The following is a 72,089-nucleotide window of genomic DNA, read 5'->3' as shown; positions in this document are numbered from 1 at the left end:
CTTTTGATTACATAGGTAATATTAAATCATTAAATTAAGAGCTAATGATTAATCAAATGGTACATTTGTGCAGAACAGTACTGGTTTATTTGACTCCAGGGTCTGTGCCTTTCCTTATCTACTGGGCGGTCAACTCTAGTCCCAAGCCCAGGGAGCTGTGAATACAGACACATGCATCAGCATAGACACTGACTTGTCAACATAGAGACACATGGGTTGTCCAAAACATAGGGAGATCTAGATATCCATTAAGGAAATAAAAGACTGTGATTTTTTTCTAGGCGAAAGAATATCTGTAACATCTTGCACTGTGGAAGTCTTGGGGCATGCAGTTTGTACTGGCTTGCAAGAGCCAGCTGTTAAATTTTCAGGAATTTTGTGAGGATGCTCCTGAACTCGGCCCTTATTAGATGCTCAGCTATAGACATCTATGATTAAATAACCTATTAAAAACAAATGTCGGGGCGCCTGGGTGGCTCAGTGGGTTAAGCCTCTACCTTCGGCTCAGGTCATGATCTCAGGGTCCTGGGATTGAGCCCCGCATGGGGCTCTCTGCTCAGCGAGGAGCCTGCTTCTCCCTCTCTCTCTGCCCGCCTCTCTGCCTACTTGTGATCTCTCTCTCTCTGTGTCAAATAAATAAATAAAATATTAAAAAAAAAAAACAGATGTCACAAGTGCAGCTCATTTCCTAATGATTTTACTACACTTCACCATTACCTCTTCTCTTGAGGTAGAAATAGTATACGATGGTATGTTATTGTGTGTGTGCATGTTTTCCCAATATTCAGTGTCCTTTTGCTGGTAACTTGAACTCAGTGTTAGAAGTTGCAACGACACTAAGGAAATTGATACATAAGACAAGCCAGGGGGTAGTTTCTCCAGGAGAGCTCATTGTTAAACATTTACCAATGCACCACTGGGCACCATCCACACAGGTGTCATGAATTCCCTCTGTAAGAAATAAATAGTCCACAAAGACTAAAGAATACCTTCCGTAAGCCAATGTGCTATCTTTCCACTAGAGACTGGGCCAGGAGGCTGGAGATCAACAGAAAGTCTGCTGGAGTATTATTAGTAAGGGGAGTAGTATAGACTCCTTACATCAAAAGAACACTTGGCCATTCACAAAACTGTGACACTTTTGCGTGAGCTTCACACTGTTTTTTTCTTTGAATTGCCTGTTCATGCCCTTTGTCCACTTTCTTACTAATTTATATTGACTTAATCGGACTTATATGAGCTCTTTATATAGAACATTTAATAACCTCACATATTAGGGATATTAATATTTGTAGTGACACAAATATTTTCTCGCTTTTCCATTTATTTTTTTCAAACCTTATTAAAGTTCTATTTGGGGCCGTATTTTCATTTTGCATTCTCTTGTAGATAAATCTGATCTGTTCCTTAGTTCTGTAGCCTCTGGTCATAGGGTGGTATAGATATTCTGAGATGCTGACCAGGTAATTAGAAAGACTTGAAAAAAAGAAACCTTGAAAGTTTGACAAGTGTCCTAGAAAGACAGCCAACATTTAAAAAAATACTTTACTAGATATTATGTACAAAAGCAAAACAAAGAAAATATATTTCCAATAAGTTTAATAAATGCTTTTCATAGACCACTAAGGCCAGTGAAGGGTAGAAAGCAACACTGAGAGTTCTATGCACGGCAGACACACAGCAGTGGAATAACGGAGCCCTACAGGAAGCAGGAAAGGTGTCTTGACATGTACATTTCATCATTTGCTCTGGAGCTGAAATTCAACACTTGCTCGTTCTGTTTGTATTTTATAAGTAAACAGGAAAGGATTAGAAATCTGATGTTTAAGTTCTTTAAATGTAGAGACCAATTATGCTGTAATTTTGGAAGGAATTAATTATTCCCTAAGAAACTTGGGGTATGTTTCCTGGTTCTGTAAGCATTATTTTAACTTTACTTAAAATATCAAAATCTTTATGCTCCTTTTGCTCTAGATAGTTTTTCTTTAAATGCCATCAATAACCAAAGAACTATGAATATCTAAATAATTATGAAATGTCATTCTTTAACCAGATAACTCTAATTTCATTGCTCAGAACAGCTCGTTTTAAATAGGACTTCCAGTGCATGGGTATGTAATTGCTTGAAATATCTCATAATAGAACCAGAGAAAAGGAAAGACTTCCATTTGCAGCATTTTAGGATTCCATCTGTAAGAACAACTGTAGAGGTTAATGGGTATAGGGGTTTTTTGCGGGGGTGTGTGTGTGTGTGTGATGAAATTGTTCTAGAATTAGACCATTTTAGTGTTCTTACCATAGTGGTGATGACCACACAGCATTGTGAATGTACTGAAACCCAGGGAATTGTACATTTTTAAACAGTCAAAACAAATTTTATGTTCTGTGGATTCTACTTTAAAAAAAAAAAAAGGTACCAGTCCCCCTGATCCTCCCAGTCTGCTGAGGTGAGGTCACTGCTGGTTTCACATTTGGCGCTCCAGCAGAGAGATCCCTCCCCAACTGTGGGTCTCTGTTTTATGGGTGAAGCATGACAGCATGAGGTTGTGATGCCTGTACGATGTAGTCTGGATTCGGGATTTCAGCTGTTTTCAGGACTTGTTTGGGAATGGCAACTCTAGAACTTGGACACCTCAGGAACTATGGAAAGCTACAGGCTCTGCTCTCAGAAAGAAGGAAGCTCCTAGTCCTGCAGGGAGCTGAGTGTAGGCTCAGTCCTCCCGCCGGTAGAAGACAGAGACCCCCTGATTGTCCATGATGCTCAGAAAGAGCATCTGGGTCACTTTCGAATCACCCTGCTCCTTGCATCCCATCTTTGTATTCGCATCTCTACAATATATGCATTGTAACCACAAGACATAGATTATCTTAAATTTAATAAAATATTTATAAATGAAAAGTAACTGCAGAGCAAAGGGCACTCCACTAGAACGGCAACAGCAGTTACTCTGGAGGGCATGGAGTAGAAGAGAGAAAGCACTATGGCAGGAGGATGCCGCACAGTAAAACGCAGTGGACAGTGACTGGAAAGGGGGCGGGACACTGTGTCCCTGATCTTCTGTGTCTACTCTCTGTTGCTTTGGTGATGGGCAAGAAAGAAAGCGCACTTGCTTTTGAACATCCAGAAATGAAGATTACCTCCTGCCTCCTGGTCATTGCTGAGCCCTACGGTGGAGATTCAAAGGCAAAATCAAGGAATAAAGTTTGTCCAAGGGAAAGAGACTGTTATGAAGATAAATATATGAGTCGAAATCCAAAAACTGAAGACCGTGCCATGCCGGCGAGCATCCGGGCACAGAGGAAGACTAGGTCAGAAGCAGCACAGAGCTGGGCGATATGCTGATCTGTCCGACTTCCTGGGCGACTTCGACTGGTTGGCCTGACCCCAGGACTCCTTCAGTCCAAAGGCATGGATCACAGATGCGGTACCCCATGATGTCTTCATTCAGTGTGGGGGGCGACACCTACATTTTTGACAGGGGCGGGGGATGACCGGTGGGCAGCTGTACTTTAAGAAGACACATTATATTCGGGTGAAGATTATTCTCTGAATTAGGGTAGCAGCAGTGGAAATCCCAGAAGCGTTGATAGAGTACAGCTTGTATGCCAGGAAGGCAACACAGTAGACACTGGAGACGCAGAGAATAGAGACAGACAAGTTAGTGCTACAGAAGTGACATGCATCCAGGGAACAATGGGATATTCTACTGGGAACAGTTTTTCTTTCTGAGGGTTCGTGGAGGTGAAGCTTCAGAGAGTGTGAAATGGGAGACGAATGAAGGTAGGCAGTCCAGACAGAGGGAACAGCATGGATAAAGGCTCAGAAGCATGAATGTGTCTGGAATGTTCTGGAAAGAATGAGTAGCTCCATGTGTGAGCACAGGGCATCAGGTTGGAGGTGTGGCTGGCTGGAGGGAGGCTGCCATACCAAGGAGGCCTTGGAAGTCTTTCTGATGGCAAGGAGGAGCCTTTAGAGAGTTTTCCACCAGGCTAAGACTGATGAGACTGAGGGGAACCTGCAGAGACCAGTGAACGAACAGGGTATGAGAAACTGAGGCTGACAGGCCAGTTAGGAGACCGTTGCCTGGAGATAGTGGAGTGCTGTGGTAGTGAACTGAGGAAGGCAGAGGCAGTGGAACTAGGAAACAGGAGACAGATGGAAGAACTAGAATTTGGTGACTGATGGGAGATGGAACATGACAGTTTCTGACCCAGCAGTTGACCTAGGATGCCATTAACTTACAGGCAGAAATTTGCAAGGGGGGACATAGATACATCAGTGTCTCATTTGGGACACACTGAGTGTTCCAGTTATCTACTACAAGACAATAAACAAACCCCAAACGTAGTGGCCAATGATAATAACCATTGTATGATGCAGTGGGCACGGTTCACCTCTCCTCTGCAGTCTGGAGCCTCTGCTGGAAAGAAATGAGACTGGCAGGAGCTGCTTACATGCTGACTTTTTCACTCCTGTATCTAGTTTCTCCATGGGAAAAAAATCTGTGGGCTGGACTCAGCTAGGACCACTGATTGGAAAGTCTATGCCTGGCCTTCCCTGTGTGGTAGCTTCTGGGAAGTCTTACCTCTTCCATGCTGGCTTAGGGTACCAGTGAACCACGGCTTTTAGCCTCGGAAGCCTGATGTCATCGCTTCTGCCTTGGTCTATCAGTCCTAACATTCAGGAGGCCACCCAGATTCAAGGGGACGGGACACAGACCCCTCTCAGTGGGAGAAAAAGTTTGAGGTCATGTTTGAAAACCACCAAGATGAGTTAGAATAAAAACAAGAAGACAAATACAAGATGCAAATAGATGATTCGGATCTTAGTAGCTAATTCAATATTATGTCGGTGGAAGGAAGCCTCAAGGATGAACATACAGGGGGAAGTTTCCCTCCTTGTAATGTAACTGTTAGGATCAGAGAAAAGCCTCTGAGTCTGACTCTGTGGGTTTTAATATCTCTTAACCGTTTGGCCATAGGCAAGTTAGTTAACCACTCTTCCCCTTTTGCTTTACCTGTTAACCCTTTTAATGACTGCAGTCACAGTCATCTCCTTGAAGGTGTCGATGAGGATGCTAGTTAAGAAACATTTAGTTCACGTCACAGTACTGGGCACACGGTCTGCTCAGCTCATACTCATAGCGCTAATGTTTGCCAAACATTCCACCTGCAAGATCTCATGGACTCCCCCCCGACGCTGTGATGGCAGTGTTTGCAGTCTCTTCGTGTCGCAGAAGAAGGAGAGGTTAGGTGATCCAGAGAGCTTAGGTAACATTCTCACAGTCACACAGCTGGGAAGTGGCAGGGATGGGAAACCTGCCTTGTTACTTCCTCAGGCTCAGTTCCTCCCATGGCAGCCCTGCAGCTCCCCAGGGAGAGCCAGAAGCATACCCAGGCCCCGCCTGCACTCACCCACACTGTGGGATGAGCTTCCTGGCAAGTTACTGCGTTTCTGGTGCTGATGCCGTCCCTCTGGGAGCTGACTCTGCGGTGGCCTCGGCCCTCGCCCACTATTGGCATGTCTGAAATTTACTAGGAGGGAGGCTCCTACAACTGTGATGGCAGGTGGGACTCTCTCAGGCACCCGCCTCCCTGCTTGAAATCTGCAGACTGTTGTATGTTGCATTTGCTCTGGGATGGGTGTGGGCTGGGGTGGGGTAGGGGTGTAGCCCCTTCCTCAAAGCCAGTGGGAACCAGGATGGGACACATTAGTGTTCCCTTTGCTCCTTGGGGACAGAGCGCCAGAACGGATGCGGGGCCCAGATGTTCCTGTCCCCTTTCCTAGCCAGAAGGAGAGGCCCAGACAGCTGTGGGAGGAGTGTTGAGTAAGGACAGGCTGGCTTTCTCCCTAAAAATCCAAGGACAGCCAGCATCCTGGGGAAGACTATCAGCCCCCAGGGGCTGTGCCTGCAGGCTCGTGGGTGTCTTTCAGTCCCGGGGCGCTCTGGCCTAGCTCAATACTTTGCACATCTCGATCTGACCTGTCTTCCTATGCGGGGTGCTCAGAGTCAAACAAGACAACATTCAGCATAGTGGCAGGCTTCCTCCTCATCCTTGAGCAACTTAGCACATTGGCACATCTGCGAGAAAATGAATCTACCCACTCATCAGAGACCCTGAAACTAGCTGGGAAGGCACACCAACGTCCGCTGCTGTTAAAGGGCACCCTCCAGGCCCCGAGGAATTTTTCCTGAATTACAAAGGAGAAACAGATAAAATGCCTGTCATAACACACTCCAGAAAACAAGAAGCAACCAGAAGTTCCCATTCATCTAAGGAATCTTTGAAAATCCTGTCTTGGGTGGAGTGACATTTGGTAACAATAAAAGCCGTTCACTGGGCAGGCAGCCCGGAGATGGCCAAAGCCGACTGGCAGCCGGTCCCTCCATGGGCTGTGGCTCACCTCTCAAGGCTTCCAGGAAGTTCGCAAGAATGTCAGGAACCCTGTCTGGCCTTGGTGGGTCCCAGCCCACCCCCACCCAGGCTTCCTCTCCACCAGAGTCACAAGACAAGGCGCCTCCTTCACAGAACTTTCTTCCTCTGAAGACTAGCGAGGCTCCTTCACCTTTTCCCACAGCTCAAGCTGACCAGGTCAACGTCGGAAGAGCCACCAGATGGAACTACCCACAGATTTGAGTGCGTCCCACAGGTTGTCTGGGTTCCTGCCCAAATCAGATGCTAGGGTTGGAATCCTGGATGGCAAACCCGAAACATCACCTCAGCTAGGTGGCAACAAGTTTGAGTTAATAAACTTGCTACTCTTGTTTATAGGTTTTTGTTTTTTTTTTTAAGCACCAAAGTAACAGCTAATATTTGTAATGCACTGTTAAAGGAATATGTAAAGTACTTTTTGTAACTGACATCTCATGATTTCCATTACAGTCTTACAGGGGTGATAGGGAATTTTATTTCCTTTCCCTCTTCTTTCTCTGAAAATGTAACTTTCACTCTTTTTTTTTTCTTTTTGATGGCTGGCAGCACTGAAATATAATATAGGGCTAAAGTAGGATGGAATTACTCAGTGTTTTGTGCTATGTGAATGTATGGACAATAATGTTAGAAACAAGATGAAGGGAACGTCCCACAAGATCGCCCTGCAGTGGGTTCCTTTAACAACTCTGGTGTTGTTAAAAAACAAAATTCATCCACATAAATTTAAAGATCAAATTGGCTTTATTCAATAATTCATGAATTGAGCATCATCCCACCCAGGAGCTCTTTTGAGCTGCAGAGAAGGTTTTTAAGGACAGAGAGGCAACAGGAAAAAGGATGTTATCAGCAAAGAATGCATTGGTTCAGGCAAGGTCACCCTGCTAAGGGGAACACAGAGGGTCTCTTAGGGGTTACCTCCTTGTGCTGACCAGGAAACTCCAGGTTGGTCTGTTAAAGGTCACATTCTCTAGGGGGTTGAAAGTGCAGTTAGGTTAAGTATTGAATCTTGATTTGCTGACATGGACCTTAACCTGAAGTGACTCTGTTTTGGGCCTGTGATTTTCTTTTTAGCAGGTGATGAAAAATGTCAGTGTCACCTCAATTTACAAACTACCCTGTGGCCTAAAAACAAAACTTTTTTTTTTTTTTTAAGTTTAGGCTCCTGGAGCCCAAGGAGGGGCTTGAACCCATGGCTCTGAGATCAAGACCTGAGCCAAAATCAAGTGTTGGATGAGCCAGCCAGTCACCTGTAATATATATTATATATAGAGAGACATATGAAAATAAATGTACACAGTAGTGTTCGTTTTTCTCCCTTCAAGAACAGTGCTTCACTGTAACCAAGGAATTTTCCTAGTTATTTGAACAACCATTTTTGGTTGTCTATTAAAATTTTCACAGGATCAGGACTTCAAAGATAAATAAACTGCTCATCTGTCTGTTGTTTTATACATTTTAAAGCACTTCCAAATACATTTGTGTTTCCAATTTGATCGTTCAGGTCACCTGGGACTTAGGCAGTTGAATGTAACTGTTCTTCGATCACAAAACTGATATTTATGTACATGAGATGGCCTGTTCTAAGACCTGCCTTGGGGTTAGAAACCAGATTTTTCAGCATTTGGCTCAGGTTTGGTGCCAGGTGCCTCCTTAGAGATTTCCAGGATTTTTTTTAGCCTCCTGAGAAGGGATTACTGTTAGGTGATATGAGTCCAAATATCTGTAAATCTAGGATCATTTCACTTCAGATAGTCATATGGACACACACCTACATTAATTTTGTCTATGTCAGTTTCATTTTACTTTTCAGCAAACTGAGGATTTAAGTTCTTCTTCTGAGAGGAATATTGTGCTGTGACCCAGTTGATGGTTCAAGACTCTCATGGCCAGCTGTGTGTCCTCTGCATAAGCTGCACAGCACCACAAGTGAGCTAGGGCCCTTAGAGGGAGTGTATAGCTCCTGGGGAAGCTGCAATTTGGTTCTGAGAGGATTCAAGATTTCCAAAAAGATTGGAAGGACAGTTGGGCTGGACATGACAGAACTGCCCTACTGGGGTAGAGTTTCAGCCAGATTCCCAGGTGAGGAAGGGTGCACCAGGGAAAGGTGCCCCATGGCTAAGGGAGCACCCGGGCTGGATCTTGGTGCTCTGCTGACCAGGTCTTACATGTGGAAGACAAAGAACGTGATAGCAAAACCTGATGACCCATTTCAGAGGGAAACCCCCTGAGCCTGGTCCTCTTCCCAGTCTACAGCACAATGTCTCCAAGAGGGCTGGTGTGAGGAGATGAAGAGCTTCGAAAGAGGATGCATACTTGGGGCCTAAGGTCTGGGTCTGGCAGCAATATTGGTATTTATTTGATCAGCTGTGTATTTAAAATGTTTCTGAATTATGATGTCCTGAGAAGGGGTCTGGACTCCATAGTTTACTGTAGGTTCAAGCACTGCCCATTGTCTCATTTTTAATAACTTCATTGAGAGATGCTGTTGACCCTTGAACAACATGGCTCCACCTTTATGCAGATTTTGTGGATAATTATAGTACAGTATGGAAATTCTTTTTCTTATGATTTTCTTAACATTTTCTTTTCTCCAGCTTACTTTATTGTAAGAATACAATATATAATACATATAACATGCAAAACATGTGTTAATCTATTTGTTAGTAGTAAGCCTGCCATCAACAGTAAGCTATTGGTTAAGATTTTGGGGGCATCAAAAGCTATACGTGGATTTTAGACTGCATAGGGGGTTGGGCACCCTGTTCCCTTGCGTTGTTCAAAGGGCAACTATAATTGACATGCAATAAAGTGTGGTGTTTTAAAGTGTAGAATTCAATGGTTTTTATTATGAGGTTGTGCACTGATCACCTGTCTGATTGCACAACATTTTCATCACCTCAGAAAGAAACCCTGTATCCATTAGCAGTCACTCCCGTTCCCCTTCTGCCATGCCCCGCCCCTGGCAACCACTGATCTTTGGTTTCTATGGATTGGCCTACTTTGGACATCTTCTATACATGGAATCCTACAACCTGGAACCTTTTGTGTCTGGTTTCTTTCACTTGACAATGTATTTTCAGTGTTTGCTCTCACTGCCATATAATCTTCCATTGTATGGGTATACTGTGTTTCATGAATTCGTCTATAAACTGGTGTACATTTGGCTTGTTTCTGCTTTCTACCTATTGTGAATAATGCTGATACGAGCATTGGTGTGTAAGTTTTTGTGTGGATACATGTTTTACATTTTCTTGGGTATTTTCCTACAAGTTGGACTCCTGGGTTGTATGTTTAACTTTTTGAAGAACCACCAGACTATTTTTACAGTGGCTGCAGCATTTTATAACCCTACCAGCAATGAATCAGGGTTCCAATTGCTCCATATCCTGGAAGACACTTGTCGTCTTTTTGGTTTTGCTATCCTAAGGGGTTATGAAGCAGTTGCTGATCGTGGTTTCCATTTGCATTTCTGTAATGTCCCTCGATGTTGGGAATCTTTTCATGTGTTTATTGGCCATTTGTATGGCTTCCTTAGAGAAAAGTTTATTCAAATCCTTTCCCATCTATAACTGGTATTATTTTAATTGTTGCGTTTCTGAATGGTTTATATGTTTTGGATACACATCTCTTAAATGATTTGCAAATATTTTCCCCAGTGGGTTGACTTTTTTTTTTGACGGTGCTCTCTGGAGCACAGATTTTAAAGTCCAACTTACCTATGTTTTCTTCCGTTTCTTGTGGTTTTGGCATCATACAAATCATTGCCTAATCCAAGGTGATAAAGATTTACACCTATGTTTTATTTGTAAGAGTTTTTTGGTTCTCACTCTTACATTTGGGTTGCTGATCCATTTTGAGTTAATTTTTGTTAAATGTAGAGAAGGGGTCCAACTTTATCATTCTGCATGTGGTTACCTAGTTGTCTAGAGCTGTTTGTTGAAAAGACTGTTCTTTCCCCCATTGAATGGTTTTGGCACCCTTGTTGAAAAGCAATTGAACATAGGTGTATGAATTTATTTCTGAACTGTCCAATCATGGATCTTTATGTCTATTTTTTTTTTAAAGATTTTATTTATTTATTTGACAGAGAGAGATCACAGTAGGAGAGGAAGGGAAGAGATCACAGAGAGAGGAAGGGAAGCAGGCCCCCTGCTGAGCAGAGAGCCCGATGCGGGACTCGATCCCAGGACCCTGAGATCATGACCTGAGCTGAAGGCAGCGGCTTAACCCACTGAGCCACCCAGGCGCCCCTTTATGTCTATTTTTTAAAAGATTTTATTTCCTTATTTGAGAGAGAGAGAGACAGAGATAGCAATAGAGATAATGAGGGAGAGCATGAGTGGAGAGGAGAGGGAGAAGCAGGCTTCCTGCCAAACAGGGAGCCTGACAGGAGACTCAATTCCAGGACCCTGGGATCATGACCTGAGCCAAAGGCAGACACTCAACTGACAAAGCCACCCAGATGCCCTTCTTTATGTCTCTTTTTATGCCAGTACTACCCTATCTTGATTCATGGTAGCCTTGTAGTAGATTTTGAAACCAGGAAGTTTGAGTCCACCACTTTGTTCTTTTTCAAACTTATTTGGCAGTTCTGGGCCCCTGGCATTTCCATATGAATTTTAAAGATTATTTATTTATTTGACAGAGAGAGAGAGAGAGAGATCACAAGTAGGCAGAGAGGCAGACAGAGAGGCGGGGATGGGGGGGAGGCAGGCTCCCCATTGAGCAGAGAGCCCGATGTGGGACTTGATTCCAGGACCCTGAGATCATGACCCAAGCCAAAGGCAGAGGCTTAACCCACTGAGCCACCCAGGCGCCCCTCCATATAAATTTTAGGATCAGCTCCAATTTCTGCAAAAAAGGACCTGGGATTTGAAAGATTTTGTGTTGACTCTGTCAACCAGTTTAGGGACTGTTGCCAGTTTAAAATTATTTGTTCCAATCCATGAACATGCACTTTTTTATTTATTTAGAGCTCCTTTAATATCTTTCAATAGTCTTACACTTTTTTTTTTTTTTTGCTATACTTATTCCTAATTATTTTATCCTTTTTGAGAGTGGGATGGGAACAGGGCAAGTTAAAACAACACAGAGTTTACTGTTCTTATACAGACTCGGTCATTTTTACTGAAAAAATGTTCTTCCTATTATTGTAAGCCCTTGGTTAATTTTAAGAATTTTGAAACAGTTGCTTTTGACAATATTTGTCAGTGTTCTCAGGTCTTTTATGGAGGAGTGGGTTTTTATAAGGGTTTTCTCTGATGTGCCAGAAATTAGAACTGCCCATTGTTTATACCACTGTCTTTCTTGGATCACCTGCCTGGTCGCTGAGGATATTTGAGATATAGAAACAAGTGACTGGAAAATAAAGAGGTTCTGGCAAATACAGAAATTCAATGGGCCACAGGACATAATGGTGGCCGTCATATATTAGCAGTTATATTGGACCAAAATGCTCATCACTGAAGTCACAGGTAGAGTGGTAAAACAGGTATTAGAAGTTATTCCTCAGTGAACTAGAAGTGAGAGGGCAATGAGGTGTCTGATAATAAGGCACATTTTTCATGCTTCTTGGTTGAAGCCCAAACCAGGAAAATATCGTTAAATTCCAAATCTAGGAATGACAAGTACATTTCAAGTGTCAACTTGAATCAATTCATAATAATAACCTAGAGCTCAATGTTAAGAAAATTCTGTGATCACATGTGACCTTAGTGCCAATCCCTATATTGGTCAGATCCAGCCAAGAAAGAGTGGCCAAATTGGGTGAAAGGAGAATTTAATAAAAGGGTTCTTTAGGAAGCGGTGGGCAGAGTTAAAGGAAGTCTATGAGGGAGTGGTGCTGGACATAGGACAAATTGTGATTCTTACTCCTAGGCCTAAAGGACCTTTAATAGGATTAATTGAAGAAATGGGAGTTTTAGTGATTGATCTAGAGTTCTTCTTTTGGCCATTTTTTAGTCTCATATGTGAGTTATGTATAGTAAAACCAATAATTTGTCCTTAAAAAATTCAGCAGTTCTTAACTAAAAAATGCTTGGGAAGACTTCTAGAGCAAAACAAATACAATTATTAACTTTTATCAAACATTTCAACTTTAATATAGTTAAGAGTTTCCACACACCAAGGATTTTCACTATAGACATCTTTATCTTGCTTAATTTTCACAACAAATAAATCTATAGTGCAAGGTGTGAGAGTCTCCAAGCCCACGATGACTTCTGACATCAAGTTTGGGGATTGTCACAACCACCCTCACATTCAATAATTTGCTGGAAGGACCCACAAACTCACTAAAAGCTCTTATATTCACAGTTATGGTTTATTACAATGAAAAGATACACATTAAAATCAGTGGAGAAAAGAGGCACATGGGGCAGAGTCCAGGAGAATTCCAAGCATGAACTTCCATTTGTCTTCTCTCAGTGAAGTTGTGAGCAGTGCTAACTTCTTTCAGTAATGTGTGATCAAAACACATGGAATATTGTCAACTAGGATGCCTTGCTAAGTTTTGGCATCCAGAGTTTCTTATTAAGCTTGGTCCTATAGACATGGTTGATGCCCACCTGACTGACCTTATTCTCCAACCCCTCCAGAGGTCAAACTAATACTGTGTGGCCCAAGACCTCACCCCCACCAAAAACTGCATTGTCAGCATAGACTTTCTGGCATGGTCCAGGGTCCCCAGATAAACAAAGACCCTCTTGTCAAGAAAGATATTCCAAGATCTTAGAAGTTACCTCACAGAAGTCAAGGGCAAAAGCCAGAACTCTCTTTGGGCAAGGTTAATCCTTCACTACACAAGCACGTACTAAGATTATAGAACCCTAATACAAAAACAGAATGGAGGAAACCCTACAGGTAAGCAGACATCTGATAGGGATTTCCTTTTTGTCCCATAGCTCATTGGTATTTTTTAGTGTCTATAAGAATTACTATACACAAAATTTTGTATATTGGACACACCATGGGCCAAATAGGGGATTTTCAAGGGAATTTTGGCATTATAGACTGGCTCTTAAAAATACCTTCTCAAGGGGTGCCTGGGTGGCTCAGTGGGGTAAAGCCTCTGCCTTCAGCTCAGGTCATGATCCCAGGGTCCTGGGATCGAGCCCCGCATCGGGCTCTCTGCTCCGTGGGGAGTCTGCTTCCTCCTCTCTCTCTGCCTACTTGTGATCTCTGTCTGTCAAATAAATAAATAAAAATCTAAAAAAAAAAAAAATACCTTCTCAATATTCCCAACTCCTTCCACAGTGAAACACAAAGACTCTTGCATAGACTTGCATGAAACACATAGATTCATTAAAAAAAAAAAAAAAAAAAAAAAAAAGCAAAGGGGTGCCTGGGTGGCTTAGTTGGTTAAGTGCTTACCTTTGGCTCAGGTTGTGGTCCTGGGGTCCTAGGATAGAGCATCATCGGGCTCCCTGCTCAGTGGGGAGCCTGCTTCTTCCTCTCCTCCCTCCTTATGCTCCCTCTGTTTCTCTCTCTCAAATAATTAAATAAAATCTTAAAAAACAAAACAAAAAACAAAAGCAAAGCAACAAACAATAGCACCCTAAAAAAAGAATTGTTTTTACAGAAGAACTTAATCTGGAAATTCAGTTTCTTTTACTGCCACAATTAAGATTCTAGCCATGAAAATTGTGCTAGGTCCTACATTTTTTTCAATTCATTTGCATATGATTGTGAAACAAATTGCTGGGAACTCTGGGGACCATTTTCAGGGTATCTTTTCTGATACAAGGTTGACTGAAGAATGGGAAAATTGTGTGACCTATCAAATTACTTAGGAGTAAAACGTTTGGCTTTCTTAATCTTCAGCACTAAAAAGTTTACAGAGTAATTTGAAGAAAATTTTATAATAGTTATTTTGAAAAGTAAAAAGTAACATATATTCTCTATGTCTCACAAAATTCACTCCTTCAGAAATGTTCTGTGTGGTTACCCATCTTTGATTTTAGTTGGCACGTAACAGCACTGGGCTCTGCCTTCTGGGCTGAAATATTGTAGATCGCCTTGATATAATTTATCAACAAAAAGCATTCTCTCCATAAACCTTAATAAGTTAGCAAAGAGTTTCTGTGGTAGAAAGGGTTTTTTTCTCCTTTGTTACCTTTTGATTTATAGCATGTCCTTCACAGGAGCCATGTTTGAGGAAAATAGCAATTCTCACTAATTGTTACATGCAGCCTGTCCTCCTCACAGAATGAATACAAATAACAAAATATACTAATACCAATAAATATTTTTTTGTATGACACACCAGTAATTAACTTTGCAAATTTGCCTTTAAAAAACACACATACTCCCAAAACAAAAAAACCTTTGTTGCACAATAGATCAATGGTTGCCAGACTATGATTTCACAGACTAGGAAAATTACCAAAATTTTGGGAGGAATTGACATAGAGTTGCCAAATATTTTCTTTTGCCGAATAAAGATACTACAAGAGGAAAAAAAAAGTCCCCTAGAATCTAATATCAGAATTATTGCATGAAAGGACACTTTTGTAGTTAATACATTAGTGGATCCATATGATTTGCTGATTTATCTTTCTCGTTTTTCTGCTTACATCCTCCTTGGTCTGTCCAGGCTCCATACTGGTCTTTTGCATGTGAACCTCGCACAGGGGCTGTGCTAATCTTCTGTATCATTCCAATTTTAGCAAATGTGCTGCCAAAGTGAGTACCAGACCATCTTTTAAATGACTCCAGTGGTAATTTCATGGAAGGTCTGGGCATAACGAACTCTTCCTGTGAGGGATTACAACAACGGAATCTGAAGCAGGCTGTCCATGCTTGAATCCCAATTTGGACTCTTCCTAGCTGTGTGACCTTGGGCAAGTTACTTAACTTTCCTGTATCTTAGTTTCGTCATCCCTGATATAGTAATATTTAATAGTAACTACCTCAGAGGGTTGTTGTGTGGATTATGAGTTAAAATAGATAAAGCACCTAGAACAGTGCCTTGTAAAGTTGTATTATATAGGTACTTGTTGTCAGTGCTAATCTGTGTATGTCTGGCAGGGTCCACATTTTGTCCTCATTCTTGAGTTACAGTTCAGCGAAGCATGGAATTCTATGTTGAGCCTCACTGCCTTTCAGCATTTTCAAGATACTATTCCATTTTCTTTTTGCATCCCTCATTGTGTTTGAGAAGTTTATCTTTCCTTTGAAGTTTATCTTTCCTTATGGGCAACAATCTCTTTTCTCTCAGATTTGCTTTTTTTTTTTTTTTTTTAAAGATTTTATTTATTTATTTGACAGAGAGAAATCACAAATAGATGGAGAGGCAGGCAGAGAGAGAGAGGGGGAAGCAGGCTCCCTGCTGAGGGGACAGCCCGATGCGGGACTCGATCCCAGGACCCTGAGATCATGACCTGAGCCGAAGGCAGCGGCTTAACCCACTGAGCCACCCAGGCGCCCTCAGATTTGCTTTTAAAGCTTTTCTCTGTATGTTTGGTGTTCTGCTGTTTTATTATTCTATGTCCATGCATAGATTTAATCACATTTTTTTCTAGCTCAGAATTCATTCCACTCCTTCAAATCGGAGACTACCATCTTTAATTGTAGAAAATTCTCAATCAGAAGTTATGATGAGATTCTGCTGCAAGTGTTTTAAAAACAATTCTAAATCAAAGTGGTTCCTACAAGACAGAAGTTTCTCTTTTTCACATAGATGTGGCTTTCCAGGTGGTGTTTGATGGTGTCAGAGGCTCAGGGATCCTTCCATTTTATTGTTCCACCATTCATTTTCAGCAAGTAGATTCTCTAATCAAACTTAAACCATACCATCTGCATTTGAGCTACTAGGAAAGAAAAAGTAGAGAGAAAAGTCCTATCTCTTTCCTTTAAGGACATTTCTGGAAGTTGCACATGCTGTTTTGTTTACATTCTAAAGTACGGTCATATAGCCTGTCCAGGTATAAGGGAAACTGGGAAATACTGCCTTTATTCTGGGCAGCCTAGTTCTCAGCTGAAAATGGGTGATTCTGTGAAAAAGGGAGAGGGCGAGACTGGTTATAAGGAACAGGCAGCAGTCTCTAACATAGCCATTTTTATTGCAGATTCCTCTCATATTCCCTCTATTGTGTCCTTCTGGTACACTTAGTAACATTCTATTCTCTGTGCCTCTTTTTAAATATTTCTTTTTTATCTTTTTGAGTTTTATTCTGTGAGATTTCTTCAACTCTGCCTTCCAACTTACTTTCTTTTAAGCTATGTTTAGTCTACTGAGTTTTTAAATTTTTTTAATCTACTGAGTTGTTTTGAAAAAATGCTATTTTTTATCTTTGGAAATTCTATAGCTTTTTTTTTCCCCTCCCTGAACTATGTCTCTTACTTTTTAGGCTGTTCTGGTTTTACTGTACAGTTTTTATTCTTTTATGTCCAGAATCATTTAAGCTTATTTACTTTATAGTCTCTTTGCTCTATTGTCTGTAATTCTCGAGGCATGAATTCTGCTAAGTCCCTCCCTGGAAGATAGGTATTTTTCATCTCATCTTAGGTATTTCTTTCCACGGTGTCTCATGTCCCCAGGATAATAAAGTGTGACTATGGGGCAGTATTGTATTTGTCTTTTGTCTATATGAGGGTCCTTCAGGTTTCTCGGCTTATTCTGGATCTTTGGTTCTCAGCTTTTTCTGTTGCTACTTCGGTGTGGGTTTTCTGTGTTACTACTCAGGAGTACCCCTGTGGCTCCCACCTTGTGCACAGCTTAGTTTGGGAGGTGAGCTGTCTTGGTGGTAATCACCCCCTAATTCTCAGGCTAATGGGAGAGAGATTCTAGAATCCTTTTCACAACAGCAGAGCTCTTCTGGGATCCTAGCTCTGCGCTGAGTGCCAGCTCCATTGCACGGGGGGGCCTCAACTCCCACTACAGCCCCTAAGCTCAACTTCTGATTCCACTTCTCCAGCTGCCTGTTTTGCCTGTTTAACTTTACCTCTTGATCATTACTTTTTAGTGTTCTCTTTATTTCTGGCACCTGAGGATTTCACTTTCTTGTTTTAGTGCGTAGTTGTGTATGTCAAATGGTTTTGTTTATGAAGCCTTTCTTGATGTAGTTACGATAGGTGAGTTGATCCCACATTAGCTCCATCTGTCACTGTGATAAGGAGCCTCATTAAGAGCATTTTAAATCTCCCAAAGCAGTAAAATGACAATCTCTTAATAAAAGTTTTGAAATTATTTGCTCTGATACTTGTTATACTATTCTTGTTTTTTTGTTTGTAATGGGCCAGCATTGACATTTGGGAATGAATGGGCAAAGCACTGAGAAACTTAGGTTCTGGCCCTGGTTTTGTTGCTTGCCAACTGCCAGCTTGGGGAAATTACTTAAGTTTTATTTGTCTATTAATTAGCTGGAAGATTGACATACATAGTAATATTTGTCCTGCTTCATTGGATTATTATAAAGATCCAATGAGATAATAGATTGGAAAATGCTTTAATTCTTAAAACACACAAAGATTTATGGTATTAATAACAATGTTAAGGACTGAAAACCATTAGCTCATTAAGATTTTTTTTAATATTAAATTTCATGAAGGTCCATTTTTTGGTTTTGTTTTGTATGGTAAACAGGAAAAAAAAATCCTCTAACCTGGTAAAAGCTATAATTCTAAGAAAATACTTGATAAAGAAACTACTTGAAAACATTCAAATATTCTTGTAAAATTTAAGAGCACTATTTGTACCAATAGGCAGTTATAACTTTCAGAGACTATGGAATTCATTGTGGAGAGACAAACCCTTAGCATTTAAAAAAGAGAGGATTGAACCTGGAAATCATCATTGTATTTTGTTATTATGTGTTTTCTCAAACAATGGATACTAAAAGTTCAATTACATTTTGTAAGGAACCATGAACTTTTTTTAAATGCAGAAAACATGTCCTTATACTTTAAAACGTTGAGAACCACCAATCTAGCCTATAGTTGTAGTCCACTAACTGGGCTCCATCTCTCCATCTCTCACTAAAACACATTCCCTAAGACAGAAAGACCATGACAATTTTCACTAATGTCTGCCGGTCAATTGTGAGGTCTATTGCAGGGAATCTGTGATTTACTAATGGCCAAAGTACTAAGTTTGCAAATGATTTACTTTAAAAAAATCAGAGAATGATTCAAGATGGCAGATTGGTAATATACCTCTACCACTTACTGCCCACTAAATCTCACAAAAATACGTGTAAATAGATAGTGATAATAAAATACAATTTAATAGTATTGGAAACCAGAGAGACCTACTATCTGAAGAAATAGATTTGTATTAAGTTCTGAAAGATACTACCAGAGAACAAGTGTTTGGAGGAACAAAAATAAAAGAGAGAAAAACTCGGGGGCACCTGGGAGACTCAGTCAGTTGAGCTTCTGACTCTTGGTTTCTGGTTGTGATCTCAGGGTGTTGTGGGATCAAGCCTACATGGGGCTCTGTGCTGTGTGTGGGGTCTTCTTTTGATTCTCTTGTTTTCCCTCCTCCCTGCCCCTCTTTCCCTCCCCCCTCTCATGTACACTCTTACTCTAAAGTAAAAATGAAATCTTAAGGAAGGAAGGAAGGAAGGACGGACCCAACACAAGTGTAGAGATGACTGCTGTAGAGGGAAGTTGCATAGAACTACAGGGTTAGAGCTAATGGATATTAAGTAGTAGAAAGGGCTCTGGGGCATTTATCAGTTTGAAAAATTAGGGGGCTGCATAAGGAGCAGCAAATTAGTAACCTCTCCCTGATCTGCATGCACTGAGTGCTGGGCAGCTGTGGATGAACTGATTCATACACTAGGGCTAGAGAAGAAACAGGCCAGTGCCCAAGTAGCCACTGACCTCCAGGAGGGTCAAAAATCCCATCACACAAATCATCTTTAGATCCTGTCTGACTCATATCCCAACACTGTCGAAAAGTCAGGTGCAACAGACAGAAACAATTTACACTGATAAGGGTCTGAAAATTACATAATCAGAGAAGAGTATACAACCAAGACTCACCAAATGTTTGAAGAATAAAGTATAATACCAAGAAATTGAAGCATCTTCCTCAACAAACAAAAATCAATAGAATTAAGAGAGCAGAAAAAGATGTTAAGATGATAAGCTTTATTACAATGTTCTAAGAGTGATAAGAGAAGCTATCATATCTATAATATAGGAAGAATCTTGTGTATTAAGGAAACATTTACAGATCTCAGAAATTAAAAAATAAAATACTAATTAAAAACTGTTTTCCATAGATGGCCTGGTGTAACAATTAACAAGGCTGGGAAACAAATTAGTTAGTAGAAAATTAGTGTCAAGGGATTCTTGCATTACTTAGTGGTAAAGTACCATGAAAAAGATAATGAAAGAAAAGTTAGGACACATAGAAGATAAATGCAAGCATTCTATCATGCAGCTGGTAGTTGTTCCAGAAGGAGGGAATGGAGATGGGGGGATGGAAATAATAGAAAGGCTACAGAGTAAAAATTTCCAGAGTGCAAGAAAGACAAATACCTTGAAATTGAAAGTGTTCAAATTCTATTACTTCTAGTTTTAAGGTTTAACCATTCCTTTTGTTATACTTCAGACTCTTTCTCAGTTTGGTTTTCTTTTTTATGATCTATAACTTTTGCTTGTGACCTTCCCTTAGCAGACTGTTACTTCCATGGATTGTGGAAATCTCTCTTCAGGGAAGGTTTTGCATTTGCATTTCACCAGCAGGACTAATTTTTATGTTAATTTTGTGTCCAATTAGATGTTCTGCATGAAAATTCATATTCCAAACTGGAATGTGGCAAAGCTTGAGGTTGTACCTTCTTACATAAACTTTAGCCATGGTCTACTGTAGGAAGGTCTAGATGTAGGAAGAGGAAACTTTCTTGCTGTCTGCCTGGTTGTACAAGTGAAGATCTTCTAGTCTGCCTTGTACCGAGATAGGCCAACTCTTTGAGGGTTCTAGCTTTATGTAGGTTTTAATCTCAACTCTAATATGGAGGTTTCCATCTCTGTTCCACTGTGGATTAAAATTCAAGCCATTAGCCTGTAAGACCTCGGCTCCAGTCTCTACTATATCTATACTATGGAAGACAATGCAGTGATTAAAAATGAGATACTTTACATGTGTCAATAAAAGATCTTTAAGATGCATATTGATACACAAATAATCAAGCTATTTTGCAACATGGGCGTTTCTCAGTTTTGTGAGCTTGGATATATATTTTATTCAGCATTTCAAGGTGTGTGCAATGAAAGGGGTTCACTATTACCCTTAATCTGTTGTATTGTAAGAACTGAAAGTCCCCAATACACAAATATATAATAATGGCATTCATTCATTTGGCAATCTATTAAAATTTCTTTAGTCGAAAAGAAAGGGATAAAGATACACCTATTGTCTTATCAACATTACAGGTAATAGTGCAACTGATATATTGCCATGGAAATTTGCTGAGCATATAAATACTCTTTTGACAGCAGAAAAATATTCTACCTACTCCACTTGTGTGCAAGAGAACACAGCTCCTGACAGATACATTTTGGCACACCAAATGTGCCAAATAGAAGAGCTGGTAGAATCAACCACACCAAACTCATCTAAAAAGCAAAGATTGAGTTAGTACTGATCTAAGTGATCTAAGTAAAATAGAAAACAACTTAGGAAATATTTTTATATTCTAGGTACCCATATATCTTTGAAGTAAAAGTGTGTGTGTGTATGTGCGTGCACATGCACATTTGTGTAACTAGTACCAGGAGAAATGTTTTTAATTTTTCACACTCTTAATTGTATGTGGAAGGACTAAAAGTTTTAAAATGAGGAGGGAGGGGTGCCTGGGTGGCTCAGTGGGTTAAAGCCTCTACCTTTGGCTCACGTATGATCCCAGGGTCCTAGAATCAAGCCCTGCATCAGGCTCTCTGTTCAGCAGGGAGCCTGCTTCCTCCTCTGTCTCTCTGCCTGCCTGTCTGCCTACTCGTGATCTCTCCGTGTCAAATAAATAAATTAAATCTTAAAAAATAAAATAAAATAAGGAGGAGGGCGCCGGGTGGCTTAGTGGGTTAAGCCTCTGCCTTTGGCTGGGGTCATGATCTCAGGATCCTGGGATCAAGGCTGACATAGGGCTCTCTGCTCAGTGGGGAGCCTGCTTCCCCCTCTATCTGTGCCTACTGTGATCTCTCTGTGTGTCAAATAAATAAATAAAATCTTTAAAAAAAATAAGGAGAAGAATTTAAGGTTACAGAAGAGGATTATGCTTCAGCTGAAACTTTAATTATAGTAACAGTGATAATATAATCACATTGGTTACTTACTGATCAATGTATATAATCTCATTATCACTAACCATGGGAAGTCACCATTATCCTGATTTTACAGATGAGGAAACTGAAGTCTAGAGAAGTTGAATAACTTACCCAAGGTCACACAGCTCATAGGTAGTAGAGGCAAAATTCCAACACTACTTTGATTCCACAGGATAATTATCCCATAAGGCCTCTCATAAAAGTTTTATATTTGTTAACTATGTTCATTTTTGTGCAAAACAAAATTGTTTTGTTTATAAATAATAAAACAGAGATATGTCTCATAATCTACTACTCATCAGAGACGATTCTTAAATTTTTGGTGCATTTTAATTGTCTTTTTTCATTTTCCTATTTATGTAAATTGAAATTTGAGGTTACTGATAACAGAAAAAGCAACTGTGAGGGCTTCTGTGATTCCGTAATTCCTCTCCATCCCAAGGATTAGATTTTTATCTGAAGAAGGTAATTTATCCTGACTTATCCTGACTTTTTATTGGTGGATTGAAATGATCATGCCTGGGAAGAAGAGCGTTTACTGCAGTTGCTTGGAAGATGTCTGCAACCTTCTTCCTTCTTTCAGGACTTCTGGGGCATGCCTTGGCTGCCTCTCTGACGTCTGTTTCTGATAAGTGAGTTTCAGTCTCTAACAGCTCTGGGGAATTTTGTCGGCAGAGACCTGGTGAGATCATTTTGCTTTCCGCTGAGTTTCCTTTCTCTGTTTTTTTGGACTGTTCTGATGAGCATGACCCTAGAGCATTCCGTAATACCTCTGTTCCCGTAGGAATTATTGGCCTACTCCCTGGTTTTATCTCTGTCTGCACAAAAGCTCCATGTCGCTGGAAAGGAAAACAAAGTTGACATTAACCAGGGCACACAAGTTGCTGGGAGATGCAGCTGTGAACTTATGTGCTAGCTCAAGTTCTGGTGAGGCAGGCAATTCTCTTCCTGCCTCCTCATTGGCCAACACCTAAGTCTAAATGAAGGCAGCAGCAAGATAATTATCAGTGAGACTTTTACATCAATGGTAAAGTTGGGTGAGCCAGAAAATAAAAGGGAAAAACAGAACGTCAAAGAGGCAGCATCTTGTTTCCCGTTCCCAACATGTCTATCAGTTGAATTCTGTAAGACTGCTCATATCGAATTTCATTTCCGGCTCTGGGGTTTGCTGTGGATACACTAGCAACTACAGTTCATAGACCTCAGCATTTGTGATTGCACCCCAAACGTCAGGTAGTTTCAACAAATGACTTAAGGTAAAATATGAAAACAAACATTGGCAGTTGGGGGAAAAAAATCTGGCAATCGTCATATTAATGTCTGACTTTGTATTAAATCTCAGATGCATTCCTGCCACGCCCACATGAGCATTGCCAACAGTTTATCAAACTGCTCTGATATTACCTTAAGTGAATGATTGTAATAATTGAAACCAAACTCCAAAGACTGTGATCCAAAATTATGACATCATTCCTTAATTTTAACTGTAACATGTTGCTGAGCTTTTTATCCCCCTAACAACCATGTTAGTTTGTTCAAATAGACTTTTCGAAAGACAGTCATGACTTGGAAAAGCTTAATGTTCTACCATAAACCTGTTCCATCCTAAAGTATTAAATAATTGATTCAGAATACTCTCACCTTTCCCCGGATGGGCTCGTTGGGACTTTTCCTAGCATCATATTGATGTAAAAAAGAGATGTGTTCTATAAAATTCTTTTGAAGTTCTGCTGATGCATCAGGAGAGGCAAGTGGAACTGAGGAAAAAAATATTTTGTCAAGTCAGGACAAAAATTAGATTTGTATATGGAAATATAATCAATATTCATAATCACATTTTTTTAAAAGATTTTATTTATTTATTTATCAGAGAGAGAGCGAGTGAGAGCGAGCACAGGCAGACAGAGTGGAAGGCAGAGTCAGAGGGAGAAGCAGGTTCCCCGTGGAGCAAGGATCCCAATGTGGGACTCGATCCCAGGACGCTGGGATCATGACCCGAGCTGAAGGCAGCTGCTTAACCAACTGAGCCACCCAGGCGTCCCCATAATCACATTTTTAAAAAAATGCTAATAATACTAAATTTTTTAAAGTATGGATAAATATAATGAATGCAACATTCTTTCTCCATGAAAAGAACCAAATCAAAACAACTGAATTAGCCCCATATGAGGCATTAGTAGTACTTTCTAAAACTAATATTAATGCAACAATGGCTTTAAAATTCTGTTAGAAATGTCTCTTGCACAGAAACCAACCAAAATTGTAGGAAAGATGTAAATACAATTCATTTGTCAACTCATTTTTTACTACACGAAAGGCTATGTGAACTTTATGCATATGTTGTTCCCCACTAGCACTAACAGAATGACCTGGGAGACTCCAGGGCTGTTGCAGTTGTAGTAGAACATGTGATTCTTTTCATTTCCCATTGATGGACGTTCTGAAAATTTGTAAGACTGTAAAACTCTTTAAAAATCACTTTTAAATAATCTTTCAAGCTAGGTGATGGGTATATAGGGATTCATTCTATTGGTCTCCTCTGTTCCATATTTTTAATAACTTCTAAAACTCACTTTACTTTTAGCATGCAAGGTTATATAGGATCAGAACAACTCCCTGTTTAGTGAGGTAAAATTACATCAAGGAACAATTTTAAAATTTCTCCCTTTTATAAAAAAGTCACATATAGGAAGTTATGTATACCTACCATATCTCTGGAATAACATTCAAGAGATTGATAAAGTGACTGCTGCAGGGGGAGAGAATTCGGTCACTGGAGGACAGAGATGGGTTCACTTTCATTGTATATTCTTTTGTGCCATTTGTATTTTATATTCTATGCATGTGTTAACTATTAAAAAATGAAATTTAATTTTTAAAAAATCTTGCCTTTAAAGTTAGGGAGAATATATAAGAAGAAGAAATATGTGGAGAAATATGTTAGTAAACTCAGACTACTAAGCATTCATGAATCCAATTTAATATTCAGACATTGATATAAACTAATCTTATTAGGAATTATGAGTCTTTAAGTATTTATATATTACATGATTTGAAATGGCAATCTTTTCCCTGTTAGCAGGGGAAAAAAATGTTAACTGATGATATTTCCTTGATTTCTAGTTGAGATCAGTTGCTCAAAACTCATTTTCTACATAATCATTACCTTTTTTTTTTTAAGGATTTGCTAGTGTACAAAAGAACAGCAGGTGCCAAAGATTTACTAAAAATGTACGGGAACTATGACACTGAGAAAAGTCTAGCCATACTTACACATATTTTTTTCTACCATTTGGGAAAAGACTACTGGGTTTTGGGTGACTGTCATGGTCATTCATGGGGAGAGATTTTTAAATCTCCTCTTGACACCCCATCCCCACATTGCCTTGGGAAGGTCATTGCTTTCCCCAGGGGGAAGAAACTGGCAGCAACTGGCTAGCCATCTGCTATCAACTGAGTAAGTTTGGAACAGCACAGAAGTCCCTTTAGAGTAAGGAGCTGATGAAAACAGATGCATGCTGCCCCTTTGGGTATTTGCCCTGCTACCATTCCTCCAGCAACCATCAGTGCTGGTGGACTGAAAACATCAAGAGATTGCCTTTTCTTGGGTTGCCTCTTTTTAGGAATTTAAAGTGGGAGGGAGGGGTGGTGTTCTAACTAGAGGGTGACCTAGTATAGGAAATGACCAAGGTTGGTTTTACAGGATCTGACACTCTCTAGCCTGACCATCATTTTCTTACCTTTAAATTCACTGGGAGGCACACAAGCCAGACCCTAGTTTTTACATTTTGCCTCTACAGGGCTGTTGATTCCCCTTGGGGAACATGACCTATTAAGATAATCTAGACAGACACTGTAAAGAAAGACAACAAAATTAAAAACATATACTGTGTGGGCCTGAATAATTAGAACTGATACTCTAAGAATTTAAAATAAGCACAAAAAAACACCCTCAAAGACACAGAAAGTATTAATATGAAGTAAGAAGACAGCCCTACAATTATAGTGAAACAATATATAAAAATTAAAGGCTTATGGAAAGAAATATTTTTCATTTGTAATATTAAATCTAGGTTATTAATATAAATCATAAGTAACTATAAATAACTCTATATACAAAGGCCCCCTTTGAACCTTAAAAATCTTATATCAAAACATATTACTCTCAAAAGATTAACTGGACTTCCTGCAGACTTGATGTAACAATAGGATCCAGAAGACAATGGAATAATATCTTCCAAGTATAAAAGGTAAATAACCATGAACTAAGAATTCTATACCCAACTCTACTTTCACCCATTAGAGTGAAGGCAATTTAAAGACATTTCAGACAAAAGTAAAGTGAAGCGTTAGCTACTCCTAAACTCTCATGGGAAGAACAATTTAACAACATGTCATAGTCCATTACATTGGTGACCCTATTTTATTGGTCTTCCACTATTCACATGCCTGTACAGTCCCCTCCTTGTGAATGTGGGCTGGCTTTGAGATTAGCTTTAACCAATAAGATATAGCAAAAGTAATACTGCCAGTTCCAGGAATAAACCTTGAGAAAGCCTTTCAGCTTCTGTTTCTGAAATTTTGGGAGCCCTGAACTGCTATGTAAGTTCAGCTACCCTCAAATGGAGGGACCACATGTAGAAAGAAGGGCCTGGCCATTGAAGACTCCTTGCTGAGCCCAGTCCTCAGATGACCTTCCTAGTGAATACAGTCACCCAAGTGTTCACCACTAAGACCAGCCAAAGAACTGCCCAGCTGAGCCCAGCCCAGATTACAAAATCATGAGCAAATAAAGTGATGATTGTTTTTGAAGCAACGGAATTTTGGGGTGACTTGTTACGCAATTAAGAAACAGAAATACTTCAGAAACAAATCAATTAAATCAATTAAAATGAACTATCTTTTAAATAGTGATCCAGGGGCATGTTGGTGGCTCAGTCGGTTAAGTGTCTGCGTTCTGCTTGGATCATGATCCGGCTCCTGGGATCAAGCCCTGTGTTGAGTTCCCTGCTCACAGGGAGCCTGCTTTTCCCTCCCCTCCCCATTAGTGCTCTTTCTCACTATCTCTCTCTTTCTCTCTCTCTCAAATAAATAGAATCTAAATACATACATACATACATACATATACACATACATACATAGTGATCGAGAACCTCCCAGAGTCTCAAAAACAATAACTAAAAAAACAAAACAAAACAAAAAAAAACAAAAAAACCATGTCATTATGGGTACAAATAAAGGAAATAAAAAGAATACAAATCTGAGCTATTAGAGAATTTCTTTACCCCAACATATTTGTTAAAATTAGACATTACTACCACATTAATTTATGCAAATATATGAGATTTTTAAAGAAGCTCACAATAGTGAAGAACATTTAAGTAGGAAAACATCAAAGAAGATATTCAATTTCTTCGTGGTTATTCTACTTCAGAATTCAAGTTGAACCCAAAGTAATTACTTAAAAGAAGCCTTGTTTTATGAGGATTACAAAACATAAGGCAAAGTCCATGAAGAATGTTTGAAATCCACTCTCTGTTTCTTGGAAACTTGATCTAATTAAAATAGAAATTTTCTAAACAAGGATACACCAAACAAGTTGGTGTCTAGCCATCTATATTTTACCAACAAAGCCAGAATTTATTCAAACACAGAACTTGATCTTTATTGGTGGGAACTCAGCAACTTTTACTTTGGGAAATTTTCTTAACTTTTTGTGTGTTAGTCTACTTAAAAAACATTCATCTGTAATATTTTTCTATCAGATACCCCATTCTTCTAGGTAGCAATTATTTTGATCTTATGTAAAAGTAATATAAAAAATAATGGTATAGATTTTCAAAATACAGTGAAAAAACTTGAGCATAATTCTAGCAAGAAACCATTATGATGCTACACCTTGGTGCAAAAGAAACAACACTAACGCCTACTTCAGAAAATTTTTTTCATGATTATAATATGATTTTGTAATTCAAGAAAACATTAAGATATCAAGTCATTGATAAAAACTGCAACTTTTATTTAAGTAGGACTTTCCTCACAAATTAGATCAGCCTTTCCAATTTATAAAGTTTTATGATATAAAACCCACAGTGAACCCTTATTCTTATAGCAGCTCAGGATATGATGGAGCCCAGCCATTTGTTGAAGTGACCGTGGATGGCAGCCAGGAAATTGTGTGGTGGTACAAGAATAAAGGGCACTTTCATTATCAGCACAAAATGACATTGCTGAAATGCCAAAGACCAGGCGTAATTAAGTGGGCTGATGGAACAGAATGACCAGATGACGACTTTTAATTGGTATGATGCATGTTTACATCTACAGTTTTGAAGTCTGTATGTATATGCACATATATATACATATATGTAAAATCTGGAATATACAAACTAGTATATATATACATATTTTTTATATGTTATGTTCAAATATTTCCTCTTTAAAACCCTTTTCACTAGTATCCAAACATCATCCAAAATATGAATAAATTGCAGACCTATATTGTGTTGTGTATGTTTGTTTAATTACATTATGTTTTTAATCTGTTGGATAGATCCGGGCATCATTCTAGGACCTGGGATATAATAATGAATGTGGCAATGAGAAACACAATAAAAGAGAGACAGAGACAGAAGTGGGGGGGAGGTGTGGGTGAAGGGGGAAGGAAGGCAAGGAAGGAAAAAGTGAGACTTCCACACTTGGTTTCCAAAGCTAAATTCCAGCTAAAGACCTAGCATAATACAATGCAATTATCAATAATAAAAATAGCTTCCATTTGTTGTGTCCTTTGTACCAAGCACTGTGGTAGGCAACTTTACATATTTTTTATTTCTCCTCACAGTCCTGCAAAGTAGGGAGTATTATTTGCACTTCTTGAATTGAGGAAATAAAATGATGAAATTTAAGTAATGAGCCTAGGGATCAAACCACTAAGTGCTAAGACAGTATTACATTCTACAGGGAGGGAGTATTGATGGTGAGAAGGTGACCATGATTTCCAGTTAAACATGACAAATTCAACATGTGCATTTCCCCCACCCCCTCCCAAAACATGGTATAATGATGGTAAATACCTTAAAAAGCTTAAATCCTTAGGAAAATAGAGAACTAAATGAGATTAAAGATACTAACAAATTTGGAAACCAGAAAGCAGATGGTTAAATGGCAATGAACTTGAGTAGACCACAAAAAAAACTGGAAGCTAAGTGCTTATGGGGATGAGGTGGGGTCCCAGGAGGGCTCAAAAAATGGAGGCATCTGACAGATATGGGACAGGAAACATGGAACAAGGTGAAGAGCCAACAGAGGATTATTGGAGAAATTCCCAGATCTTTTGTTCCCCACTCCAGACGGAGGTTTGGAGTATTTCACTCTGGGAAAATAGATGGGCTCAATAGAGCAGACCTATAGGCACTGATGTTGAGGGTGTGGAGTGGGTGGTCTCTTAGGAAATGGCTGGGCCTTGCCTGGTCATCCTAGAACAAAGCCCAGCCCTCCGTTCTCATCTTCTACCGTGTCCCATACTGAACTGGAGTAGAAGCAACCACTCCTTATGAGAAAGAACTGGGATCTGATTGGTTACTTAACCAAAAAAGTTTAAAAAAAGAATCATAGAATATTATATATACTAAACTTAGATACGTTATTCTAACCAGTTCAGTCTTCAAATTTTTATTGGAATGCCAATGCATTTCCTTTGTGGAAATATCCACTGATTGGAATTGTACTGTGTGTTTCTTGTGGGAACCACACCCCTAATGTATCCTTTATAGTTTCTTTAAAACAGAATGAAAATTTAAAGATACATCTGAAATTAAATGACTAAAGAATCCAAGATTTAAAAAATTCACTCCAGCTCCTCTTTTATAATGATTTTGTCCATACCTAATTAGCACTTTTAAAAGTCAGTGACTTTTGGGGGCACCTGTGTGGCTCAGTCAATTAAGTGTCCAATTCTTGATTTTGGCTCAGGTCATGATCTCACAGTGGTGAGATCAAGCCCTACATCTACTTGTCCCTCTTCCTCTGCTTCTCCACCTGCTTGTGTTCTGTCTCCCCACCACAATAGATAAATGAAGTCTTTTTTTTTTTAAAGTTAAACCACCTTTTGGCAAGATTTTCCAAAGTATTCAACTTTGACTATATCCTAGAAACTCTCTTAATACTCAAATTTTAATTTATAAGAATAAGTAGATTATGGAAATATAGTAACAAGTACACAGGCATAAGTCATTTTGGGAATAACCATGACTTTCAGAGAACATTCTCTGCCTCCTTGACCTGAGTTAAATACCCTTCTTTTTTTTTCTAATTAAATTTTTAAACATATAATATATTTTTATAAACATATATTTTTATCCCCAGGTGTACAGGTCTGTGAATTGCCAGGTTTACACACTTCACAGCACTCACCATAGCTCATACCCTCCCCAGTGTCCATTAACCCAACCCCTCTCTTTTGACACCCCTCCCCCCAGCAACCTTCAGTTTGTTTTATGAGATTGAGAGTCGCTTATGGTTTGTCTCCCTTCCAATTCCCATCTTCTTTCATTTATTCTCTTCCTATTGCCCAAATCCCCCATGTTGCATCTCCACTTCCTCATATCAGAGAGATCATATTATAGTTGTCTTTATCTGATTGACTTATTTCGCTAAGCATAATACGCTCTAGTTCCATACATGTCATCGGAAATGGCAAGATTTCATTTCTTTTGATGGCTGCATAGTATTCCACTGTGTATATATACCACTTCTTCTTTATCCATTCATCTGTTGATGGACATCTGGGTTCTTTCCATAGTTTAGCTATTGTGGACATTGCTGCTATAAACATTCGGGTGCACGTGCCCCTTCGGATCACTACGTTTGTATCTTTAGGGTAAATACCCAGTAGTGCAATTGCTGGGTCATAGGATCGCTCTATTTTCAACTTTTTGAGGAATCTCTATGCTGTTTCCAGAGTGGTTGCACCAGCTTGCATTCGCACCAACAGTGTAGGAGGGTTTGCCTTTCTCTGCATACTCACCAGCGTCTGTCATTTCCTGACTTGTTAATTTTAGCCATTCTGACTGGTATAAGGCAGTATCTCATTGTAGTTTGGATTTGTATTTCCCCGATGCTGAGTGATGTGGAGCACTTTTTCATGTGTCTGGTGGCCATGTGGATGTCTTCGTTGCAGAAATGTCTGTTCATGTCCTCTGCCCATTTCTTGATTAGATTATTTGTTCTTTGGGTGCTGAGTTTGCTAAGTTCTTTATAGATTTTGGATACTAGCCCTTTATCTGATATGTCGTTTGCAAATATCTTCTCCCATTCTGTCAGTTGTCTTTTGGTTTTGTTAACTGTTTCCTTTGCTGTGCAAAAGCTTTTGATCTTGATGAAATCCCAATAGTTCATTTTTGCCCTTGCTTCCCTTGCCTTTGGTGATGTTCCTAGGAAGAAGTTGTTGCAGCTGAGGTCGAAGAGGTTGCTGCCTATGTTCTCCTCAAGGATTCTGATGGATTCCTTTCTCACATTGAGGTCCTTCATCCATTTTGAGTCTATTTCTGTGTGTGGTTTAAGGAAATGGTCCAATTTCATTTTTCTGCATGTGGCTGCCCAATTTTCCTAACACCATTTATTGAAGAGACTCTTCTTTCCATTGGACATTCTTTCTTGCTTTGTCGAAGATTAGTTGACCATAGAGTTGAGAGTCTATTTCTGGGCTTTCTATTCTGTTCCATTGATCTATGTGTCTGTTTTTGTGCCAGTACCATACTGTCTTGATGATGACAGCTTTGTAATAGAGCTTGAAGTCTGGAATTGTGATGCCACCATCTTTGGCTTTCTTTTTCAATATTCCTTTGGCTATTTGAGGTCTTTTCTGGTTCCATATACATTTTAGGATTATTTGTTCCATTTCTTTGAAAAAAAAAAAAGAATGGGATTTTGATAGGGATTACATTGAATGTATAGAATGCTTTAGGTAGCATAGACATTTTCACAATATTTGTCCTTGCAATCCAGGAGCATGGAACATTTTTCCATTTCTTTGTGTCTTCCTCAATTACTTTCATGAGTATTTTATAGTTTTCTGAGTATAGATTCTTTGCCTCTTTGGTTAGGTTTATTCCTAGGTATCTTATGGTTTTGGGTGCAATTGTAAATGGGATTGACTCCTTAATTTCTCTTTCTTCTGTCTTGCTGTTGGTGTACAGAAATACAACTGATTTCTGTGCATTGATTTTATATCCTGACACTTTACTGAATGCCTATACAAGTTCTAGCAGTTTTGGAGTCGAGCCTTTTGGGTTTTCCACATATAGTATCATATCATCTGTGAAGAGTGATAGTTTGACTTCTTCTTTGCCAATTTGGATGCCTTTAATTTCTTTCTGTTGTCTGATTGCTGAGGCTAGGACTTCTAGTACTATGTTGAATAGCAGTGGTGATAATGGACATCCCTGCCATGTTCCTGACCTTAGCGGAAAAGCTTTCAGTTTTTCTCCATTGAGAATGATATTTGTGGTGGGTTTTTCATAGATGGCTTTGATAACATTGAGGTATGTGCCCTCTATCCCTAGACTTTGAAGAGTTTTGATCAGGAAGGGATGCTGTACTTTGTCAAATGCTATTCAGCATCTATTGAGAGTATCTTATGGTTCTTGTTCTTTCTTTTATTGATGGTGTTGTATCACATCAATTGATTTGCGGATGTTGAACCAACCTTGCAGCCCTGGAATAAATCCCACTTGGTCGTGGTGAATAATCTTTTTAATGTACTGTTGGATCCTATTGTCTAGTATTTTGGTGAGAATTTTTGCATCTGTGTTCATCAAGGATTTTGGTCTGTAATTCTCTTTTTTGATGGGATCCTTGACTGGTTTTGGAATCAAGGTGATGCTGGCCTCATAAAATGAGTTTTGGAAGTTTTCCTTCCATTTATATTTTTAGGAACAGTTTTAGGAGAGTAAGAATTAATTCTTCTTTAAATATTTGGTAGAATTCCCCTGGGAAGCTGTCTGGCCCTGGGCTTTTGTTTGTTTGGAGATTTTTGATGACTGTTTCAATCTCCTTACTGGGTTATGGGTCTGCTCAGGTTTTCTGTTTCTTCCTGATTCAGTTGTGGTAGTTAATATGTCTCTAGGAATGCATCCATTTCTTCCAGATTGTCAAATTTGTTGGTGTAGAGTTGCTCATAGTATGTTCTTATAATGGTCTGTATTTTGTTGGTGTTGGTGGTGATCCCTCTTCTTTCATTCATGATTTTATTTATTTGGGTCCTTTCTCTTTTCTTTTTGATAAGTCTGGCCAGGAGTTTATCAATCTTATTAATTCTTTCAAAGAACCAGCTCCTAGTTTTGTTGATTTGTTCTATTGTATTTTTGGTTTCTATTTCACTGATTTCTGCTCTGATATTTATGATTTCTCTTCTCCTGCTGGGTTTAGGCTTTCTTTGTTGTTCTTTCTCCAGCTCCTTTAGGAGTAGGGTGAGGTTATGCATTTGAGACCTTTCTTGTTTCTTGAGAAAGGCTTGTATTGCTATATATTTTCCTCTCGGGACTGCCTTTGCTGTGTCCCACAGAATTTGAACTGTTGTGTTTTCATTATCATTTGTTTCCATGAATTTTTTCAATTCTTCTTTAATTTCCCGGTTGACCCATTCATTCTTTAGAAGGATGCTGTTTAGTCTCCATATATTGGGTTCTTTACAACTTTCCTCTTGTGATTGAGTTCTGGCTTCAGAGCATTGAGGTCTGGAAATATGCAGGGAATGATCCCAATCTTTTGATACCAGTTGAGACCTGATTTAGGATCCAGGATGTGATCTATTCGGGAGAATGTTCCATGTGCACTAGAGAAGAATGTGTATTCTTTTGCTTTGGGATGAAATGTTCTGAATATATCTGTGATGTCCATCTGGTCCAGTGTGTCATTTAAGGCCTTTATTTCCTTTTTGATCTTTTGCTTGGATGATCTGTCCATTTCACTGAGGGGAGTGTTAAAGTCCCGGGCTATTATTGTATTATTGTTGATGTGTTTCTTTGATTTTGTTATTAATTGGTTTATATAGTTGGCTGCTCCCACATTAGGGGCATAGATATTTAAAATTGTTAGATCTTCTTGTTGGACAGACTCTTTGAGTATGATATAGTGTCCTTCCTCATCTCTTATTATGGTCTTTGGCTTAAAATCTAATTGATCTGATATAAGGATTGCCACTTTTGCTTTCTTCTGATGTCCATTAGCATGGTAAATTGTTTTCTACCCCCTCACTTTAAATCTGGAGGTGTCTTCGGGTCTAAAATGAGTTTCTTTTTTTTTTTTAAAGATTTTTTTATTTTAATTTATTTGAGAGAGAGACAGTGAGGGAGAGCATGAGCGAGGAGAAGGTCAGAGGGAGAAGCAGACGCCCCAGGGAGCTGGGAGCCCCATGCGGGACTCAATCCTCGGATTCTGGGATCATGACCTGAGCTGAAGGCAGTTGTCCAACCAACTGAGCCACCCAGGCGTCACTAAAATGAGTTTCTTGTAGGCAGCATATTGATGGGTTTTGTTTTATTATCCATTCTGATACCCTGTGTCTTTTGATTGGGGCATTGAGCCCATTAACGTTCAGGGTAACTATTGAGAGATATGAATTTAGTGCCATTGTATTGCCTGTAAGGTGACTGTTACTGTATATTGTCTCTGTTCCTTTCTGATCTACTACTTTTAAGGTCTCTCTTTGCTTAGAAGACCCCTTTCAATATTTCCTGTAGAGCTGGTTTGGTGTTTGCAAATTCTTTCAGTTTTTGTTTGTCCTGGAAGCTTTTTATCTCTCCTTCTATTTTCAGTGATAGCCTAGCTGGATATAGTATTCTTGGCTGCATGTTTTTCTCGTTTAGTGCTCTGAATAGATCATGCCAGTTCTTTCTGGCCTGCCAGATCTCTGTGAATAAGTCTGCTGCCAATTTAATATTTTTACCATTGTATGTTACAGACTTCTTTCCCCGGGCTGCTTTCAGGATTCTCTCTTTGCTGCTAAGACTTGTAAATTTTACTATTAGGTGACAAAATCTTATTGATTTTGAGGGGGATTCTCTGCACCTCCTGAATTTTGATGCTTGTTCCCTTTGTCATATTAGGGAAAATCTCTACAATAATTCTCTCCAATATACATTCTGCTCCCCTCTTTTCTTCTTCTTCTGGAATCCCAGTTATTCTAATGTTGTTTCGTCTTATGGTGTCACTTATCTCTCAAATTCTCTCCTCGTGGTCCAGTGTTTGTCTCTTGTTTGCTCAGCTTCTTTATTTTTTGTCATTTGGTCTTCTATGTCACTAATGCTTTCTTCTGTCTCATTTATCCTAGCAGTAAGAGCCTCCATTTTTGATTGCACCTCATTAAAGATTTTTTAATTTCAACTTGGTTAGGTTTTAGTTCTTCTATTTCTCCAGAAAGGGATTTTATCTCTTCAGAGAGGGTTCCTCTAATATCTTCCATGCCTTTTTCAAGCCCGGCTAGAACCTTGAGAAGCGTCATTCTGAACTCTGACATATTACTGATGTCCATATTGATTAGGTCCCTAGCCTTTGGTATTGCCTCTTTTTTTTGTGGTGAGTTTTTCCACCTTGTCATTTTGTCCAGATAAGAATATATGAAGGAGCAAATAAAATACTAAAAGGGTGGCAAAGACCCTAGGAAAATGCACTTTAACCAAATCAGAAGAGACCCCAAATCATGGTGGGGGGAGAAAGGGGATAAAAAGAAGTTCAGAAAAAAAAATTAAAAACAGAAAACAAAAATAATAAAAAGAAATATATATATATTTATACATAAATATATATATTAGACTGGTGACTAAAACACTCACTTAATTGGGGAGTATTTTGGTCTCTTAGTAGAAACTACCTCCCAAAATTTTAAAGAATGAAAAACATATATAAGGGTAAACACAATGAGGGGATGGAATATGCCTATAAAGATGAAAAAAAATTTTTTTAATTTCTAAAAAATTAGTTGATAAAGTAAGTTGGTTGGGAGAATAAAGAAAAAGAAAGTGGAGAGAATTTGCTCTGGCTGGAGAGTATAACAAGCCTAGAGCTAGATTTAGGGTAGATTTTGATCTATTAGAAGAAGTTGTACCCCAAATTTTTTAGCAGAAAAAACCCTATGTGTATACAAAAAATAAAGTTAGATACAATGAAGGATAAAGTATGACTATAATAATGAAAGTTCAAAAAAGATTATATTATTTATTTTTATGAAAGATATTGTTAAGGTAAACTAGTTAAAAAAACATTAAAGAGGAAAGGGTAAAAGTTTAAAAACATTTAGAAGAAGAAAAAAAATTAACTGCAAGACTAAAGAATCATGGGGAGAAAGCCATGAATTCCATGCTTTGCTTTCTTCTCCTCTGGAATTCCACTGTTCTCCTTGGTAAATGAACTTGGTCTTGGCTAGATTTCTTGTTGATCTTCTGGGGGAGGGGCCTGTTGTAGTGATTCTCAAGTGTCTTTGCCCCACGTGGAATTGCACCACTCTTACCATGGGCCAGGCTAAGTAATATCTCGGGTTCGCTTTTGGGAGCTTTTGTTCCCTGAATGCTTTCCATAGAGTTCCGGAGGACCGGAATGAAAATGGCGGCCTTCCAATCTCTGGCCCGGAGGATCCGAGAGTTCAGGGGCCCCACTCTTCAGTGTGACCTCAGAGAAAAGCTCTCAATCACTCCTGTTTCCCTGGCCTCTGGCCGTGCTCCAAGCTCACCCAGCCTGAGACCAGTGCAAGGTAACCCTGAGTTGAGAGCTCACTCCTTGGCTCCGTCTCTGTAGCCAGCTTCCCCGCTCTAATACCTGTGAGCTCTGCAACACTCAGACACCCCCAATCCTTCTGTGACCCTGTGGGACCTGAGGCCACGCTGACTTCATGGGCTTCACGCCGGTTTAGCCTCTGGAGCGATGTTGCTCAGTGGAGCAGACTATTAAAAGTCCTGATTTTGTGCTCTGTTACTCTGCCACTTGCCGGGAGCTGGCCCCTCCCCCCACGGTCTATCTTCTGGTCACTTTGGATTCATTTCTCCGCTGTCCTACCTTTCAGAAAGTGGTCAATTTTCTGTTTCTAGAATTGTTGCTCTTCTTCTCTTTGGACTCCTGTTGGATTTGTAGGTGTTTGCAATGGTTTGATAAGCTATCTAGCTGATCTCCTGCTACCTGATGTAGTCTCAGCCTGCTACTTCTCCACCATCTTGACTCCTCCCCCACTGAGTTAAATACCCTTCTTGAAATGCCCTCTCATGATACCATGAGCAACAGGAAATATTCTATAGATTAAAAAGGACCATGTAGGCCATGGTGAGGAATTTGAAATTGACTCAACAAACAATGAGAAGTAATTCATCTAATGGAAGAAAGTGATATCATTTGTATTTTTAAAAGATCCTTCTAAAAATGGTGTGGAAAACATATTTTGGAGGAGAAAGAGAGAAAGCAGGCTAACAGGAGCTGTACAACATTAGTAAGAAGACATGGAGTATATTTTGGAGAAATAGGTGTCAAGATTTGTTGATGGATTGGATATAAAAGGTAGAGAGTTCTGGAATGTCTTCTAGACTATCAAAACTTGAGGGGGAATAGAAGTGACATTTACTGAGAAGAGGAAAAATGGCAGAGGACAGGTTTGAATGCGGTTATTGAAAGATTAGCTTTCCAAGAAAAGATGGTAGGTAGGTGGCTGGATGGGAGTTCAATCCTCAGCAAAGAGGACAGGGCTAGAGAGATAAATTCGTTCCTTTGACTTCAACCTTAAACTTCTATTCCTTGTTTCATCTCCTTTGGGTAGTATTTCTTCAGTACTCATGTTAAAGATATTAGCACCCTTCTTTCTACTTCCCATCTTCTGTCAACTCTTGATATACTTTTCTTAAGGCTCATAACATAATCCTATAAACACATTTAAAATTTCCATACTATATCTGTGTAATGCTAAAAGCTAAAAACTATGAAATAAATTTATAATATAATTATATGAATTTTGTTCACTTAAGGGCCAAATATTGTGCTGGGACTACATTTCTTTCTCAGTGGGTCCAAAGCCTGGTGCCACCTGAAAAAGAATTGTTCTAGTATTTGTGTTCAATTAATCCTCTTTTCTAAGTCAAAAAAATTTTCCCTGGAAATTTTGAAGACATAACTCCGTTGTGCTTTTGTATCAGCACTGCTTGATTCCATACGGATCCTTATTTCTTAGTGACTAATTTTTCTTTCTCTTTATGGAAACTTACAGAATCTTCTTTTTATGATTGTTGCTTTGCAATTTCATAATGGTATATAGGCTGTATCTTTTGTCCCTTCACACTTGGAAGCACTCAGTAGACTCCTTTAATGCCTCTCTCTTATATTGGGAAACTTTCTTATTATTCTAGAGGCTGTGTAGAATACTGGTTTTTATTGGAGGTAGACCGAGTTCAAATACCAGTTGTTTGCTCTGTAGCTTTGGGGAAGTTATTCAAACTCTGTGCTTGCTTTCTTATCTGAAACATGAGAGTATTAATAATATCACCATACTAATATATTCCTTACAATTGGACTGAGAATCAAATGGGTAATATTTAGGAAGTTCCATAAAATGCTGGCAAATACTATGTGCTCAATAAATATTATGTGTTGATAATTATCTCTGCTTTTAGTTTTATTCCTTGCTTTTCTGGAGCTCCAGAAAAGTTGGACCTCCCAGACTGATTCTCCACTTTGCCTTTATCTCTCATAGTTTCTAGTTTTTTGTTGTTGTTGCTGCTGTTGTTTTTGTTCTGTGATGTTTCCTTGACTCTACCCTCCAAACATTAAAAAAATAACTTGGCATAATTGTAATCTTTGGCTGTACATTCATAAACTAAGAATAGGATAAGAGATCAGCTGGAATTATCAGAAAACATAACTGGTGTGGTTAGTTGACTTTCTGGCTGAGGCACTGAGCTCCACTAGTCTTAACGTTGGCATTGAATAGAATGTTCATGACTGGAGTGGTTCTTTAAAAGACAGACTTTCCGGTCGCCATTGAATTCTCCCCTTGGATTCATTCTTGCCTTTTGCTTTGCCTGCTGACTGAGCCTCCAGCTACCCTGGGGTTTTGTCAGACAGATTGACTCTTTGCTGCCTTTCCCTCTGTCTTTTCTAGGCTATTGCTTCTTCATTTTCTGTAATCCATCAATAAGTTTTCATTCCTTCCCACTCTGCAGAAAGTTCTCCTTTCCATTCTCTTCATCTTTGTGGATTGATTGCTTTACTATTACTTAATAGAGTATGGGTGGTGGTGGATTTAGATGTCTGTGTTCAGTCTACCATCTTGAATCAGACTTCATTACCTTTCTAAAGGAGAGACCATGTTACAGATCATCTAACAGTCCTCTCCATTAACTACCACAGTTAAAGTGGAAAGCATGCTGAATATTACCATTTTCTAATGTTCTGATCTTCAACCTACTTGCACTTTGTATCCTTAACTAGACGGGCCAGATCACAGAGACCTGAAGGATAAAATTAAGTAAGGGACTGGTGACTGCTAAAACCAATCCTTGGTTGTCTACTGTCATGTTCAGAAAATTATCTGAAGTTTACCTTATGAACTTTTATATGGAGTGATGACCAGAACGGGTACTCAATACATACATTTTTGTTTTGACGTGATTGTGCACTTCTTTAAGACCTGCAAAAGTCTACCCCAGCCCTAAAGATGACTAGGACATGTGGTAGGAAACAGATAGAAGCTGACTGAATGTGAAAAAGTTTATTATAATAACATGGTCAGGTAAATAACTTTGAGATCTGACAATGTTTTAACAGTCCACGTAACAGTATTTCCTACATTGTTTTATGGGATACCAGTCATGTGAAAATCTAGAAAAAGGTTGAAGTGGTCAGTAGTGGGGAAAACATAATATTCTTTATTCTTCCTTTTGGAACACATTATGCTTGTGCTTACAGTAAAGGTTTTAAGAGTTCTGTGGCTTAAAAAGATCTGTTTAGTTTTATAAATTCAGTTCTCAGAAAACTTATTTGAGCACTTCCCTCTTTTTTTGAACATCACAAGGAATTAGTGTCCCTCAGAGTACACTTAGAGAAATCCTGTCTACAATTTTAGTAGTTCTTAAAATGTGGTGTCAACAATAGCAGAATGCCACTAGGTATATGACTTGGAGGCCGATGTTATCATGATCAGGCCAATTTTTATTATTGTAAATATGTTTGGAGATAAGCTGTCCACCAAGAAGGGATAAAGAACAAACATGTCAAGGGCTGCATTGGTTGTATGTATATTTTCAACTCCTATAGAGAAATAATTTTCTCAGGAGGGGCCAGTACATCAAATACACCTTAATTTGATAGCAGTAACCTGAGAGAATGGGAAAGAGGTTTTATCACAGCTAACCTTACCTATTCCACAAGAAGGCTTTTGCAACTTGCTGTGTTTGACTGGCAAAACCAATGGACATGCTGGCTTTTGAAAGTCACTCCTCTGGGTGCTCTTAGTGTCATAAGGTGGTTGGAAGGGATGCTCCAGTCTTTTACCATGGGACCACCAGTCACCCTTTATGGGAAAAAAATTGGAAACACAGAATTGAATACTATAGAACATTTTCATATACTGCTTGATATCTCTGAATGTTCAATTTTGATTCAGTAAGTTATTGGGTATTCTAGTACTAAAATGGAATCCTAAAATCTAGGAATAAGTATATTTTCATAAAGACTGAATTTTTTGAAAAGGTACTTAAAAGTGAATTATCATATATTTTTAGCCAAAATAAAGATGCTAAATTCTTAAACTACTTCCTGTCAACAGATGGAATGGTAAAAATCAACTAAGTATATTTCTATATTTTGTACTACCATGTTATTATATATATATATATATGTATATATATGGCTCAATTTAATGTAAAAATTATGTTCTATACTTTTCATTATGAAAATACAAATAATGTATTATCATCTAATATGGCAGTTTTCATAGTTTTCCATCCATGATCCACACCATGAAATAGATTTTGCCATTTAAGAACACAAAATGTGTAAAAGTACATAAAACACAAAGTTTCACAATATTTATTCTTACTACATGCAGTGCACTTGACTGTTTTTCTATTTTATCATTTGTCTCTTCTATTCCATTTCACAATGCTAGTTGCAGCCCACATTGTTTTATAACCCACTAGTACCTCAGTTTGAAAACTTTTGTTCTAAGGGAAAATATCTCCACTGTTACTGAATTTTTGATGGTAAAACCTAACTTAAGTATCCAGGAATGGGAGAACTAATAGATTCTCCCCGAGCACATATTAGAATCTGATCTCTTAGAAGTTGTGAAAAGAGTGAGGGGAAACTTACTCAGCTTAATTCTAAATAAACACTTTTTAAAAAACATCTAGTTGATCAGGTAGACTTAAGACACCTTGGGAAGAGAAACTGTGACACCTGGGAGTTCTTGGATATTATTAGACAATGAAAGTAACTTTGGGAATAATCACACACCTACTTTGGGCTTTGAGGAGAGAGATGGGGTTATTAAAAAAATCAGCCATGATTTCATAGTCAGAGACTTGAAAAATATGATTCAAAGGGGATGAATATGATATCACAGAAGTAAAATTCTGACAGTACAGTTGATGCTACAGTGCTATGAAAAGTAAGAGGCATTTGAAGACATCTTATCTGACTCCAGAGGGAGTCAATTCCCAAAGTAGCTTACTTTCTAAGAAGACAGGCATGTATAAAAGAGGTGTACAATATCAAATAAAAAAATAATAGTTTCATGGAGTCACCTTGTCAGGAGATTGTCAAGAAGCTTAGAAGAAATTCATGATATATGTCAAAGGTAGCAAAAATAGAGTTTTCTGGGAGAAAAAAAAATCTATTATATCAAGAAATCACAGAAAGGCTAAGAATTTGAAGAAGAATACACAAATTCAGAGCTGAAAGTCAGAGCTCCTCAACTTTAGGTTCTTCATTATGGGATATTATCTTCAAACTGAAAAAGACAGGATGAACATGGACCCATGAGGGAACTGAGCCCTGACTAACGGAAGAGAGAGTTAGACCTCACTTGGAAACTTTTAACTACTGCCAGTTTTTAGGCCAATGACAAATTGTAACCCAGGGTAGTGAATAAGTTTGCAGAGATCAAAGGAGTTTAGGAACAAAGGAATTTTGGAGAACAGGAGAGATGGGTTGAAGGGTGAATTACAAAAATTAAGACTACTTGATGTCGATCCTGGGAATTCTAGAACAGATTACTCAACAGATGGTGTCTTCTCACTATCTGGCTGAAAATAGTCACATCTAACTTGTCAGAATGCCTGCTTCTTGCAGGCCTCCTCTACTGCACTAGTATGATAGTGCTTATTGTGCCCCAAGGTCTCAGATTTACAGGCCTTTTCTCATTTACCCTCACCATGATTCTGTGAGTAGATACACACCCACTTCACAGATGAGAAAACTGCTGGGAGATTAACTTCCCCAAAGTGTATCCCTAGTAGGCAACAGAGCTGTCCAAGTCAGAGCCCTGCCCCCATCCATGCAGGCCTCCCAATTTCCATGCTCTGTTGCTTTATCACATCTGCTGTAGAATGCAAAGCAGATAACCACAAACCTACTTAAATTATTTCAGGAGTAACAATAAAGAGATTTTGAGTAACTTAAGAAAGCTCTTCTATGAAAAGGCTTTAAGAAGTACACTGTACATTCTTTTGTTGATTAGAAACTTATTTTGCTAATACCCAAATTACTGGCTAAGTGACTCTGGGATGAGCAAACTTCCTGGCAGCACTCAGTTACTTTTTGAACAAGAGTTTATTGTAAAAGTTACCCTAAAACCAGAGATATCAATTCACCTCTCAAGATTTCTCATGAATTCAGAATTTTACCAAAACGGTCCCTTTAATATCACAAATTATAAAGGAAATAATGAACAATGTTTCCTAAAGTGTGACTGATGACTTGAAGACCTCAGAGTTGGGGGAAGTATTCCGATTAGTGTTGTAAATGGGGTGAAGCTTCACTTCGGCAGAATGAAATCCCACAGTTAAAAAAATGCTGTTTTTCTGTTTTCTATTTCTGGATAGCCTGCTCTTTGCCTGAAGAGTCTGGTTTGTTCCTGGAAGAGTGAGAATGTATGTGGACTTGGGCACATGCGCATGCCATTTTGGTACAAGCCTTTGTTCATGTAAGATTATAAGATTAAAGAGATAGGTGGAAGCTTATTTTTTTTGTTGTTGCCTGTTTTTCCATTTCTTCTTTTTTTCAAAGATTTTATTTATTTGACAGATAGAGATGACAAGTAGGCAGAGAGGCAGGCAGAGAGAGAGAGAGAGGAGGAAGCAGGCTCCCTGCTAAGCAGAGAGCCCAATGCGGGGCTTGATCCCAGGACCCTGAGACCATGACCTGAGCCTTTAACTCGCTGAGCCACCCAGGTGCCCCTGGAAGCTTATTTTTAACTTCACCCCATGCTGAAGCCAAAGACTAAGTATAAAAACTTACTGCTCTGTGCATCATTACTTGAAGTGGATTGTAAGGGGTTGACATGAGTTATTTATGATGAAATAAGCCAAGCTGGGAAAAATCTCTACTGTGGTTGCTTTGTCTAGATTTCGGGGGTCAGTCTACCTCTTGCAGATTGTAGAAGGGGTTTTGCCTAAAAAGTTCAAAACTTTGGACACAGAAAATGCAGGATGCCTTCCCTTCTAGCCCAAGGCCAGTCTTCTTTCCTGCCCCAGGCTAACAATCACTGGAACTCCATAGTATGGAGACATCTGGGAGATTCCTGAGGAAGAGATTCCCACTAACCCCCGCCCCTGGAAGACCTGATGGCCATTATACTGTAAACCCTTTAGCCACCTTTGGAAACCACTGTGAGACAGTCTTTATTATACTTCTGCTATCTCTAAGCCTTCAGAAATGCATTAGGAGCCATTAATTAGTTTTCATTCTTTGGGAAATTACGGAAGAGTCTTGGGTGAGAAATAGGTAAAGCAGTTGGGGCATCCTGGCAAAGCCCGTTAAGAGAACACAAGAGGTGGTAGGGAGAGTTCCACAGGCTGCCGCTGGTGGTGATTGTCTGTGGAACACGGAATCCTACTTTGGGGATTCCTAGGGAAATACAGACTTTTGACAACTCTTTATGCAGAATCACATTTTATTAGTGGAGCTCAAAGGCTTTCAAAACACTGAAGTGTTCTGGGAAACAGTAGCGTTACATTGTATCTATGTTCATCTTTTATTTTTTTATTTGACAGAGAGAGATCACAAGTAGGCAGAGAGGCAGGCAGAGAGAGAGGGAAGCAGGCTCCCCGCTGAGCAGAGAGCCCGATATGGGACTCGATCCCAGGACCCTGAGATCATGACCTGAGCCGAAGGCAGCGGCTTAACCCACTGAGCCACCCAGGCGCCCTGAAATACCTCTTTTTAAGCAACTCATAATGCCCCTGATATGTTATTCCTAAATTGTGTTCTGTGGAATACTAGGTCTGTAGCACATTAAAAGGTGTTATATAGAAGTGGTTTCCAAAGTTAAATAAATTTGGGAAATACTGAGGTAGGTAAACTGAAATAAGTTTATCACAGGATTTCTTAGAATCTTTATATACAAATATGATTTGTGAAGCTTTAAGATCTAAATATATAGCTTTTCCAAAATGTATTTGACTTTGGAATGTCATTTTATTGAACACATAGGGCTAATGCTCTGAAACATACACTTTGGAACAGGATGACCTAGTATCATCTCTTTTAAAATACCAATATTTGGGGCGCCTGGGTGGCTCAGTGGGTTAAAGCCTCTGCCTTCAGCTCAGGTCATGATCCCAGGGTCCTGGGATCGAGCCCCGCATTGGGCTCTCTGCTCAGCGGGGAGCATACTTCCCCCTCTCTCTTTGCTTGCCTCTCTGCCTATTGGTGATTTCTGTCAAATAAATAAATAAAATCTTTAAAAAATATAAAATACCAATATTTAAAAACAAAACTTGTGATTAGAAGTGACCACGCTGGGGCACCAGGGTGGCTCAGGATTAAGCCACTGCCTTTGGCTTGGGTCATGGTCTTGGGGTCCGGGGATCGAGCCCCGCGTCAGGCTCTCTGCTCATCAGGGAGCCTGCTTCCCCCCTCTCTCTGCCTACTTATGATCTCTCTGTCAAATAAATAAATACAATCTTTAAAAAAAAAAAGTGACCAAGCAACAGCTCCTTTTTACTTTTTCTGGCACCCCCAATTTTATGTCCCTATGTACAACTGTGTGGTTGTTTCATTTAAACATCTTGTAGGGGCACCTTGGTGGCTCAGTTGGTTATGCGACTGCCTTCAGCTCAAGCCATGGTCCTGGAGTCCCAGGATCACATCCTAAATCAGGTTCCCGAATCAGCAGGGAGTCTGCTTCTCCCTTTGACCCTCCCTGATGCTTCCCTCATTCTCTCCCTCTCAAATGAATTAAAAAAAAATCTTTAAATGTCTTGTAATTAAATAAAATTAATCTGGTGTTAGGTTCTTAAGCTATTAGCAAAACATGTAAGAGAGCAGATATGCCACTTTAAATATGAGGCACTTTATTTTCTTCACTCTTGCACTAAAGCCAGCACTGGTATAAACGAGTTAATTTTTTAAAACAATCAAACTAAACGTTAAAAAGAAGCCTGTCATCTTAAATAAAGGAACAAAGTGTACAGATATGTAAAATGAACATTCTTTATTACTCCTGGAGTACGTGAACATGAGTACACTTAAGATAGCTCTTTTTGGGGGAGGAGTCAAGATGGCGGAGAAGTAGCAGGCTGAGACTACTTCAGCTAGGAGGAGATCAGCTAGATAGCTTATCTAAAGATTGCAAACACCTACAAACCCAACGGCAGATCGAAGAGAAGAAGAATAGGAATTCTAGAAACAGAAAATCAACCACTTTCTGAAAGGTAGGACTGGCGGAGAAGTGAATCCAAAGCAACGGGAAGATAGAACCCGGGGGGAGGGGCCGGCTCCCGGCAAGTGGCGGAGCAACGGAGCACAAAATCAGCACTTTTAAAAGTCTGTTCCGCTGAGGGACATCGCTCCAGAGGCTAAACCGGGGCGAAGCCCACGCGGGGTCAGCGTGGCCACAGGTCCCGCAGGGTCACAGAAGGATCGGGAGTGTCTGAGTGTCACAGAGCTTACAAGTATTAGAACGGGGAAGCCGGCTACAGAGACAGAGCCAAGAGTGAGCTCACAGCTTGGGGCTACGTTGAACTGGTCGCAGGCTCATTGAGCTCGGAGCGTGGCCAGAGGCCACAGAAATGGGAGTAATTGGGCCCGGTTCTCTGAGGGCGCACTGAGGAGTGGGGCCCGGACTCTCGGCTCCTCCGGGTCAGAGACCAGGAGGCCGCCATTTTCATTCCCGTCCTCCGGAACTCTACAGAAAGTGCTCAGGGAACAAAAGCTCCCGAAAACAAACCCAAGCAGATTACTCAGTCCGGCCCCTGGTAAGGGCGGTGAATTCCGCCTGGGGCAGACACTTGAGAATCACTACAACAGGCCCCTCCCCCAGAAGATCAACAAGAAATCCAGCCAGGACCAAGTTCACCCACCAAGGAGTGTAGTTTCAATACCAAGGAGAGCAGCGGAATCCCAGAGGAGAAAGCAAAGCACGAAACTCATGGCTTTCTCCCCATGATTATTTAGTCTTGTAGTTTATTTATTTTTCATTTTCAATTTTTTTTTCTTCTGCTAAATTTTTTTAACTTTTACCCTTTTCTTTTTAAACGTTTTTAACTGGTTTATCTAATATATATATATTTTTCTTTTTTATACTTTTTCTTTATTCATTTTCTTTTTTTAATTTTTTCTTTTCTTTGCTTTTTAAATTTTTCTTTCTTTCTGAATTTCTTTTTATCCCCTTTCTCCCGCCTCACGATTTGGTATCTCTTCTGATTTGGTTAAAGCATATTTTCCTGGGGTTGTTGCCACCCTTTGAGTATTTTACTTGCTCCTTCATATACTCTTATCTGGACAAAATGACAAGGTGGAAAAATTCACCACAAAAAAAAGAACAAGAGGCAGTACTGAAGGCTAGGGACCTAATCAATACAGACATTGATAATATGTCAGACCTAGAGATCAGAATGACGGTTCTCAAGGTTCTATCCGGGCTTGAAAAAGGCATTGAAGATATTAGAGAAACCCTCTTGGGAGATATAAAAGCCCTTTTGGGAGAAATAAAAGAACTAAAATCTAACCAAGTTGAAATCAAAAAAGCTTAATGAGGTGCAATAAAAAATGGAGGCTCTCACTGCTAGGATTAATGAGGCAGAAGAAAGAATTAGCAATATAGAAGACCAAATGACAGAGAATAAAGAAGCTGAGCAAAAGAGGGACAAACAGCTACTGGACCATGAGGGGAGAATTCAAGAGATAAGTGACACCATAAGACGGAACAACATTAGAATAATTGGGATTCCAGAAGAAGAAGAGAGACAGGAGCAGAAAGTATACTGGAGAGAATTATTGGAGAGAATTTCCCCAATATGGCAAAGGGAACGAGCATCAAAATCCAGGAGGTGCAGAGAATCCCCCTCAAAATCAATAAGAATAGGTCCACACCCCGTCACCTAATAGTAAAATTTACAAGTCTTAGTGACAAAGAGAAAATCCTGAAAGCAGCCCGGGAAAAGAAGTCTGTAACATACAATGGTAAAAATATTAAATTGTCAGCAGATTTATTCACAGAGACCTGGCAGGCCAGAAAGAGCTGGCATGATCTATTCAGAGCACTAAACGAGAAAAACATGCAGCCAAGAATACTATATCCAGCTAGGCTATCATTGAAAATGGAAGGAGAGATTAAAAGCTTCCAGGACAAACAAAAACTGAAAGAATTTGCAAACACCAAACCAGCTCTACAGGAAATATTGAAAGGGGTCCTCTAAGCAAAGAGAGAGAGCCTACAAGTAGTAGATCAGAAAGGAACAGAGACAATATACAGTAACAGTCACCTTACAGGCAATACAATGGCACTAAATTCATATCTCTCAATAGTTACCCTGAATGTTAATGGGCTCAATGCCTCAATCAAAAGACACAGGGTATCAGAATGGATAAAAAAACAAAACCCATCTATATGTGCCTACAAGAAACCCGAAGACACCTCCAGATTTAAAGTGAGGGGGTGGAAAAGAATTTACCATGCTAATGGACATCAGAAGAAAGCAAAAGTGGCAATTCTTATGTCAGATCAATTAGATTTTAAGCCAATGACTATAATAAGAGATGAGAAAGGACACTGTATCATAGTCAAAGGATCTGTCCAACAAGAAGATCTAACAATTTTAAATATCTATGCCCCTAATGTGGGAGCAGCCAACTATATAAACCAATTAATAACACATCAACAATAATACAATAATAGTAGGGGACTTTAACACTCCCCTCAGTGAAATGGACAGATCATCCAAGCAAAAGATCAAAAAGGAAATAAAGGCCTTAAATGACACACTGGACCAGATGGACATCACAGATATATTCAGAACAATTCATCCCAAAGCAAAAGAATACACATTCTTCTCTAGTGCACATGGAACATTCTCCCGAATAGATCACATCCTGGGTCCTAAATCAGGTCTCAACTGGTATCAAAAGATTGGGATCATTCCCTGCATATTTTCAGACCACAATGCTCTGAAGCCAGAACTCAATCACAAGAGGAAATTTGGAAAGAACCCAAATACATGGAAACTACACAGCATCCTTCTCAAGAATGAATGGGTCAACCAGGAAATTAAAGAAGAATTGAAAAAATTCATGGAAACAAATGATAATGAAAACACAGCGGTTCAAAATCTGTGGGACACAACAAAGGCAGTCCTGAGAGGAAAATATATAGCAACACAAGCCTTTCTCAAGATACAAGAAAGGTCTCAGGTACACAACCTAACCCTACACTTAAAGGCGCTGGAGAAAGAACAAGAAAGAAACCCTAAACCCAGCAGGAGAAGAGAAATCATAAAGATCAGAGCAGAAATCAATGAAATAGAAACCAAAAAAACAATAGAACTAGTCAACGAAACTAGGAGTTGGTTCTTTGAAAGAATTAATAAGATTGATAAACCTCTGGCCAGATTTATCAAAAAGAAAAGAGAAAGGACCCAAATAAATAAAATCATGAATGAAAGAGGAGAGATCACAACTAACACCAACAAAATACAGACCATTATAAGAACATACTATGAGCAACTCTACACCAACAAATTTGACAATCTGGAAGAAATGGATGCATTTCTAGAGACATATAAACTACCACAACTGAACCAGGAAGAAATAGAATGCCTGAACAGGCCCATAACCAGTAAGGAGATTGAAACAGTCATCAAAAATCTCCAAACAAAAGCCCAGTGCCAGACGGCTTGCCAGGGGAATTCTACCAAACATTCAAAGAAGAATTAATTCCTATTCTCCTGAAACTGTTCCAAAAAATAGAAATGGAAAGAAAACTTCCAAACTCATTTTATGAGGCCAGCATCACCTTGATCCCAAAACCAGACAAAGATCCCAACAAAAAAGAGAACTAAAGACCAATAATCTTGATGAACACAGATGTGAAAATTCTCACCAAAATACTAGCCAATAGGATTCAACAGTACATTAAAAGAATAATTCACCACGACCAAGTGGGATTTATTCCAGGGCTGCAAGGTTGGTTCAACATCCGCAAATCAATTGATGTGATACAACACCATCAATAAAAGAAAGAACAAGAACCATAGGATACTCTCAATAGATGCTGAATAGCATTTGACAAAGTACAGCATCCCTTCCTGATCAAAACTCTTCAAAGTCTAGGGATAGAGGGCACATACCTCAATGTTATCAAAGCCATCTATGAAAAACCCACCACAAATATCATTCTCAATGGAGAAAAACTGAAAGCTTTTCCGCTAAGGTCAGGAACATGGCAGGGATGTCCATTATCACCACTGCTATTCAACATAGTACTAGAAGTCCTAGCCTCAGCAATCAGACAGCAAAAGGAAATTAAAGGCATCCAAATCAGCAAAGAAGAAGTCAAACTATCACTCTTCGCAGATGATATGATACTACATGTGGAAAACCCAAAAGGCTCCACTCCAAAACTGCTAGAACTTGTACAGGCATTCAGTAAAGTGTCAGGATATAAAATTAATGCACAGAAATCAGTTGCATTTCTCTACACCAACAACAAGAAAGAAGAAAGAGAAATTAAGGAGTCAATCCCATATACAATTGCACCCAAAACCATAAGATACCTAGGAATAAACCTAACCAAAGAGGCAAAGAATCTATACTCAGAAAACTATAAAGTACTCATGAAAGAAACTGAGAATGACACAAAGAAATGGAAAAATGTTCCATGCTCCTGGATTGCAAGAACAAATATTGTGAAAATGTCTATGCTACCTAAAGCAATCTACACGTTTAATGCAATCCCTATCAAACTACCACCCATTTTTTTCCAAGAAATGGAACAAATAATCCTAAAATGTATATGGAACCAGAAAAGACCTCAAATAGCCAAAGGAATATTGAAAACTAAAGCCAAAGTTGGTGGCATCACAATTCTGGACTTCAAGCGCTATTACAAAGCTGTCATCAAGACAGCATGGTACTGGCACAAAAACAGACACATAGACCAATGGAACAGAATAGAAAGCCCAGAAATAGACCCTCAACTCTATGGTCAACTAATCTTCAACAAAGTAGGAAAGAATGTCCAGTGGAAAAAAGACAGTCTCTTCAATAAATGGTGTTAGGAAAATTGAACAGCCACATGGAGAAAAATGAAATTGGACCATTTCCTTACACCACACATGAAAATAGACTCAAAATGGATAAAGGACCTCAATTTGAGAAAGGACTCCATCAAAATCCTTGAGGAGAACACAGGTAGCAACCTCTTCGACCTCAGCCACAGCAACATCTTCCTAGGAACATCACCAAAGGCAAGGGAAGCAAGGGCAAAAATGAACTATTGGGATTTCATCAAGATCAAAAGCTTTTGCACAGCAAAGGAAACAGTTAACAAAACCAAAAGACAACTGACAGAATGGGAGAAGATATTTGCAAATGACATATCAGATAAAGGGCTAGTGTCCAAAATCTATAAAGAACTGATCAAATTCAATACCCAAAGAACAAATAATCCAATCAAGAAATGGGCAGAGGACATGAACAGACATTTCTGCAAAGAAGACATCCAGATGGCCAACAAACACATGAAAAAGTGCTCCATATCACTTGGCATCAGGGAAATACAAATTAAAACCACAATGCGATATCACCTCACACCAGTCAGAATGGCTAAAATTAACAAGTCAGGAAATGACAGATGCTGGTGAGGATGTGGAGAAAGGGGAACCCTCCTACACTGTTGGTGGGAATGCAAGCTGATGCAACCACTCTGGAAAACAGCATGGAGGTTCCTCAAAATGTTGAAAATAGAACTGCCCTATGACCCAGCAATTGCACTACTGGGTATTTACCCTAAAGATACAAACGTAGTGATCCGAAGGGGCACATGCACCCGAATGTTTATAGCAGCAACGTCCACAATAGCCAAACTATGTAAAGAACCTAGATGTCCATCAACAGATGCACAGATAAAGAAGAGGTGGTATATATGCCCAATGGAATACTATGCAGCCATCAAAAGAAATGAAATCTTGCCATTTACGACGATGTGGATGGAACTAGAGGGTATCATGCTTAGTGAAATAAGTCAAGTGGAGAAAGACAACTATCATATGATCTCCCTGATATGAGGAAGTGGAGATGCAACAGGGGGGGTTAAGGGGATAGGAGAAAATAAATGAAACAAGATGGGATTGGGAGGGAGACAAACCATAAGGGACTCTTAATCTCACAAAACAAACTGAGGGTTGCTGGGGCGAGGGGATTGGGGGAAGGGAGGTTGGGTTATGGACATTGGGGAGGGTATGTGCTATGGTGAGTGCTGTGAAGTGTGTGAACCTGGTGATTCACATACCTGTACCCCAGGGGATAAAAATATGTTTATAAAGAATAAAAAATTGGGGCCCCTGGGTGGCTCAGTGTGTTAAGCCACTGCCTTCGGCTCAGGTCATGATCTCAGGGTCCTGGGATCGAGTCCCACATCAGGCTCTCTGTTCATCAGGGGGCCTGCTTCCCTTCCTCTCTCTCTGCCTGCCTCTCTGCCTACTTGTGATCTCTCTCTGTCAAATTAATAAATAAAATCTTTTTAAAAAAATAAAAATTAAAAATTAAAATGAAAAAAATAAATAAAATGCAAAAAAAAAAACCAACAACACCAAAAAACACAAAACTTTCACGAAACCAAAAAGAAAAAAAAAAAAAGATAGCTCTTTTTGTTTTTAAAATATGAGTAGTGCCTCCATTCCAAAACAAATACGCCCTTAACTCGGTGATGTATCTTCAGTCTTTGTGTATATCTCCTCACTCTTATCCCCAGCAGCCTCTCTTCCCTGTCCTCTCACTTCATCTCAAACTTCCTTTCACCACCTCTTAAAGGTCTCTGACTCATTTAGCCTTTAGCAGCAATAAATAAGGATCCTATGGCTACTGTATCACCACATCTGGATCGCAGCTCCTGACATCACCTTTCTCAAGACACCTATAAAGTAGTAAAGAAAATTAGTGCCTTGATTTTTGAGATTTTTACATTTTATATTTCCATTCTCAAACCCATTTCTTTTCCTTAGTATCTCAAGGTAAGTATGGATTCAGCTAATAGTTTGGTTTTAACTCAGTCCTGACTTAGAGCTCAGGAGAGTCATTCATTAACTTTTGTAAGAAATATGGGAACTTCACTAACCTGGATTTCTGGACCAGTCTTATATCCCTCAGGTAGGCCTGGGCTATTAATATCTTTAAAATCCCCTCATGGTTTATAAAACAAAATAGCCTTAAAACTGGCCACATAGGGTTTTATTACATGACATTAATACATATTTGACTACATTAATTCCTGCCTCAAGAAGATCTCCCATTCACACACAGTGCCCTGGTATGCTAGCGATTTTATGATATGAACATTGGATGTTACTGATGTGAAGACAGGTCATTAAAAGCAATCTCTATTTAAATGTCAAGTTAAATCACAATTACACATAAACTCACATGGCAAAAGAACTTTGTGGCTGAGATGAAGTAAAACATCTCAGGTAGAGGACTATCCAGGATTATCTAGGTGGGCCCAATGTAATCATACCCATCTACCAAAGAGGGAGGCAGGAAAGTCAGAGCAAGATTTAAAGATGCCATGCTGCTGGCTTTCAAGAGGAAGGGGCCACGAGCCGTGGAAAGTAGGCAGTTTCTAGAAGCTGGAAAAGGCAAGGAACTGGATTTTCCTTTAGATAGTCCAGAAGGAAACCAGCCTTGCTAATAGCCAATGGGACTGATTTTGGACTTCTGAGGTCCAAAAGTGTTGAGAATAAAATTGTGTTGCTTTAAGTTAAGTGTTTAAATTTGTGGTAATTTGTAATATCAGAAATAGGAAACTAACAGGATAAACTATACCTCAACAAACCAAAGTTTAAAGAAAGAAGATAATGAAATAATATGATAGTGAAGAAAAGTGCAGTTTGACTAAACCAACTGTCCTGGGTCAGAAACCTGGCTATGGTAAGGTTTGCTTACTTCCTTGCTTACCATTTGCTTACTATGTAATCTCAGATATGTGAATTACTTCTTTGTGGTATGTTATCATCCATAAAATATTTCTAATGCTACCTCCTAGAAACTGTTGTACAGATTAAAGGCTATAACTTACATAAAACACTTAGCTCATCCCTAGCACTTCACACACTTTAAATAAATGGTAGCTATTATTTTATAGAGAGTATCATGGGAAATTTTTATAGTAGAATATGTAACACAAATATGATATTACAGATTTCTCCAGTATCTGCCAAACACTCCTAAGTGGCTATAATCTGATCCAATCTAGGAAAATAACTATTTGGATTCCTTTTCTATTTATATATTGTTTGTATGCAACAGTTATCTGGGAGAATAGTCTCAGGTTACTGCTTTTAACTATTGGATTATAAAAAATATTAGACTGGAATATGTCACATCCTTTACGTAGTCTGTGACCAAATTATCCTGCAAAACAGCTTCTGAATCTAAATCTGTATATGTATATAAGGAACATACGTCCAACCTGCTTTTCTGGCCCTTTTCTGGGATCTATGTAGGGAACTGGTTCATTCAATGTTCTTGCATTTGTATGAATGAATTTTGCATAATATATACGTCCTCTCCCAACAAATGGTTTTGAATGTTGTATACTTTTTCCAGGTTGTTTGATTTCTTCTTTTTTTCCAGTTACATACACTATACCACCATCTTCTATTTTATGCTCTCTGAAAAATAGAATTACATAATAAGTAATGTATCCCAATGAACATTTTAGGACTGTGTCATAATTGATAAAATAAAAATTAATATATTTCAAGTATCAGTCAAGACAATTTAAGTTTTATTAATAGTTATAAGGGACTTATGCAATTAAAATATGGAAGGGTATCTTCTCATTTTAAATCATATAAAAGATGAAGGGATTTGTGTTAATTATGATTATTCATAATAATACACCAGCACAATGTACAGTAGGTTGAATGACTGACTCCTGATTTCAGCTCAGGTCATGATCTTGGGGTCCAGGGATCAAGCCCAGCTCTTGATTCTGACTCAGTTCATGATCTTGAGACTTCATGATCCAGCCTAGGGTCAGGCTCTTTGCTCAGTGGGTGGGAGTCTGCTTGAGATTCTCTATCTCCCTCTCTCCCTGTCCCTCCCTCCCCCACCCCACACACTCTCTCTCTAAAATAAATGAATGAATCTTTAAAAAAAAAAAAAAAAGGGTTAGTTACTTAGTAAATTCAGTCACCTGGACAAGGATAGCTATTTAATTTTAAAAGTTCACCTGGCAAACTTATAAAAGGTACCAAATGACCACTATTATTTATCTTTTCAGGAAAATACCACTGTGGAGGCATGAGAACAATCACTTCAATCTCATCACTTTTTGCTTTTAATAACTAGACTGGTACCAAAGTGAACATTATAGAATTTTTTTTAAATATTAAAAAATGTTTAGAAGCAATTTATAGAAATTTTCTCCTTTTAAATAAAGAGTGGTAGACATGATAAAAGGCAGTATTTTAAAATTTCACATACTTGGAAAGTAAAGGAAAGAATGAAATAGATTAATGTGAATACTTTTTACATAGAAGCTTTTAAAATTAAAGCCCTGACCTATGGAAGGTAAGTAAATAAGATTACAAATTTATAGAGAAAATGAGCAGTTCTGCTTAGTCTTGGCCCTGAAAATATAACCCCTCCGTTACTTCAAAACAAAGTCAGGTTCATCTTTTCTATCATATCATTTTTTAATGAAAACCCCCAAATGCATTTGTGTTGCATTTATAGTGAATACTGCTTCCTCATCAGCTCTGAGGCTGCAGGACCCAGCTCCAGCTAATCTCTTCCAAGGCAATGAGACCACTCTCCCCTCAGTTCTCCCGACAGCACACCTGCTTTCAGTTCCCGGACACACCAGTTATTCAGGACGTGTGCACACAGTGTCCCCTCTGCCTGGGCAGTTCTTCCGTGGGTCCCTGCACCACTGGTCCATTATCTTTAAGTCTCTGCTTAAAAGCCATCTCCTCAGAAGCTTTTCCTAGATTTCCCCCTTTCTGCCCCATGTAGTCTCTATTTTAGTACTTTCTTTCATAATACCATGACTTATAATTTATGTATCCAGTTTTGTTTTGTTTTTTTGGTAAGCACTACAAATACCTTTTACTGGTCAGTAGCTCTCCATAAGGGTGAATGAAGACTGTGTTTCTTTCATCATTATGTAGCTACCTGGGGAAGCATCCTGTTCATCACAGTTACATGGACCGCCATTATAGTATTTGCATATTCTGGTCAATCTGCTGGGTTATTTTTTAGTCTGGTTTAGTGTAACTGTATACACCCAACCCCCACTCCAATATAGATACAAACAACATTCAGCACCCTTGGACCCTACCTCCCTGCTGCCCAACACAAATTGCTCTCTTATTTTGGAAAGACTGATTACCAGTCGAGTGTGAGTAACTTCTAAGGCTTTTTCTATTACCTTTAAATAAACACTTATATCTCTGGAAAGGTCATGATTGATTTTATTATAGACATCTGACATCAGTTTTTCCATCTGCTTCTCATGGTTGTAACTCAGCAATATACTTGCACTGGCATCACATCCTTGAAGGGACGGACTGTGGCTCTATGCTTGCATGCATATGCATTCGTTCAATTAAATATTTGGGGTGTGAGTAGCTATAGATTAACACATAAATGTGAAGTATATGATTCTGTAGTAATTTCTTAATAGAAGGAAACACAAAAATGGGCAGTGAAGAAAGGCAGACAGAGCTGGAATCTCAACTCTGCCATTTAACACCTGAGCCTTGATTTCCTCCTTGGCATGGTAAGGCCAAGAATACCTATTAAGAGAGATGTGACAATAACGTTGAATAATTCATTCTTTCAATAGATTATTTATTGAATTTTGTGCCTGGTGCTGCTCAAGGCACTGAGGATACAGGAGTGACAAAACAAAAATTCCTGCCCTCGCAGAGCTTACATCCTAGTGAGGGAAGGTAGATGAGAAATCAAATAATAAGTAAAACATAGTCTTTTGGGTGGTGTTAAGTGCTAAGGACAACAACAGAGCAGGGAATGGGGAAAAGGAGTGCATGTATGTGGGAGGGTGGCTGCATTTCAGACAGGGTAGAGGCTGCATTATGAAGGTGGCAACTGAAAAAAAGAAAGAGGGGAGCGAGCTAAGAGGATATTTGAGGAAGGGCATTCTAGCAGAGTGAACTGTAATTGCCAAAGTATGGCAACAGAAGCACCTGGCCTTAGATGCTTCTCTAAGTGTGGTCCCAGAAGGAGCTGCATTGTCATCCATTTTACCTTGATAGTACAAATTCACCGGTTCCATCCCATCCCGAGATAGGTTCCCAGGAAACTTAACCAGCTCTCCAAGTGATTCTTGAAGTATGTTGAGAACCACTCTTCTAGTGACAAAAATACAGGCTTTGGAAGCAGATACCCCTGGCCATGTTGGTATTAAACTCTAACACCTTGGTCAATAGTTCTCAAAATTTAGCATACATCAGAATCACCTGAAGGCTTGTTAAAACCCAGATTATTTATTGTTCTCAACTCCAGATTTCTGATTCAGTATATCTGTGGTGGGGAGCCTGTAAGAATATGAGTTTCTAGTAAATTCTCAGATGATGCTGGATTGGGGCGGGAGTGGGGTGGGGTGGGGTGGAGAGCACACTTGAAGAATCACTGCTAGCGGGGAGGCCTGCGTGCTGGAGCAGGGTGCAGTCAGAGGGCAAGCAGCAGATAAGACCAGGTAAAGGAAAAGGGGCAGTTTGTGGCGGTCTCACAGGCCACTGCAAGGACCTTAGCTCTTACTCTGCAAGGGCCCATGGGGAATAGTGATCTAACCTACGCTGTAAAAAAAAAGAAGGAAAAAAAAAAGACCTCTCCGACTGCTAAGTGGAGAACGCACAGAGGCAAGGGGAGCAGCAGAGACTGTTACAACATCCAGGTAAAAAACGCTGGGCCAGCGTGCGGATGATGCTGGAATTCTGGATAAAGCCTAAAGAATTTGCTAATAATTTAGATGTGGGGAGTTAGGAGTGGAAGATTCCATGGGACTTGAAGACTGTTGGGCCCGGCAGCGCTTGTAAAGCGCCTGACACACAGTGGGTGCCGGGTAAGCAGTGTGTTTTAAAAAGTATTCCGGTAAGCGCTCAACTACTAGAGATAGGATGGAAGAGGAAAAGCTCTGATAGCGCTCCGAGGACCCACCCCTCGGGTCTCACTTCACCCTCCCCGAAGGAAGGAAATAGTTTCAGAAGGGGAAATAGAAAACCAAACCCCAGCACTTACTGCTGCTTATCCTCCTTTTCCTCCATGGGCTCCTGCGGCCTGACACGAGGCAGCGAGGAGCCTCACGGGAAGATCTGGGACTAAGCCCTGCCTGGAAAGGGGCGCGCGGAGGGCCGGGACTGTGACTCGTGCGTTGCTAAGCGACGGCGGGCTCCCGGCGCGCGGCCTTGGAAACCGGCAAGGGGGCGGAGCCGGAGCGCGCAGGCGCAGTAATCCGGATGGGCTCCGCAAGCTTGCGGGTGCGGCCGCCTGACCAGGCGGGGGCAGGTGGTTGGGTCTATGGGCGTCTTTTCCGGACCCGCCCCGGGCTGAACGCTGTGTGTTTGAACTTGGCCTTTCCTATCGGTCCGGGCGGAGTATTTATTAAGGCCCACGCTGGCCTTGGCGATCAAAAAGGGGCGGTTCCCAGAGCCTCCCCCGCGGCCCTAGGCTCTGGTGCTGGAGGCTGTATTGCTTGCGTATCCGCGGAGCCTCGCAGGAGGCCTCCCCGGCGCTGCCCACGTCTGCCGGAGCTGGCTCCAAAAGTGCACGCAGGCAGGAGAGAAGCTTGTTTACGTGAACCGTTAAATACTGTGCAAGTAATGATTGCTGCTCCTGGGCTGACTAGTCTTTGCTTGAAAAAGCTTGGCTGTCGCTGTTCTCCACGATTTCTGGCAAATCTTTCCACGGCCGGGCAGCAAGCATTAAAATAGAGCAAGGGAACACTCATCTCCTGCAAATGAGACTCCCCGCGGTGTGTGCATCTGCTCCAGCCCGAATGGGGTTCAGAACCGGGCGGAGGGAACTGTAGGCTATGGCAGCAGGTTGGGGCTGGTATTCCTAGCGTTTATCTAAAAAGAGCAAGTTCCTGGGAAAAGCAGTTGATGACTTGCGTCCACCTTCTGGCCCCCGATTTTCTTACCTCATTTCACCATTGCTTCCCAGTTTCCATTACCAGAGCCAAATTTCTTTGGCATCAGCCGTCGTAAATCTTGTATTTGCCTGGATAATGGGAAAAGAAAAAACCCTTATTGGGTTGAATTCTGCTGTATAACCAAGCTATGCTTGTGCATGTGTTCTGTAACCCAGAGCCAGTATTAATATGTATTTACATTTACCTGGAGTAATGTGGAGAGAACCAAGTCTGGTCGCCGGACTCACTGTACATACGGGAGAAGAATATATGAATAGAAGTTTGATAGCTAGTTACCTACACAACTAAATTGGTAAAAAGAAGTGGAGTGTGTATAAATACATGTGTGTTTGGGGAATAAGGATTGGGTGGGTAAATACGTATGGGGAGAGTGGGTTGAAAACCCCCAAATGGGAAAACTAACAATTGAGGTCCTGCTTGAGAGCCAGCTGTTTGTTCAGCACCGTATGACACCATGTACTTACTTGGTCACCGTCTCTGGGGGCATAGGCCGTTGGGGGCAGTCGGTGTTTGAATCCTGGTTCCACCCTTTAGTACCTGCTTCATTTGGGCAAATGATCTATTCTCTCTAAGCTTCAGCGTTTCCATCCACAAAAAGAAAATATTTCTTTTTTTTTATTTTTAAAAAAATTTTTAATAAACATATAATGTATTACTAGCCCCAGCAGTACAGGTCTGTGAATCACCGGGTTTACACACTTCACAGCACTCCCCATAGCACATACCCTCCCCAGTGTCCATAACCCCACCCCCCTCCCCCCAGCAACCCTGTTTGTTTTGTGACATTAAAAGTCTCTTATGGTTGGTCTCCCTCCCAATCCCATCCTGTTTCATTTATTCTTTTCCTACCTCCCAAGCCCCCCATGTTGCATCTCCACCTCCTCATACCAGGGAGATCATATGATAGTTGTCTTTCTCCGACTGACTTATTAAAATGAAAATATTCTTAAGGTTGTTCTCCAGTGAGGATTTCTCAATACAGGCAGAGAGTACTGACCGGGGTGGGTGGGCAGGCTTGTGGTCAGTCCCTGGTCATTATTAGCTTGGGTTTTGACTGAGAAATTTGATGGGATATGCTACCCCATGTCTTTAAGACCTAGTCAATTCTCTCATAAGTCCCCCTAATATTGATTTCATCCTTCACCAGTCTCTTCAAGCTCCTAAAACCACTCACCTTCAGGGACAATCCCAACTGCTTGCTGTGAAGAAATGAGGACTTTAACTTTGTCCCTTTCAAAGCAAATTCACCTGCATTCAACAAGATGACAGTTGTTTGGTTTTTTTTTTTGAGTCACATAGTATAAGACTAAAATCTAAATATATCTATGTCAATCTCTTTCCAATTGTTAAGCAGTTCATGTATATGCAGATGTATTGAGGGATGTAAGAAACATTTTAAAAAGATAATTATGCCTACCACAGAGAAGCCACAATCTGGTTAGGAATATAAGAAATAGATACTGGGAAAAGTTGTGAACAATGACACATGATACTAGTATGTAACTGGTAGTCATAAGTGTCAAATTTCAGTGCTGAGGATAATACGGTGTTACAAAAATGTGCCCATTTTTTAAAAAATGCCAATTACTTATGACTGGTACATCCTCTGTAAGGCACTGCAAAACAATGCAGATTTTATAATAATAGTAACTTTTTATGGTAGAAAAAGCACTGGGATGTTAGTTTTTTCTACTACGAACTAGCTGCTCTGACCTAGGAGCAACACTTAAACCTGTCTGCTATAGATTTTCACTTGTAAAGGGGAAATAAAAAAGGTCAGATGAGATAATCTCTATGATCCCTTTCTGTAAAATATAGTGATTCTACTGGGAAATTTATGTTTGAAATCAGTGAACACACTAGCCTCAATAATACATGTAATTTTCTCGTGTTAGGTAGTTTGGATTCTTGTCAGCGGAGAATAATTCAACGTGGTTTACTAATATTGTACAAGTTAAAAAACCAGTGCTATTTGAGTGAGAACACCATATGTGAGGAAACACAATAGGATAGAAATTGCTCATCCGAAATGTTATAGATGCAGAAAATTGTCAACACTTTTTTTCAAACCATAGGAAAATGCCAAAAATAATGAAGGTACAGTTGTATAACTTGAGAGGAAAGGAGAGTCCGGCTTCCTCTCAGTTCTTTCTTCAGTCATGTGATACCCATGAGGAGCTCAAGAGTATGGCATCAAGCCAAATCTATCTCTACTTTTGTTTTTAAAGATAGTTCATTTGCCTCATTTATATGTATTGTATAGGTTAAATGAGAAAACAGAATTTATCCTGACACATAGAAATTACTCATTAAAACTTGGCTGTTAGTTTTCTGCCTGTTTTTATAATTAGTAGACAGTTCTCAAGTACATGTATTATATTATCTGTTTTTGTCCTTATTTTATTACCTTAGACTAATACTTTTTTAAAGATTTTATTTATTTATTTAAGAGAGAGAGGAGCAGAGAGAGAGGGAGTCCCAACGTGGGGCTCGATCGGAAAACCCTGAGATCATGACCTGAGCCAAAATCAAGAGTCAGCTGCTTAACAGACTGAGCCACCCAAGTGCCCCTTAGACTAAGAATGCTTTCAACCCAAAATATACATTAATTTGAGGGCAATGGAAATGAGAAATGTTAGTGTTAGGTTTACCTTTGAAAATTAATAGGTTCAAATGAATTATAGGTAGGAAAGGAGCCCTGAGTTTTCCTCTGGTCTAAGTTTAAAACTAAGTGATTTATATTGTACTTTAAAGAGAGATAGATGATAAAACAAGCAGGAGGTGTTACATCAATTAAAAGGTAAAAGTCTCTAGTATAAATCATGTAGATCATTCTAAACAGATCTATGCATGAATATGTTTATATTCATATAATATATGCATAAAAGTCTTAAGTTTTATGAGCTCTCTTGAAATAACTAAAGCAATTACAGGCAGCCTGGTTACTCCGAAATCGTGGTCAGAAATCATGAGTTTGGCCATTTACCCCATTGAAGGAAGAAACCTGTATTTTATGAGTTCAGAGCTTCTAGTGATCACTGTAATTTCATGACTCAAGGTTTATTTTCAAATAATCCACCTATGGTACCTTACATAGAAGCTGTATAAATGAAGGATGAATGAAGGTGGTCCTAGGCAGTTGTTAGTAAAGGGCCGTGTTGGTACTATCGTGATGTCTTCAACTGAGTGGTCATGTAGTAAAGATTTATTGAATGAACAGCTATGGATATATTGCTTCTTGAGAAAGGAATGCAAAATGAAACATGGTTGAGGTGGTTACCATTCTCAAAAAGTTAGGAATCCCTAGTCTAAGCTAATTTTGATGATTTTCTGTCATCTAGCATATTTTGGGGGGCTGTTTTCCTTGTTTGCTATGAAGAATTCCAGAGATGGAGTAATGACTTGCAAGGAAGGGGATCACATCTTAGTATCTGATTATTGAGCAATCCAACATATATTCCACACCTTGTAAGTTCTGGCCTTTCCTCACTGGACCATAAGATTTATGGTTGATTCATTTAAGGTTCTCAGCACCCAGGAACGTACCTTGCAAACAACAGACCTTATCAATGAAATTAACTCAGAAAAAATACCTAGAAAAAACAAAATATATTATACTACTTTGAGCTTTTCAGTGTTTTTAATGGACATAGGTAGTAATTGTTTAACAACTTCCTTAGAGAATCTCCACAATGTAAAACAGGTAATTAAAACTGATGAGGGAGCAGGAGGCTGGCTGAGGACAAAGCAAAAGCTGGCGCCTTGCACCCTTTCCCCTCCATAAGTGTAGCATCCCTCAGGCAGCCCTGACTGCCATGAACAATAAGCAAATAGTTAACTGGCAGAGCTCACAATCCTGCTAGACCGGAGTCTCCCTTGGCTTACAAATGTTCTAAATCTCACTAACAAAGACGATTGATAGCAGGATTGTGACACCCCACCAAAAAGTCTCCCAACTATCTTAATGTTAATGGCTGGTCTAAAGACAACATTGATCCAGCAGCAAGGGCAAGGCCTCCCGGCAGGCCTGGAACATCCTGGCACCTTGTAGGCCCTCTTTAGCATATGAAAACTCCACTGAAACCTCCCTTCCCCTCACCTTCCCCCAACAGCAGGGTACATAACCTGCCATCCCTCACAACCCGGGGCAGCAGCTCTTCCTGCCCACGGGTCCTGTCCCCGTGCTTTAATAAACCACCATTTTGCACCAAAGATGTCTCAAGAATTCTTTCTTGGTCATCGGCTCCGGACCTCAGCCCACCAAACCTCACCTAGGTTCTAGAACTTCATCAAAACTACCTTCTAAACTAAGTAACTTAAGTTTTTCAATTCCTGAGAAATAAAATCTACCCTTGATCCCTTTGATGATACAACTATTCTCTGTACTTGCCCTAGGAGAGGAGAACTCATGTTTACTGAAATTCAGGGTCAGAGCTGAGCTTAAGCCCTAGTTGCATTTTTAAAGCTCTCTGACTCTGCGTAGGCTATTTAAATTCTTTGAGCTTTAGATTTGGACTATGTCTCTTATTAATCTTTAAAAAATAATTGAATGGTGCTCACGTAGGTAGCACGTATACTAAAAAAATAAATGAATAAGATCCCAAAAGAATAGGGATGAAAGAACTTATCTTGTAGGGTTATTGGATCAAATAAGGCAAGTGTAAAGCACCTTGCATAAAGTGGGCACCCAAAAAGTATCGTTTCCCGCAGCCTTGCCCTAGCCTTATTCCTTGGTGGAAGCTCACCCAGCTGGAAAGTGAAACAGCGAGGATTTGTTTTTAGATCAGTCTTTTTTACACTGACCGCCTCTGCCTAATGTTTCTCTACCTCTTGTTTAAATCATGCCAATAAAAATGAAACATAAAATTCAAAATAGGGTCTTCCTAGTGTCACTATGGTGTGAGAATGGGTAAAAATAACTAGAAAGACTAAACCCAGCAGATGTTTCAGGAGTGAACACCTCCAAAACAGGAAGGCTCCAATAGGGGTGGAGAACATAACAACCATCAGAGAGGGGGCAGGACTGTAAAAAGTGAATGTTTGCACCGTCTACTTACAAACTGTCACTATACACAGTGCATCGTCACCAACGATGCTCTGATGCTCGAGCTGATGTCGAGGGCCCCTGTTGGTAAAACAGAAATAGTAGTAATCCAAAAATGAGCTCATAATCGCTGGTTGCCGCAGCTCCTGGTGCCACACTGTCAGCTTTTAGCGATGAGCTGCTGAGTGATCATTTTTTTTTCTTCTTTTTAAGATTTTTATTTGTTTGATGGAGAGAGACACGGCAAGAGAGGGAACACAAGCAGGGGGAGTGGGAGAGGGAGAAGCAGTCTTCCTGCTGAGCAGGGAACCTGATGCGGGGCTCGCTCCCAGGACCCTGGGATCCCAGCTAGAGCCACCCAGGTGCCCCCTGATGATCATTATTTTTATATGGATGGGTAGACCTATGATAAATTTAAAAATGCTTTTCTTTTTTAGTACATTTGAAGAGTTAGGAGAGAAGCTCCCACTTAAAGAAAAATGAGGGTTTTGACCTCGAAGTTAGAATATACCTTAAAAAAAAAATCATAGGTAAGATTTTTAAATAGAAAAGTACAACACTTTTAATAAGGGGAAGTTTACTTCAACTACCTCCTAGGCACATCTTTTCAGTCTGACACAGCAAATCAACATTTCACAAGTCATTTCCTTTATCATTCTAACCTATCCCCTTTCCCTTATGTAATTATATAATGGAATTATATGCTCCAAGTTAAATATATTGGTGTTTATAAGCTTTTCAAGAGTTTGGAAACTTAGCCTTTTTTTTTTTTTTTTTTTTTTTTTTTTTTAATCAGTAGGGTAAGCTGGGAGAAAACTTCTTGATTTAAATTTTCTTTCTTTCTTTCTTTCTTGCTTTCTTGCTTTCTTCTTTCTTTTGCTTTCTCTGCCAACATTGTTTTAAGGCATTAATAATGGGTTGTAAGATTCAGAAAAAGAAATCTCTCTCTTTTTTTTTTTTTTAGGATTTTATTTATTTGACACAGAGAGAGAGATCACAAGTAGGCAGAGAGGCAGGCAGGGGGGTGGGGAAGCAGACTCCCCACTGATCAGAGAGCTGTATGTGGGCCTTGATCCTAGGACCCTGGGGTCTTGAGGAGAGGCTTAACCCACTGAGCCACCTAGGTGCCTCAGAAAAAGAAATCTTAAAGGATTTTCCCATATTGTAAGAGAAGGGAGACAGCATTAGAAAGAAAGCTTCTGTTTCTGCAGTGTTTTGCCGTGTAGAGAATGGAGTGGGGAATGCCGTAGTCCGTTTTTTCTCAATGTTAGTCAGTATCATGGGGACTGCGTGGGAGCCGTGCAGGTTGTGCGGAGCTGCCACCATGAACAGAGGCCTGAGCACCCCTGACAGAAACCCAGAGGGCAAGTCTGACCTCTCAGAGCTTCTGTGCTTTTGTCCATACATTGGGAACCAATACCTACCCTATAGGCCGCAGCGATTCTAAGGGAGCTATTGCACACCCAAGATCTTTGTTAAAGCACCCTTTATTATATGCATTGGTTGGGCCATTCTAGGGTCCTCCCTCCCTCTTGGGGTGAGTTGCAAGGGAAAAAGCAACTGCCCACAGCAAACTGTTAAGTACAGTTTGCATCAGTGTCCACTTTGGCCATAAACTCTTCTGCAAAATTTGTATTTCCTTTTGCTTTTTGTTTATATTTTAGCTTCTGCTCCCTTGTTGAGCCTGCTGTGAATCCTCATTTTAAGCTATATTTCATCTGTGTTAAGACTGTTAGACTGAGAAGCCCACCTATAAGATAATCTGCTCCAAACTGTCTATAGATGGGCCTGAATAGAGTAGAAGATGGGACCAAGTAATTAACTTTTTAGGCTTTTGCTTTTAGTGGAATATAGTTTGATTAGCTTGGATGAGAACAGAAAACCTCACTAATGGGAAAATACAGTGACTTTAATTATGTTATTTCCTTAATGAATGTTTGAGGTTATACAAAATAAAATCTATAGAAGCCATATAATTTCATCTTGGCTATACTTCATGAGTTTCTATCCCAAAGTTAGTATTTTCTTTCTGTCCTTTCCTATTCATATTTGTAAGAGTTGGGTTTTTTTTCCTTAGAATTACTACTCTTTAAACTTTTTACCTTATCTAAAAAAATTTTTATACTTCTTAACAGATCCATTATAGTTTTTGTTGCTGTTGTTATTGTCGTTGTTTAGAGAGGAAGGGGGTGGGGGCAGGGAGAAGGGCAGAGGAAGAGGGAAAGAGAGACTCCGAAGCAGGCTCCAAGCCCAGCCCCACACAGACTCCATCTCACAACCCTGAGATCCTGACCTGAACTGAAATCCAGAGTCAGAGAGTCAGACACTTAACCTTCTGAGCCACCCAGGCACCCCACCCATTATGATCTTTTATTTTGAACTGAATATGGATAGAACTGAAATTCTACTTATTTTTAATATCCTTTTTGCTTCTCATTCAGTTTTGCAGGAATATAGCATAACAGAAACCTTGCCCTAAAGTTGGAACCACTCCTTGATGACATGACTTTGAGCAAGTTTTACCTTTCTGAACCTTCATTTCCTCATCAAAAAGTGGTAATAATGATTGTCCCTGTCTTACTCCTAGTGTTTTTCTGAGGCTGACCTAAGATGGTCCGTGTGTACTACGTGACACATGGTAGGTGCTCAGCCACTTATCTGTCAGCATTACCATTAAAAAATAAATGTCTTAAGAGTTGAGATTGTTTCATACTCCTCTCTTTACACCCAGCTTCAGGCACAGTGCTTGGGATCTGGCATATTCTTGTTAGATATTTCCTGAATAAATGACAAAAGTACCCAGTAAGTCTTACATAGTCCTCGTTATTGGTTTGCCAGCCCACAGGTTTATCCCTGCTTCTGGAATTTTTCACTGAGAGTTATGGGTACCAAAACTTGGACTCCTGGAGTGTCCTGAAACCTTGGTATTTATGCAAGAAAAGTTACATTTTTAAAAATCAGGCTGCATATTTTGGGGGCATATTTTTCCAGCCCTCTTTTGGCTTTGGACTTGGCACTCTTATGAAGCATGGCTCTTCACACTGGCCCTACTGATCTCACAGCTCCACAGTTTGGATCCTCTAGTCCAAACAGTATTTTACCATAAACCATCCTCATTTCTGCATTACTCTGTTTACATATCTAGTTACCTTACCTAGACTCTGTTCCCGCCTGTTTGGAAAAGGGGACTTTGACTTTTGTTCATGGTTTAAAAGGAAGCTGTTGCTGCACTTCCAGTATCCCTCTCTGCACCCACTTTCATTCCACCAGAGAACACACTTGCTGCACAGACTTTCAGGACTGGACGCTGATTGGGGCCATTTTACCAGCAGGGAGGATCACTGCATTAAAGGTCATTGCTCAGGGTTGGTGCACTTCCTGTCTCCAGGAACTGGATAAACCAGAAAGGGTCTTTCTCAGCTAGCCTGGCCAATTTAACACTCCATTCTACCTACAGCTGGATGGAGCTGATGAAGCAGTTGTCAGAATCCTGCAACTATTTAGAAAGGGTCTAGAACTCAAGGGAGAACACATGAGGAGTAAGAGGGCTTGCTTTGGCCTCCTACTTCAAACTAGCTTCTGTAATCTAGCTTTTAGTCATAGTCTACTTTTACTCCATTGTTGAACTGGGTCCTTGTCCAGCTCATGAAATCATGACTTTGTTTGCTGTTGGGCTGTCATCTCTTGTCAATATACTTCTTTGGCAGAGAATCCCAAATTCTTTGGGAAAATTTGGAAAAGAATACCATGGCTTTAACCAAAGCGATGTGTAAAACCAAGCCCTCAATGTCCTTCTCCATCCAGTCCAACCTAGTTCACATAAACGTTTTAGACAACCACTGTAAGGATCTTCTTCTAAAGCTAGATGTTCTGCAGTATTAAGAGAGTTAGTCTATTCTAATATTCTCCCATTCACCCTGTTGATGAGGGCGAGAGTCCAGCCTACAGTTACAGGGATGGCTGAACACCTGACTCCTGACACTGGACAGACGACACCATCCACAGTTTACTAGTCACACATACTCATAGCCACAGAGATGGACACCATGCCCAGCAGGTGGGGGTTGTTGCATCAACAACGTGATGAACACCCCGTAGCTCTAGGAGGCAGGCTTTGTAGTGTCAGGAGGATAAGGTCACCCCTGGTTTCCCCTGGGAAATGTGATTGGCTTGTTTGACTAATTTGGCAGACTGGCAGGGAACTAAAACTTGTTATTCAGAGATAAGCAGGAAGTGCATCTGGTCCCTTGGAAGGGAGGTTGTTAGGCCAGCGAATCTTTTCCCTGGGAGTGAAGAAAGATTTGCCGTTGGGTCATCCAGTGTCAAGGCAGCATATATATTGGACCTTAATTTTTTAGGATTCACACCACACAGATTATACTAACATAACATCATTCGTTCATGACCTTGGAATTTTACTCTAGATGTGTGTTTGTGAAGGTCGAACTTCCCAGTAAGATTGGGCGCTACTCAGGGAGAGTCGGCACTTAAAAAACCATGAACATTATGGTTTTGAAAAACATGATTTGCATTAAAATGACCAGTCCTATCTCAAAGTGATTTTGTCAGTTTTAGTTCTATGAATACCATTTAATACACCCAAGTTCTGTCCTTGGACGTGGTTAATTTCTTAAATGTAGCAAAGCTTTGAGCCCTAAAGGATGTGCTTGGTAGAATTTAAACTTGTTATCAGTGAAGAGTTTGAACTCATGGCTGGCAGCTCCGCCCACGTACTGCCCTCGCACTGCTGAATTCAATCCCTGTGATGTGCTGAGGATTGACAGCTCTACACAGTTAGAGTTACCCCCAATTGCTGACATTCTGTGAAGAGCTAATGTGGTTTTTTTCCACTCTGTTTTCAAACAATGGGTAAAACAATAAAACAAATGGAACACTGACATTCTTTTTAAAATCAGAGTTAAGCTAAGGCCTAAATACCAGAATGCTGATGTCTCAAATGTATTATTCAGGCCGCATATTTTAGGCACTAATGGGGCCCATTAAGAGGTCTTATTGTTGCTAAATTGAAGCAAATTGGTGTGAAGGAGGAAATGTGAGGAGGTCGTAGACAAATTGAAAGAATTGACAGAATATCCCCTCCATTTTCTAAAAAAAAAAAATCTAACATAAAGTCTTTTATTCATTTCAATTTAAGTCCATTAAACTGATTTTATTGTTCTACTTTATTAAAATATTTGTTAAATTCTATGCAACTGTAAACACAAAGCTCTTCCCCTTATAAATGTGATATAGTTAGAAAAATGACTGAAAATTTCAAAATTTCACTGATTTTTATATTGTCAGAATAATCCATTCCATCTCTAAGATAGAATGGCTTTCTTGTACTTCTTACAAATAATCCTATCTAGATCCATCACTGTACAGAGGAACTATTGTAAAGAAACTACTCCTTTCACTTGCACATGAAAATTTGAAACCAAATGAGAGTTCCATTTTGCTCAACTCTTCGTTGGCATAGAAATTCCTACCCAGAGATGAACCCTGCTTCTAAAGATTAAGTGCTAATTCAGTTTCTCTACTATTAGAGTTTAATTCTAAAAACTTTCTGGTGAAATCACCACTTAAAATTCTAAATTAGGTATTAGGAATTTGATGTACACATGCTTTCAAGAGGGTTTTTTTTTTTTCATATTATAAAAGAACACATGCTTACTATAAAAAAAAATTTGGTAACCATAGGTATAAATAAAGCACAATTTGACCTGCTAGAGACACCAGTGTTCACTGTCAGTGGATTTGTTTCCATGTTTCCCTCATCGGTCTAGAGCTGTGCCGTCTAATATGGCAGCCACTAGCCACAGGTAGCAGTGCCTCCCTAAACCCTATTCTGTGTCTTCTCTTCAGCAAGGCCTCCACACACTGTATGGATTCCTTCTTTCTGCTCCTACAGTCTAGAAATTGCATCTAGGTAGAAAATAATGGCAACTGAAGGGCTCACCTCATTTGTTCCCCTTTCATTGGGATCTCAGTCCTGCGTGGCCTGTGGCCCGATGTCTGGAAACAGTTCTGTATATTTTGTGCGTGTTCTAGAATTTACCATGGGAGGTTAAGTCTAGGGCTTATCACTATATCACAAATGATAGCGGAAGTTGTCACCTATGTGTTTCATAACATATAGTTGATTATGGGAGAAATGTGCATAGGGAATTGAAAACATCTTTCATATATTTTCATGAAGATCTGAAAGACACCCCCCCCCCCCGTCGTTAACTAATTAACTGCTCTTTTGTTGTGTAAGAGTACCCCTCCTCCCCTTGCAATGAAAAGACCCTTCCCCCAGGGTTGAATTCAATGTAACTGCTCTTTTGCCTTTCTGTAACCGCTTGGCTTTTAGGGCATGACACTTGACTCCTGTTTGAACAAGATACCTGCTCCTAATAGCCGAGGCATGGTCACATAGGCAAGGGGGCTGCATGGTCACGTAGGTCACGTAGACAGGGGGCTGCACAGTCAGGTAGGCAGGATGTCTTTCTGCTGAGTAATAAGGTCAAACTTCCCCTCTTTGTTTCCCCTTCCCGCCTTTCTCTTCGCGTGAGGGGGTCTTCCAGGGCCAATCCACTAACACCAAGTATGCCTTTTTTTCAAATGTTCAAATTGTCAGCCAATCGGCCCCATCCCATCCGGGACTTGTATGTACCTGTCTATAAAAATCCTGCACCACCCCAGCCAGGTGTGCTCAGCTAGCAGGAGCTGCTGACCACCCGCAGGCGCGCGCTGACCACCCGCAGGCGCCTGCGTAACAATAAAGAACCTCTTGCTGTTTGCATCCTGTGGCAGTGTTGAATTCTTGGGTAAGGGGATCCGCGGGTCTTTCAGATCGAGTCTTTTGTCATCTTAGTTTAAGTCTTTGGGGGACTATTTCTTTTTCTATATTTAATACAACAAACTCTTGAGCACCTACAATGGCTATGCTCTATCCTAGGTGCTACAAATACAGCAGGGGGTACAAATTTACATCCTGCTCTAAAGTAGCTTACATTAGGATGAAAATAATAAATAATATGTAGACTATTAGTGATAGGCACCATGGAGAAAGTGAGAACTATCTAGGGGAATGAGTGACAATTTACATAGGTGAGCAGAGAAAGGCTGGTTGATAAAGTGACATTTACCCAGAGACCTGGAGTGGTATCTGTGGATGTCTGCGAGAAGAGCATTTAAGTCAGAGAAATTACTAAGTGGAAGACGTGCCGAGGATCCCTGGAACTAGCAAGGAACACGAACAAGGTCCATGAGGCTGGAGCAAGTGAGCAAGGGAAGAGCGGTAGGAGATGAAGTCAAAGACATAGCGGAGGCCAGATTGTCTGATTGTAATGCATTGTAACCATTGTGGCTTTTACTTAAAATAGATGGCAATCGGAAGATTGTAAGCCAAAGAGTGACACAATCTCATTTCTGTTTTAACAGTATCACTTGGCTTATGTTGAGCATAGGCTGAAGAAGGACAAAGGCAGAAGCAGGGAGTTCAGATAGGAAACTATGAGAGCATTGATGGGTACTGGGGTCGGGCGTGTTGCCCTGCAGTTAATGAGAAGTGGTTGGATTTGAGCATCTATTTTTTAGCTGGAAAATACAAAGGAGAAGAGAGGGAATGGTCTAACGCTCTATGTGCCCACTTTCTAGTAGATGTCAGCTCGTGTTTAATCTTGTTTTATCTATACCTCAGCCACTGTCTGCCCCTCCCTTCCTCCTACTGGATTATTTTTAAGCAAATTAAGTATATTTGGAGAAAGAGATAACAGGGGAATGAATGAAAGAGAAAAGTCAAAGATGACTATCTACCCCCTCCACCCCCTCAGTTTTTGCCCTTGAGCAATGCCAACTGTGGTGTGTCACCATCAACAGAGATGGAGAAGTCTGTAGGAGGGACTATCAGTGAGGTGGGGAGTCTGTCGGGGGAGTAAATTTGGAACTCAGTGTGAGACATGAATATTTGAGATGTCTAACAGAAGTCCGGTTGGCAATGTTGAGTAGGCTGTTGGTTTTATGAACCTGAAGTAAGAGAATAAGCCTGAGTAGGAAATGTAAATTTTGCAGTAATCAACATGCACATGATATTTAAAGTTAGGAGATTGGAGGGGCACCTGGGTGGCTCAGTCAGCTAAGGGTCTGCTTTCACCTCAGGTCATGATCCCAGAGCTCTAGGATAGAGCCCCCACATGGGGCTCCCTGCTCAGCGTGGAGCCTGCTCCTCCCTTTGCCATGCCCCCTGCTTGTGCTGTTTCTCTCTGTGTGTCAAAGAGAATCTTTAAAGTTATGAGATTGGATAATATTGCCAAAGGGATGAGTACAGATTAAGAAGAGAAGATATCTAGGACCTAAGCTCTCAGATCCTCCAATGGCACAAAGTTAGAATAGGAGAAATAACCAAGAAGACTGAAAAGGTGTAAATAATGAAGTCAGAGGGAAATCAAAAAAGTGTGATGTCCAAGAAGCCAATTGGAAAAAGTG

At 39.8% G+C, this 72,089-nt stretch overlaps 1 protein-coding gene and 1 pseudogene across 1 annotated transcript; both read right to left on the bottom strand.

Moving 5' to 3' along the window:
• Positions 1 to 15,042: 15,042 nt before the first annotated feature.
• Positions 15,043 to 15,125, bottom strand: LOC123391431 (annotated as a pseudogene).
• Positions 15,126 to 22,019: 6,894 nt separating this feature from the next.
• Positions 22,020 to 57,804, bottom strand: CUNH2orf73 (chromosome unknown C2orf73 homolog). The gene is made up of 5 exons (XM_004775681.3): positions 57,661 to 57,804; positions 53,864 to 54,065; positions 40,096 to 40,249; positions 23,350 to 23,465; positions 22,020 to 22,547 (listed from the first exon to the last, which is right to left on the bottom strand). The coding sequence occupies exons 1-5, from the start codon at positions 57,684 to 57,686 to the stop codon at positions 22,179 to 22,181; spliced, it is 867 nt and encodes a 288-aa protein (XP_004775738.1). The 5' UTR covers positions 57,687 to 57,804; the 3' UTR covers positions 22,020 to 22,178.
• Positions 57,805 to 72,089: the final 14,285 nt, after the last annotated feature.

Source organism: Mustela putorius, unplaced genomic scaffold (assembly GCF_011764305.1).
Source record: "Mustela putorius furo isolate JIRA1106 unplaced genomic scaffold, ASM1176430v1.1 tig00000224_pilon_pilon_pilon, whole genome shotgun sequence".
NCBI classification, from domain to species: domain Eukaryota; kingdom Metazoa; phylum Chordata; class Mammalia; order Carnivora; family Mustelidae; genus Mustela; species Mustela putorius.
Note: the sequence above shows the minus strand (reverse complement) of the source record. Positions and strands in the feature narration are given on the sequence as shown.

Bases quoted from the DNA above. Each gene is read 5' to 3' on its own strand.
- CUNH2orf73 (XM_004775681.3), bottom strand. From the start codon at position 57,686: ATGGAGGAAAAGGAGGATAAGCAGCA. The intron at 40,250-53,863 runs GTTGGACGTATG...TTTCCCATAAAG, and splicing joins GAAAAGGGCCAGAAAAGCAG to GGTGACTGGTGGTCCCATGG. The intron at 22,548-23,349 runs GTGAGAGTATTC...TTTCCTTTCCAG, and splicing joins ACGAGCCCATCCGGGGAAAG to CGACATGGAGCTTTTGTGCA.